This window comes from Lolium rigidum, chromosome 6 (assembly GCF_022539505.1).
Source record: "Lolium rigidum isolate FL_2022 chromosome 6, APGP_CSIRO_Lrig_0.1, whole genome shotgun sequence".
In the NCBI taxonomy this organism is placed as follows: Eukaryota; Viridiplantae; Streptophyta; class Magnoliopsida; order Poales; family Poaceae; genus Lolium; species Lolium rigidum.
The window spans coordinates 27,862,622-27,934,710 of NC_061513.1; the positions used below are offsets into that span (position 1 = coordinate 27,862,622).

The 72,089-nt window shown below is 44.4% G+C and overlaps 1 protein-coding gene across 1 annotated transcript; it reads left to right on the forward strand.

Annotated features, from left to right (window-relative positions):
* The first annotated feature begins 35,159 nt into the window (after positions 1–35,159).
* On the forward strand, positions 35,160–39,549 carry LOC124667361. The gene is made up of 9 exons (XM_047204654.1): positions 35,160–35,339; positions 36,062–36,190; positions 36,294–36,371; positions 37,148–37,273; positions 37,371–37,469; positions 37,548–37,694; positions 38,205–38,331; positions 39,055–39,268; positions 39,315–39,549. The coding sequence occupies exons 1-8, from the start codon at positions 35,226–35,228 to the stop codon at positions 39,237–39,239; spliced, it is 1,005 nt and encodes a 334-aa protein (XP_047060610.1). The 5' UTR covers positions 35,160–35,225; the 3' UTR covers positions 39,240–39,268; positions 39,315–39,549.
* The last annotated feature ends 32,540 nt before the right edge of the window (positions 39,550–72,089 follow it).

Sequence of the window (72,089 nt, forward strand, 5' to 3'; positions counted from 1 at the left end):
TCCTAGAAGGCCTCCCGGTGCTGGTTGTTCCTTTCTTGAACAATTCTCCAAATTTGAACTTCTTCATTTTCTGAAATTTTCAACAATCAATATAAAACTTGATTTGGTGACATATAATTGAGGGAAACTACCATAGGAACTTGCTAGAGTACTAATCATGCATCAAAACTAGTTTCTACCACTTAGAACAAGCATGCAAGCTCACTAAACATGTTACCTACAGCAGCAAAATATTCAAGATATACTCAACCAAACAAAATTCTATTTGGATAATCGAAGGAGTCACATACCGGAGAGCAAATGTGCCAAATTTCAAACAGAAATCTGGGCTGAGCAAAGAGATCGAAAAATCCTGAGCTCTTGAGCAAAAACGCGAGTGAGAGAAAGTTGGTTCGAGTTTTTTCGGGAGAGAGAAGATGCTGGAAGAAAGAGATGAAGTAGTGTGGCAAGGAGGGGCCCACACCACAGGGTGGCGTGCCCCCTCCTTGGCCACGCCGGCCTGTGGTGTGGCACCCTGTGGTGCCCCACAGGTCATCCTCCGGTTCTCCCGAGTGCCTCGTCGAAAAATAGGACCAACGGTGTAATTTTCGCGAATTTTTGAAAACTTTGAAAAATGCACATTTCTGGGTATTAAGTTTATTATTACTGGCCAGGAATTTTTTTGAAATCTCAAATCAACTAAGAAACTTTGCAAATTAAAAATGCTACAGCAACTAAAGCAAGTGGAGGAAGAAAGAAATGTTGTGTACCTCCTCTATGCATATAAGATGTATTTGTTAACAAGGTTGATCAAGTCTTGCCACCAAATAAATTTTACATAGCATATGAAGAAATAAACCTCAAATCAATCATGTTACCTTGAATTGTATTGATATGGATCCAATCACAAGAGTTTGATATTCTTCTTTAGGCTCATATATAGGACAATCGATAGTTCCAACTTTGATAGTTCTCACATTAGAAATAGTATTAACTCCGCACGCTTTTTCAATCCTCTTGGGGAAATAGACGGTGTGTTCCTTATCATCAACATTGAAAGTAACCTTTCCTTTATTGCAATCAATAACAGCCCCTGCGGTGTTAAGAAAAGGTCTCCCAAGAATAATAGACATATTATCATCTTGAGGCATTTCCAACACAACAAAATCAGTTAATATCAAGCAGTTATTAGTAACTTGAACAGGAACATCCTCACATATACCAACAGGAATAGCAAGTAGATTTATCAGCCATTTGCAAAGATATATCGAGTAGGTATCAACTTATCTAAGTAAAGTCTCTTATAAAGAGAAAAAGGCATAACACTAACACCGGCGCCCAAGTCACATAGAGCAGTTTTAACATAATTATTCTTAATAGAACAAGGAATAGTAGGTATACCGGGTCGCCCAACTTCTTTGGAACTTTGCCATTGAGAGAGTAATTAGCAAGCATAGTGGAAATTTCCTCATTGGGGATTTTCCTTTTGTTAGTAACAATATCTTTCATATACTTTGAATAAGGAGGCAATTTAATAGCATCGATCAAAGGGATTTGCAAGAATAAATGTTTCATCCAATCACGAAATTTATTATAGTGTTCTTCTTCTTTGATTTTAATTTCTTAGCAGGAAAAGGCATTTGCTTTTGCACCCAAGGTTCTCTTTCATTACCATGTTTCTCAGCAATAAAATCTTCTTTAGTATACTTTTTATTTTTAGCATGCTTTTCAGGTTCTTTTTCAACCTCTTCTTTATCGGGAGTATCATTCTCATCATTATCGTTATCATGTTCATTACCACTTTCGGTTTCAAGCATCGAAATAGAAATACTATTAGGATCATTAGCAGGTTCGAGAGGATTCTACAACATTCTTATGTTTCTTTTTCTTTTTCTTAGATGGAGCACTAGTTTCAATTCGTTGAGAATCTTGTTCAACTCTTTTGGGATGCCCTTCAGGATATAGAGGATCCTGGGTAGAGACACCACCTCTAGTTGTTACTTTATAAGCATGTTTTTCTTTAGAATTATTTCCTAGCAAGTCATTTTGTACTTTAGTGAGTTGATCAATTTGAGTTTGAACCATATGAAAATGTTTAACAAGCATCTTAACATCATTGGAGGTTCTCTCCACAATATCATGCAATTGACTAATAGCTTGAGAATTTTCCATTAGATGATTCTCTACTCTCATATTAAAATTTTCTTGCTTAACAATATAATTATCAAACTCATCTAAGCATTGCGCAGGAGGTTTTGAATACGGAATATCTTCCCTAGTAAAGCGTTGAAGGGAATTTACCTCAATCATGGATGAAGGGGGAATTATCTCACATATATCTTCTATAGGAGGTAGATTCTTCACATCTTCGGATTTAATACCTTTCTCCTTGAGAGACTTCTTGGCTTCCCTCATATCTTCATCATTCAATTTAATTAAACCCCTCTTCTTCACTATTGGCGTTGGAGTTGGTTCAGGCGTAGTCCAATCATCATAATTCCGGCCTATTTTAGCCAATAATTCTTCGACTTCGTCCGGAGTTCTTTTCCGAAAACACAACCAGCACAACTATCCAGGTATGCCCTAGACTCAATGGTTAGTCCACTATAAAATATATCAAGTAAATCATGCTTTTCTAAATCATGGTCGGGCGAGCTCTAATAAGAGAGCAAAATCTCGCCCAAGCCTCGGGCAATTTCTCTTCATCTCCTTGATCAAAATTATAAACTCTCTCGCAAAGCGACATGTTGAGCACTAGCAGGAAAGTATTTCCGAAAGAAAACAACAAGCAATTCTTTTGGACTTTTAATAGAACTAGGTGGCAAACTATTATACCAGGTTTTAGCGTCATCCTTTAATGAGAACGGAAAGATTTTAGCAACAAAGTAAGTACGCTTCTTAACATCATCAGAAAACAAGCTACTCGAAGTAGATAACTCAGTCATGTGTTCAACAACACTTTCTTTTTCAGTACCACAAAAGGGTGTTTTCTCAACAATAGCTATATGAGATAGATCAAGAGAAAAATCATAATCTTTATCCCTAATGTTTATAGGAGATGTGGCAAATTTAGGATCGGAGACAGCTTTATATCTAACGAGTATGTTACGCAAGCAACTTTTTAATTTTTCTTGCATCAGTAGTAGCATGGCATTTTTCAATAAAATCATCATCAAGTTCCACATAATCTTCATCAAGATCATCACTAGAGTATTCAAGTTCAGGTGAATTAATAGGTGTAGTAGCATCAGGAGTTTCAGTATTTTCAATTTGTCTAGATCTAGCAATTGAAGCATCTAGAAAAGTTCCCAATGAACCACTATCATCAAGCACAGCAGAAATATTATCAGTATTATGAGAGTTTTCAGATTCAGCAGAAGTACCAGCATTTGAAGCATGTGGCGGTGAAACAAGTTTATCAATCACAGATGGTGAATCAAGAGCAGCGGAGGTACTCAGAGTTGTACCTTTTCTTGTAGTGGATGGTAATATGGCGACCTTAGTATCGCGAGTTTTACCCATGATGGAGAATTTGCAGCGAACAATATCAATCCAAGTGAACTTCCAAATAAAGCTATGCTCCCCGGCAACGGCGCCGTGAAAATAGTCTTGATGACCCACAAGTATAGGGGATCGCAACGGTCTTCGAGGGAAGTATTACCCAATTTATTGATTCGACACAAGGGGAGACAAAGAATACTTGAAAGCCTTAACAGCGGAGTTGTCAATTCAGCTGCACCTGGAAACGGACTTGCTCGCAAGAGTTTATCGAGTAGTAACAGTTTTATAGTAGTAGCGAGTAGTGAAATAACAGCAGCAGAGTAACAAAGACAGCAGTAGTGATTTTAGTAAACAGCAGGATTAAAATACTCGTAGGCACGGGGACGGATGACGGGCGTTGCATGGATGAGAGAAACTCATGTAACAATCATAGCAGGGCATTTGCGGATAATAATAAAACGGTATCCAAGTACTAATCAATCAATAGGCATGTGTTCCAATTATAGTCGTGCGTGCTCGCAATGAGAAACTTGCACAACATCTTTTGTCCTACCAGCCGGTGGCAGCCGGGCCTCAAGGGAAACTATTGGATATTAAGGTACTCCTTTTAATAGAGTACCGGAGCAAAGCATTAACACTCCATGAACACATGTGATCCTCACATCGCTACCATTCCCTCCGGTTGTCCCGATTTCGTCACTTCGGGGCCATTGGTTCCGGACAACGACATGTGTATACAACTTGCAGGTAAGACCATAAACAATGAATATCATGATGAAACAATAACATGTTCGGATCTGAGATCATGGCACTCGGGCCCTAGTGACAAGCATTAAGCATAACAAGTTGCAACAATATCATAAAAGTACCATCTACGGACACTAGGCACTATGCCCTAACAATCTTATGCTATTACATGACCAATCTCATCCAATCCCTACCATCCCCTTCGGCCTACAAGCGGGGGAATTACTCACACATGGATGGGGGAAACATGGCTGGTTGATGGAGAGGCGTTGGCGGTGATGGCGGTGATGATCTCCTCCAATTCCCCGTCCCGGCGGAGTGCCGGAACGGAGACTTCGGCTCCCGAGACGGAGTTTCGCGATGTGGCGGCGTTCCGGAGGGTTTTGGCGACTTCGACTTCTCCCCGTGCGTTTTTAGGTCGAGGCGAATAAGTAGTCCGAAGGAGGGCGTCGGAGGCCGGCCGAGGGGGCCACACCATAGGGCCGCGCGGCCCCCCTAGGCCGCGCCGCCTTATGGTGTGGGGCCCTCGGGCCTCCACTTGAATTGTCCTTCTGGCTCCGTCGCATTCCGGGAAAATAGGCCCTTTCGTCAAAATCCCGAGGTTTTTCCCGAAAGTTGGATTTCTGCACAAAAACGAGACACCGTAACAGTTCTGCTGAAAATAGCGTTAGTCCGTGTTAGTTGCATCCAGAATACACAAATTAGAGGCAAAACAATAGCAAAAGTGTTCGGGAAAGTAGATACGTTTTGGACGTATCAGGGAAGCATGGCTGGTTGATGGAGAGGCGTCGGTGGTGATGATGGCGATGATCTCCTCCAATTCCCCGTCCCGGCGGAGGGCCAGAACGGAGTTTCTGGTCCTGAGACGGAGTTCCGCGATGGTGGCGGAGTTCTGGATGTCTTCTCGCAATTTCGTCTAACCCCCGTGCGTTTTTAGGTTGAAACCCTTAAGTAGTCGAAAGGGGGGCGTCGGAGGCTGGCCGAGGCACCGCCACCATAGGCCGGCGCGGCCCAGGGGCCCACCGCACCGCCTTGTGGGGTGGGCGCCTCGTGGCCCCCCTCCTTCTGGTCTTCTGGCTCCGTTAATCTTCTGTGAAGATAGGCCCATTGGAATTAATCCCGGGGATTTTCCTGAAAGTTGAGTTTCTGCACAAAAACAAGACACCAGGGCAATTCTGCTGAAACAGCGTTAGTCCGTGTTAGTTGTATCCGAAATACTCAAATTAGAGGCAAAACAATAGCAAAAGTGTTCGGGAAAGTAGATACGTTTTGGACGTATCAACTCCCCCCAAGCTTAGAATATTGCTTGTCCTCAAGCAATTCAGTTAACAACTGAGTGCGATAAAATAACTTTCATGAACACATTTGTTCATATGATGTAAATATTGTCATGATATGGACAAGTACCTAGGCAACCATAATAAGATACATGCAAATAAAGTCATCTAATAGCTATGTCAATCATGGAAAAGGTACCAACAAATTAATAATAAGCATCATGAATCATGTCTATCAGCAAGATTGCAATGTTCATAAAAGGATATGATAAAATGGTATCTCGCTTGCCCGTATTTGTACAGCAAAACATAAATGCCCGGGCACCTTCGAAGTCCATGGAAAGACTGGAAGTAGAGATTATCAAAGATAAAAGCATCAAAGTTATACCACATTTAATCACATTTTGGGACAAGCATATTATACTAAGAATGACAGTTGTGCTCTCAAGAAAGTGCTCAAAGAAAGGATGGTGACTCAATGTAAAAGTAAAAGATTGGCCCTTCGCAGAGGGAAGCAGGGATTAACATGCGCTAGAGCTTTTCATTTTTAAAACAGGAGTAAAAATTATTTTCAGAGGTGTTTGTTGTTGTCAACGAATGGTAGTGGGCACTCCAACTACCTCGTCAACCAGACTTTCAAGAGCGGCTCCCATGAAGGACGTTATCTCTACCAGCAAGGTAAATCACCCCTCTTCTCTTTTGTTTACACACATACTTTAGTTTCATTATGGATGACACTCCCCCCAACCTTTGCTTACACAATCCACGGCTAACCGAATCCTCGGGTGCCTTCCAACATTCACATACCATGGAGGAGTGTCTATTTGCAAATTAAGTTGCTTACTGATAAATCAGGGCAAAACATGTGAAGAGAACTATTGATGAAAGTTAATTAATTGGGGCTGGGAACCCCGTTGCCAGCTCTTTTTGCAAAATTATTGGATAAGCGGATGTGCCACTAGTCCATTGGTGAAAGTCTGTCAGGAGTAAATGACAAGGTTGAAAGATAAAACACCACATACTTCTTCATGAGCTATAAAACATCGACACAAATTGAGAAGTATTTTGAAGGTTTAAAGGTAGCACATGAGAATTTACTTGGAATGGTTTGAAATGCCATGCATAGGTATTTATGGTGGACACTTTGGAATAACTTGGTTTTCAGGGGTTTGGAAGCACGAGCGGCGTTCCCGCTCAGTACAAGTGAAGGCTAGCAATAGACTGGGAAGCGACAATCAAGAGAGCAGCTGTCATAATCATGCTTGCGACAAAATAAATTAACGGAGGCATAAAAGTGATACAAGAACTCTGAGGCAAAGTAAATCATCGAGGCTTAATTGACTTTTGTTCAGTCATATGCATGCGTGAGCATGTGACAAGTCGATTCAAGTGAATTATTCAGAGGAGGATACCACAATGTCATACCTATCTATGAATAAAACAACGCAAGCAAATATTTATGATATGCTACTCATATTAATAAATTGGAGCTAAACATGAGAGATCATGAACTACTAGACTTTCTTAAATGACATATACCTCACATGAACCAACTAAGCATGCTCACATGGATGAGTATATGTACAAAAATGAAAACAAATAGAGTTCATACCAGCCTCTCACCTGTTATCACCAGAATTTGACCGAGTCAGAGGTGGGCCGCGATCAAGACGGGTTTAAAGATTATATACGGAAGGAATACGTAAATCGGCCTTATATGCAAAGTTTGGGCTAGTTTGCCCTTGTATCTGTAACATATTAGATTACGTATCGGTTAGTTAGAGTTTGACCCGTGCACGGTTAGGTGCACACCTGAATTAGAAAGTCCCTTGGACTATAAATATGTATCTAGGGTTTATGAAATAAACAACCAACGTTCAACACAAATCAATCTCGGCGCATCGCCAACTCCTTCGTCTCGAGGGTTTCTCCGGTAAGCACCATGCTGCCTACATCGCATCTTGCGATCTAGGCAGCACAAGCCTACCTACGTTGTTCATGCGTTGCTCGTGCTGAAGCCTTTTTGATGGCGAGCAACGTAGTTATCTTAGATGTGTTAGGGTTAGCATTGTTCTTCATATCATATGATGTCGTAGTGCAACCCTTATACATCTAGCCGCCCTTACACCTATCTTAGGTGTAGGGGCGGCACCCCGCTTGATCATTGTTTAGTAGATCCGATCCGTTACGGTTGTTCCTTGTTCTTCAAGGATTAGTTTAACATCCGCAATAGTTAGGCCTTACAAAGGGTTGGAGGATCCAGCGGCGTGTAGGGTGTAGTTTGCTAGCCCTAGACAGGATGTTCCGGGGATCAACCTCGTGTTGGTTTTTAGGCCCTGTCTAGGATCGGCTTACGATCACCGTACGCGAGCGCGAGGCCCAATCGTGAGTAGGATGATCCGATTATGCGGTGAAAACCCTAAATCGTCGTAGATCGCTTTAGCTTTATTTTGATCAAGCGAGGACCACCATATATTCGTACACCTCGTATGAATCATGGGTGGATCGGCTCTTTGAGCCGATTCACGAGATAACCCGAGAGCCGATCGAGGCTCGTATTTAACGTTTACGTGTATGCCCTGCAGGAAACTAAGCGAGGCATCATCCAACACCTTCCCGACCAGGTATAGGTCAGGTGGCACGCCCTTGCGACAGCATCGGACGTGTGACCGGAAGGCTTTGCGGGCCGTCGCTGCGAGGGACCGGGGCCAGCCGCAGCCCTAGTTGTTCCCGGCTCTACGGTGTTGCCGGTCGCTGCCCGCCGGTGGGTTTCCGACCGCAACACATTCCGGCACGCCCGGTAGGACAATCTTCGACATCCACCGCATCGCCATCTACATCCGAGATGGCGGAAAGCACTCCGGTCAAGTACGAGGATCCGACCGACGAGCTCAAGAAGAAGCATGACGAGATCAAGGCGAGTCCTCGAAGCCGAACTCATCGGCTCTTTCCACGGAACCCGCTCCCATGGCGTCAGGTGGAAGGGGTTCTCACCCGAGGCGCGCTCGATGGAGTGGACCTGTCCACCCCGTCCGAAGAACGCACCGGGTCGCTGCGTCAGGAGATCAACTTCATGGTGGCTCATTCGCTGCACCGCCACTCTGAGAGCCTGGTGAACACTTTGGAGCGTGTCGCTCTGCGCGTGATCCAGGAAATCATGAGCCATCAGTAATCTCCGCCAGGACCAGCTCTGGGGACTCACAAAGGAGAAATACCATTCCAGTCCCGTTCACTGTTGCCATGCGCATTGGCAGCACCAAGAGTGCCGATTTCACCGGCATCCACCTTTAACATAGTGGAGCGCACTTACCTTGGAGGGTGCCAGCCAAGATCCTCACTCGACATCAACATGATAGGACTCGGGCACCACCCTGGTAAGGACGGAGACGAGGGCAGCTGCTCTCACAGCGAAGACAAGGAAGAAGCCGTCCCACGCGACCGGCTCCGACACTATGTAGGGGCAAACGCGGTAATGCCGGGTCCGTGAGATTGGCCCCAAAGATCTGTGAAAGAACATCGCCAGACCTTCGTAGACCTACTAACATAGAGGCCGATTCTAGGAATCGGCCAAAATCATCCTCACCATGCTTGCGATCTGGGCTCGACGTCGATCTAATGGGCTATGGGATGCGTCGGCTGATGCACTGGAAGAAATCCACATTGTTCCTAGCAAAGCCGAGGTTCACATCGTAGTACCTTGGCTAACCATAGAGCCGATATCGGCGATGCACTGGCAGAATCGGCTCGGGGGGCACCTAATCATATGAGCATGTGCGGAGGAATATTGGTGGCCGATAGGGAAATTGGCCAGTAAAAAAAATAAAAAAAAAATCAAATCGAGTTGGCGATGCAACTAGAGCCGATGCGCAGACATTGCCTTCAGAATGTTAAGAAAGCCGATGCACGTCAGTCGACTTTGACGAGTACAGTGAAGCAAGTTTACATGCATCAGTTTACACAAAGAGGCCCTACTGAAGAAAATCATTAAGGGCGTGAAGAGCATCGGCACGGATTCGATCCACCTCGGCGATCTCGGCCTCGTCGTCCTCGTCTCTCCCCATCACCAGCTGGCTGCTCAGGGCACGAATTTCAGCCAGGTCGGTCTTCAGATCAGCTGTGAGACCTTTCGCTTCCTCTTGGGAGCGAGCAATGAGGGATTCCTCATCTTGGATAAGTTGTTTGGTCTCCCTGGCCCTCTTTTCAAGGTCCTCCAGTTCCTTGCGCAAGGTCTCAAGTTTGACACTATGAGTAGAAGTGGCGGTCTTGGCGTCTAAAGCGGCTTTCTTCTCGTTGAGCCGTTGACATTTGTCTGCAATATCGGCTCTCAACGGGAGTTGGGTGCGGCGAAGAGTAATCCTTTGACGAGCCGACTGCACCCTTGACCTGAAAACTGACAAAGTCACTGCCGGCCAAAGCTTAACTTGCAGCGTCACTGGGAGACGAGGCTGGATGTCCTCGAGGATGCCCTTGATTGCCTCGGGGTTCTCGACCAGGTATCGACCGAGGAGGAGAGCAAAACTTTGAGACGCTGGAGCGGGCCATCAACCGCGCTAGGGTCTGGCTCTTCACCTGCTTTGGGAACAGCTGGCTCGATGGAGTCGGGGTCGAACGTCAGCAAGCTTGAAGGATCACACCCCTGACATACAAGCGAGAGCAGCATGAGCATACGGCAAAGGAAAAGAGTAGGCCCGAGAGAGAGAGAGAGAGCTTACCTCTCCCAAGAAAGGAAGGGAAGCCGATGTTGTGACAATCGGCTTTGCGGTAGTCCGGGCCGGGTTAGCCACTTGGTCAGTCACGCTTGGCGAGTTGGATAGGCCAAGGGCAGCGGATGGCATCGGCACCTCTTCAACGTCCCCGCTAGAAGTCCCATTAGTCTGCAAGGGAAATGGTGAAGCAATCCAGTTAGTGACAAGACGATGTGGAACACGAGCTGTTGAGGGAATTACATCTGAAACTTCCTGGCTAGGCGAGGAGACTTGTGGGCCTGTGCGAGCCCTTTTGACGCATCGACGCTTCATGCGTGACCTCGTTTGGATCGGAGCCTGAAGGACAGCAGGCTCGGGAGTCGACCTTTTCCTAGGAGCCGACGTTGGCGAGTCCGTCTGGCTCTGTGTGGTGGATCTCTGTGTATCGCCTGGGGAGGAGTCCCTTGGACTGGACTGTGCTCCCTCACTGGAGTTCTCTTCGGTGGAAGCCTGAAAGAAGAGGTACAACCATGTTATAAAGGTTGGGAAGGCAAATGTGTTCGATCAAGACACGGATCAACTTACGTGCAAGCTTTCCGGGCGGGAGCTTTGCGCTTCAGTGGTCTTCCTTACAGCCCACCTTCCTCACCGCCGTCCTCGCCCGAGTCGAGGCTCGGGGGCAACCGGCCCCGAAGTTGCTTTACTCTTGGGAGCCGATTTCGGTGAAATCGGCCGGCTCCGCATTATGACTTTCTTCGGAGGTGGCGAGCTCGCGGAAGAGAACCACCGGGGCCGGAGGAAGGAATACGAAGGGGGAGCCATCGGCTTGCGTGGAAGCCGGGCCATCTTGTTGCTGCCCAGGAGATGGAGTCAGGTCACAGACAATCACCATAAGCAGTTACAAGAAATATTTGAGTGATGGTACCTGGTCTGCGGGGATGTCGTACTCGGCATCAAGTTGTCTCAACAGCGGTCCTAAAGCCCTTCTGAATACATGGGTCTTCCACATGGACCACCAAGGCTCAAAACCGTCGGTAGTGAAGGAGAAACGGAGGTCGTGGGGAATTGGGATGGTCAAAGCATCAAAGAAGGTGTAACACCTTTGGCCAGTAAGGATGTCGGGCAGTTCAGCTCTGCTTGCTGTCAGGTGGTGTAAGAAGAAGTGTGGAGGCACCTGCCCAAGACCGAGCTGTCGGGCTACCACTACCGGTTGATAACACTCATAACCAGGTTTGATGATCCGGTTCGAGGTACTCATGCCAACAGGGAGGAAGCAAGGACGAATCATGATGGAATACAGATGCTGGGTGCTATCGTCATCGGCAAAGTTATCCAATCGAAAGGGGACTGGGTTTTCAAAATTCTCCGGTTCGGTATAAGGAAAGAACAGGGGGTTGTCCAAACCTTGGAAGAAGATCTTGAACCACCCTCGTCGCTTCCTTAGGGATCAGCCTCGCTGCCCGGCGTACCATACAAGGCTTGGCCATAGCTGGTACATCGGATATCCTTTCCGTTAGCATCTGGAAAGGTGCAGGAGGTCAAAGGCGGGAAGTCTGGGATCTGGTTCTGAAAGTATAGCTGCGCCCACAACCGAATAAACCACCGGGGACCGCCGGCTTTAATCGTCTTTTGAGAGAACAGTTTGACGGACATCGCTTGAAGAGATCGATAGACCTCTCCAAGAAACAGCTTGCCTAGGCCAAGATGGGTGCCTTTGGCTAGTTCATAGGCTAGGGAAAGGTAATTCTTGGTAGGGGCAAGTGATGGGCCACGTAATATGAAGTGTTCCAACCAAAAGTTTAGGAAGGCTCGTGTGTTCTCTCTCTCGTCACGGGGCCTTTGGTCTTCATATAACGATTGAGGTAGGCACCCCAACCGGTACACTCTTTTTTAGAAGAAAGGGTGAAAGGGACTTTCGGCAGTTTGAATGCGAAGGGCTTGGGGATGCAATGTCTAGGCCTCGTGATCATGGCCACATCCAGCGAGGTTGGTGTCATAGGGCCATGGCCAAACATGAAGCAAGTTCGGTGCGTCGGACCGAAGTAGCCGATGGTTTTCGAATATTTTCATTCTTCTCAAGAGGAGACAATGATAATGACAGGGCATCGGCTATCCCTATAGCTTCCCAGGTGGCATAATGGGTTTTGGATACTCTGTTTTACCATGTCACCCAACCCTCGGGGGATTAGGCCGGGCTCGCGGGCGGTCGGCCCGGGAGGTCGGATCTAAGTTCTGATTCACGAAGGGGATTCTGTTAGCTTCGCATGAAATTAAGAGGGCGGGACTCTCGGAAGAACGAGGACCGAGGCACATAGAATTTGCGAGAGAAGGATGTGGCAGCAGGATGTCTGAGACCTAAAATTGATAGTGGAATAGAACATTAATTCAGGTGTTTGCTGTTTACTCCTGACATTGATGCATGTGGCAAGGGGGCTGTTGAGGATTACCTTCAGACAGGAGACCATGGCGTTGGCGTTGGATGATTCCGCCATTGGATGCGCTGAGGAATCGGGACGGCGCGGCTGAGATCTGAGATCCGTAGAGCTGCTGGGCGGCGATTTGGGGATCTGAGTTTCTCAGACGAAGGGCGCAGGTTACCGTTTGGAGGGACAGTTAGGTTAGCCTTGCTCCCGTTTTATCGTAGAGGCTGATGTGATACCATCGGCTCTTTTGGGGAGTGCCTGACTCTGGCTATCGGCGGGGTTAAGTGAAGACATTCCTTCATTTTTTAGATTGGTGATGAAGTCAAGGAGGCAAGACGCCATGACATGACCCGATGAAGGATAAGCATAATGATTTTGGAAATGACATTTCCAAAACCAGGGGGCATGTGTTATCACCAGAATTTGACCGAGTCAGAGGTGGGCCGCGATCAAGACGGGTTTAAAGATTATATACGGAAGGAATACGTAAATCGGCCTTATATGCAAAGTTTGGGCTAGTTTGCCCTTGTATCTGTAACATATTAGATTACGTATCGGTTAGTTAGAGTTTGACCCGTGCACGGTTAGGTGCACACCTGAATTAGAAAGTCCCTTGGACTATAAATATGTATCTAGGGTTTATGAAATAAACAACCAACGTTCAACACAAATCAATCTCGGCGCATCGCCAACTCCTTCGTCTCGAGGGTTTCTCCGGTAAGCACCATGCTGCCTAGATCGCACGATCTAGGCAGCACAAGCCTACCTACGTTGTTCATGCGTTGCTCGTGCTGAAGCCTTTTTGATGGCGAGCAACGTAGTTATCTTAGATGTGTTAGGGTTAGCATTGTTCTTCGTATCATATGCCTGTCGTAGTGCAACCCTTATACATCTAGCCGCCCTTACACCTATCTTAGGTGTAGGGGCGGCACCCGCTTGATCATTGTTTAGTAGATCCGATCCGTTACGGTTGTTCCTTGTTCTTCAAGGATTAGTTTAACATCCGCAATAGTTAGGCCTTACAAAGGGTTGGAGGATCCAGCGGCGTGTAGGGTGTAGTTTGCTAGCCCTAGACAGGATGTTCCGGGATCAACCTCGTGTTGGTTTTTAGGCCCTGTCTAGGATCGGCTTACGATCACCGTACGCGAGCGCGAGGCCCAATCGTGAGTAGGATGAGCCGATTATGCGGTGAAAACCCTAAATCGTCGTAGATCGCTTTAGCTTTATTTTGATCAAGCAGGACCACCATATATTCGTACACCTCGTATGAATCATGGGTGGATCGGCTCTTTGAGCCGATTCACAGGATAACCTGAGAGCCGATCGAGGCTCGTATTTAACGTTTACGTGTATGCCTCGCGAGAAACTAAGCGAGGCATCATCCAACACCTTCCCGACCGGTATAGGTCAGGTGGCACGCCCTTGCGACAGCATCGGACGTGTGACCAGAAGGCTTTGCGGGCCGTCGCTCTGAGGGACTGGGGCCAGCCGCAGCCCTAGTTGTTCCCGGCTCTACGGTGTTGCCAGTCGCTGCCCGCCGGTGGGTTTCTGACCGCAACATCACCACAGTCGAGTTATCGTAGATCGTCATTATTGCCTTTCACTTGTGTAGCTTGAATACTATGGAATGAAAACTAAGCTCCAGCCACCGGAGACCGCTGAACTCCATAATGAACTTTACAAAACCAAAGAAGAACAACAAATATTTTTGGTGTTTTCGAATTGGAGACAAGAACAAAAGGAAACAAGCAAACAAAGCAAAAACTTTTTGGATTTTCTTATAGCAAACCAACGATAGCAAATAAAGCAAAATAGGATAAGAAACCAAAATAAACAAATGGTAAAGAGAAACAACATAAATATTTTTGGTCTTTTTGTGTTTTAGAAAAGAAACAAAGCAAAAACAAGAAAATGAAAACTAAAAGAGTCACATAAACACAAAGTAGCAGAAATTCGTCAAACTTGACAGCGGTACAGTAATCTATTTTTACGAAAATCTTACGCTGCTCAACTCGAAAAGTGCTCAACTAATGAAGTTAGATAATAACCTGGGGAATATGCACAAAACTTGGCTTCGCAAAATAACGTTCTGGCTGTTTTGGGGAATTTTTTTGGTATCAGTCCAGAATCTGTTTTCAAACAGCACTTCCCCAAATATCATCTCTCTCTTATTAGAAACCACCTTAAGAAGCTAAAAAAGTATGTACAAGTATCCGGCAATTGTAATATGCAATGAATGAGTGATGCCGGTATACCTCCCCCCAAGCTTAGGCTTTTGGCCTAAGTGGAGATCAATCCCATGGTGCCCATAAAGTGGCACCTCCGTAGTATGACGAAGAAGGATCCTGTTCTGGGTATGTGCTGGAAGACGCACCAAGATACGTGACGGTGTACCCGTAGGAGGGCTCGGCGTCCTCGGAGTCATGCTGCTGGTGGAAACCATGTATCCTCAGCTGCTCATCCACCTCCTCCTTAGAGTGCGACCACGGTCTCCTGTGAACACTGAACAAATCGGCCTGCGGCAAAGGGATTTCCCTCTCATCCCCGTCAATAAACAATATTTTATAGACAATATTTTCTAAACTAGAGTCAGTTGTAAAAAATTGGTGACTCTTCATAGCAGCAATATCAAGCCTTATAGGAGTTAATTTCTCATCAGTAGGATCTAGAGGAAGATCTAGATATGCCATAATACGTGAGGCAACAATTTCTCCAAAAATAGGCCCCTTATTGGATAAACGACGAGCAACAAGAGCACCAAGATGATAAGGTGTATTTCCAGTAAGTGCAGCAACTAGAAAAGCAAGATGATAACTAGAAATGTTGCTAGTGTTCTCCCTACCAAGAATGCTAGTAGCAAGATAGTAAGCGAAATATCTAATGGCAGGGAGTTGAATGTTTCTTATCTTGCCGCGCTGAATGGTGCGGCTATCATCATTGGTAACTTCTCGATAGAGCTCCGTCAAAGCTTTGGGGCTTTTCTCGATCTTCTTCGCTGTACCTACAGGAGTAATATCCAATGCAGCACAAAAATCCTTCAACTTCATAGTAATAGGCCTATCATAAATCCTAAATGTAACTGATGGTGTGAAGTGTGTGTTGTTGAACTTAAAGCTTTCAACAAAGATTTTAGTTAGCATGTAGTATTGACTCCTCTCATCTTCCATATAGGTAGATAAGCCCACATTATTGATGAGGAACAAGAAGTCATCAAGCAGCCCTGCATTACGCAAAAATTCATAGCATGGAAAGGATGAAGCATTAGGAACTCCATTATCCTCTTCAACTTCGAAGCTCGGTGCGATGACATCCTCATTATAGGATCGTCTAATTCGAGTGGCTGCCCTTGAGGGCCTCCCCATGCTTGTCGTCTCTCTTTCGAACACTTCTCCAAAGGTATGGTTATGCATCTTCTTTTTCTGAAATTTTTCAACAAACATTATAAAAGTTGATTTGCAGACATATAAATGAGGGAAACTACAATAGGAACTTGGTAGAGTACTAAACATGCATCAAAACTAATTTTTACAACTTAGAACAAGCATGCAAGCTCACTTAACATGTTACCTACAGCAGCAAAATACTCAAGATATACTCAACCAAACAAAATTCTATTTGGATAATCGGAGGAGTCACATACCGGAGAGCAAATGTGCCAAATTTCAGACAGAAATCTGGGCTGAGCAAAGAGATCGAAGAATCCCGAGCTCTTGAGCAAAAACGCGAGTGAGAGAAAGTTGGTACGAGTTTTTCAGGAGAGAGAGTAGAATGGGAGGAAGAGATGACTTAGTGGGGCAAGGAGGGGCCCACACCACAGGGTGGCGCGCCCCCCTCCTTGGCCGCGCCCGCTCATGGGGGGCAGCCCTGGGGTGCCCCACTGGTCAGCCCCAGGCACTCCCAGATTGCTCTTCGAAAAATAAGACCAACGGTATAACTTTTGTAAATTTTTGAAAACTTTGAAAAATGCACATTTTTGGGTGTTAAAATTATTATTACAGGGCAGAAAAAGATTTTCCAAACCTCTACACAACTAAAGCATCTTGCAAAACAAGTAGTGCTACAGCAAGTAAAACAAGTAGAGGAAGAAAGAAATGTTGTTTAGCTCCTCTATGCATATAAAATGTACTTGTTAACAAGGTTGATCAAGTCTTACCACCAAATAAATTTTACATGACATAAGAAGAAATAAACCTCAAATCAATCATGTTACCTTGTATTGAATTGATATGGATCCAACCATAATATTTTGATATCCTTCTTTAGGCTCATATATAGGACAATCAATAACTCCCACTTTGATAGTTCTCACATTAGAAATTGAATTAACTCCACATACTTTATCAATCCTCTTGGGAAAATAAACATTATGCTCCTTGTCATCAATATTGAAAGTAACTTTTCCTTTATTGCAATCAATAACAGCCCCTGCAGTGTTAAGAAAAGGTCTTCCAAGAATAATAGACATATTATCATCTTCAGGCATTTCCAACACAACAAAATCAGTTAATATTAAGCAATTATTAGTAACTTGAACAGGAACATCCTCATATATACCAACAGGAATAGCAGTAGATTTATCAGCCATTTGCAAAGATATATCAGTTGGTATCAACTTATCCAAATAGAGTCTCTTATAAAGAGAAAATGGCATAACACTAACACCTGCTCCCAAATCACATAGAGGAGTTCTAACATAATTATTCTTGATGGAACAAGAAATAGTCGGTATACCTGGGTCGCCCAGCTTCTTTGGAACTTTGCCATTGAAAGAGTAATTAGCAAGCATAGTGGAAATCTCCTCATTAGGAATTTTCCATTTGTTAGAGACAATATCTTTCATATACTTTGAATAAGGAGGCAATTTAATAGCATCAATCAAAGGGATTTGCAAGAACAAAGGTTTCATCCAATCACAAAATTTATTATAGTGTTCTTCTTCCTTTGATTTTAGTTTCTTAGCAGGAAAAGGCATTTGCTTCTGAACCCAAGGTTCCCTTTCATTACCATGTTTCTTAGCAATAAAATCTTATTTAGTATACTTTTTATTTTTAGCATGCTTTTCAGGTTCATCTTCAACCTAGTCTTTATCAGAAGCATCATTCTTATCATTATCTTTATCATGTTCATTACCACTTTCAGTTTCAGCATCAGAAATAGAAATACTATTAGGATCATTAACAGGCTCAGAGGATTCTACAATAGTTTTATGTTTCTTCTTCTTTTTCTTAGAAGGAGCACTAGTTTCAGTTCGTTGAGAATCTTGTTCAACTCTTTTGGGATGCCCCTCGGGATATAGAGGATCCTGAGTAGAAACACCACCTCTAGTTGTTACTTCATAAGCATGTTTTTCTTTAGAACTATTTTTAACAAGTCATTTTGCACTTTAGTGAGTTGATCAATTTGAGTTTGAACCATATGAAAATGTTTAACAAGCATCTTAACATCATTGGAGGTTCTCTCCACAATATCATGCAATTTACTAATAGCTTGAGAATTTTCCATTAAATGATTCTCTACTCTCATATTAAAATTATCTTGCTTAACAATATAATTATCAAACTCATCTAAACATTGATCAGGAGGTTTTGAGTACGGAATATCTTCCCTACTAAAGAGTTGAAGAGAATGTACCTCAATCATGGATGAAGGGGGTAATCTTACATAAATCTTCTATGGGAGGTAAATTCTTAACATCTTCAGATTTAATACCTTTCTCCTTAAGAGATTTCTTGGCTTCCCTCATATCTTCATCATTTAATTTAATCATACCCCTCTTCTTCAATATTGGCGTTGGGGTTGGTTCAGGTGTAGTCCAATCATCATGATTTCGGCCTATTCTAGCCAATAATTCTTCGACTTCGTCCGGAGTTCTTTTCCTGAAAACACAACCAGCACAACTATCCAGGTATGCCCTCGACTCAATGGTTAGTCCACTATAAAATATATCAAGTAAATCATGCTTTTCCAGATCATGTCCAGGCCGAGCTCTGATAAGAGAGCAAAACCTTGCCCAAGCTTCACGCAATTTCTCTCCATCTTCCTGGTCAAAACTATAAATTTTCTGCAAAGCAATATGTTGAGCACTAGCAGGAAAGTATTTCCGAAAGAAAACATCAAGCAAACCACTTGGACTATCAATAGAATCAGGAGGCAAACTATTATACCAAGTTTTAGCATCATCCTTTAATGAGAAAGGAAAAATTTTAGCAACAAAATAAGTACGCTTCTTGGTATCATCAGAAAACAAGCTACTCAGAGTAGACAGCTCAATCATGTGTTCTACAACACTTTCTTTTTCACTAACACAAAAAGGTGTTTTCTCAACAATAGATATATGAGATAAATCAAGAGAAAAATCATAATCCTTATCCTTAATGTTTATAGGAGATGTGGCAAATTTAGGATCAGGAGATAGTTTATATCTAACAGCACGTTGTGCAAGAAGCTTTTTAATATTACTTGCATCAGTAGTAGCATTGCATTTATTAATAAAACCATCATCAAGTTCCACATAATCTTCATCAAGATCATCACTAGAGTATTCAACAGACTCAGGTGAATTAACAGGTGTAATAATATTTTCATTAGGAATTTCAGTATTTTCAATTTGTCTAGACCTAGCAATTGTAGCATCTAGAAAAGATCCTAACGAACCACTATCATCAAGCACATCAGAAGCATCATCAAAATTATTAGAGAAATTTTCAGATTCAGCAGAAGTACCAGCATTTGAAGCTTGTGGCGGTGAAACAAGTTTACCTATCACAGATGGTGAATAAAGAGCAGCAGAGTTACTCAGAGTTGTACCTTTTCTTGTAGTGGATGGTAATATGGCGACTTTAGAATCGCGAGATTTACCCATGATGGAGGATTTGCAGCGAACAATATCAATTCAGGTGAACTTGCAAATAAAGCTATGCTCCCCGGCAACGGCGCCAGAAAATAGTCTTGATGACCCACAAGTATAGGAGATTGCAACAGTCTTCGAGGGAAGTAAAACCCAATTTATTGGTTCGACACAAGGGGAGCCAAAGAATATTTGTAAGCCTTAACAGCGGAGTTGTCAATTTAGCTGCACCTGGAAACAGACTTTCTCGCAAGAGTTTATCAGTAGCAACAATTTTATAGCAGTAGCAGTAGTGAAATATCAGCAGTAGTGTAACAAAGACAGCAGAAGTGATTATAGTAAACAACAGGATTAAAATATTGTAGGCACAGGGATGGATGAACGGGCGCTGCATGGATGAGAGAACTCATGTAACAATCAAGGTAGGGCATTTACAGATAGTAATAAAACAGTATCCAAGTACTAAACAACCACAGGCATGTGTTCCATATATAGTCGTACGTGCTCGCAATGAGAAACTTGCACAACATCTTTTGTATTACCAGCCGGTGGCAGCCGGGCCTCTAGGGAATCTACTGGTAATTAAGTTACTCCTTTTAATAGAGCACCGGAGCAAAGGATTAACACTCCGTGAACACATGTGATCCTCATATCACCGCCTTCCCCTCCGGTTGTCCCATTTTCTGTCACTTTGGGGCCTCGGGTTCCGGACAGCAATATGTGTATACAACTTGCAGGTAAGATCATAAAGCAATGAATATCATCATGAATTGATAACATGTTCAGATCTGAGATCATGGCACTCGGGCCCTAGTGACAAGCATTAAGCATAACAAGTTGCAACAATATCATAAATGTACCAATTACGGATACTAGGCACTATGCCCTAACAATCTTATGCTATTACATGACCAATCTCATCCAATCCCTACCATCCCCTTCAGCCTACAGCGGGAGAATTACTCACACATGGATGGGGGAAGCATGGCTGGTTGATGGAGAGGCGTCGGTGGTGATGATGGCGATGATCTCCTCCAATTCCCCGTCCCGGCCGAGTGCCAGAACGGAGTTTCTGGTCCCGAGACGGAGTTTCGCGTTGGCGGCGGCGGGAGTTCTGGATGTCTTCTCGCAATTTCATCTAACCCCCGTGCGTTTTTAGGTCGAAACCCTTAAGTAGTCGAAAGGGGGGCGTCGGAGGCTGGCCGAGGCGCCACCACCATAGGCCGGCGCGGCCCAGGGTCCCACCGCGCCGCCTTGTGGGGTGGGCGCCTCGTGGCCCCCCTCCTTCTGGTCTTCTGGCTCTGTTAATCTTCTGTGAAAATAGGCCCATTGGAATTAATCTCGGGGATTTTCCTAAAAGTTGAGTTTCTGCACAAAAACAAGACACCAGGACAATTCTGCTGAAAACATCGTTAGCCCGTGTTAGTTGTATCCAAAATACACAAATTAGAGGCAAAACAATAGCAAAAGTGTTCGGGAAAGTAGATACGTTTTGGACGTAGCACACCCGCAGACATTGACGGATCCTCGGCGATCTCCGCCGATCTGCACCTTCTCGCGATGCCTAGGCGTTCGCTGCCTCCCACGCCGGCGTTGCATGGTCGAGCACTGGCCTGGACGCGGTCTGGCGCCGCCGTGGCTGGCCGTGCCACCGTGCCGCCATGACTGCCTCCACGATTTTCGCCAGGTAACCTCCTATTCCTCCTCTTCTACCTCTCTCTACTCCTTCCTCTCCTTCTCGATCTGTGCCTACTGCTCCTTATGCGTATGCTGCCGATGCTATGCTGCTGTGTGTGCTGTGCTTGTTGTGTTGTTGTGCTTGTTGTGCTGTTGTGCTTGCTGTCTTCCTCTCCTTATCCTACTGACGACATGATCTAGCCTGTTCATGCCTACTGGTGCTTTGATTATGCATGTGTAGTTCTTACTGGTACACTGGACTCATGCTATCCTATCTATTCATGTCCTGGTGCTGTTCATATGCTTACTGGTTCACTGTGCTAGGACTATTCTATTTGTTCATGTCCTTGTGTTGTGCAAATTCTTGCTAGTGGCCTACTGTTGACCTAGGTTAGTACTACTGACACTTGTGGTGTCAGTGATGCTCACCTATGCCATGAATTTGCTTCAGTTGATCCAATTCTTGGATCACTACATGCCTGTGATGCTCTGCTATGCCTAGGGCTTGATCTAATCGATCCATTTTCTCAATCAGATGCTAGTGGCTAGTTACTGGTTGATCCTTGGCTAATTGAATGGATTATCTAGCTACTGGTGTGACTTATGCTTGATCTAACTGATGCTCAAGTGTGTGTATGTGTTGTTGCTGCTGTCCATAGCTCATTGGATAGGATCCAATGGCTAGGATGCCACGGTTCATGCTGTTGTTGCCCCTCAGTGATGCTATTGCATTGTTCATGTATGGATTACTGTGTATGTGTGCTTGGGTGGATTATTTATGGATGAACTGCTTTTGCAGTGTTGATTAAATACATTGATGTGCATGATTTGATATTTCCATGATCAATTTGGAAATAAATGGAGTCTAAATCCATTTCTAGATGACGATGACTTATAATTTTGGCTTACATGGATGGATTTGTGGTTGATGTGACCACAGTAGCATTGCTACTGCTTAGTTGCTCACACAGTTTGACTAGTTCTTGTTGGCTACTCATCTCAGGGTATCATAAATGATATGAATGCCACTATGCTTGCATGTGAAGAAATATAGGGTTAACTGATGGTTTCCTTGGCTAGGATCTCACTAGGTAGTTCTTGGTAGCTTCTAGTTCCTGCAGATCCTCTACTGGTGCTATCTGTGCATCTATCCTTGCTTATTTGCACATGAGTAGTATCTAGATGGTTTTGGGCTCTAGCTGCTCCCCTTCTGCCAGTGATCCTTGGTCAACACCAAGTGATGACAACTCCATGAGCATCTTCTCATCTCATTCTTTGTGTCATGCAATAATATGGATTGGATCCACTGGATCCTCTCCAGGTACTTGCTATACCTTGTTCTAGCTCCTAGATGGTTATGATCAACTGTTGTTGAGCTGTTGCTTGTTCTTGGTTACTTGCCCTGCTCCTCCTAGCTCCTGATGATCTTGCTTAAGTTCCCATGTCTCTGTTGGTTTTTGGTTGGTTGGATAAATGGTTTCAGTGGTTGGTTTTGTTGTTCTTGAGCAAGAACAGGATGAACTATGCATTGTTCCTTGCTGGTTGCTGGGTGAATGATTATCTGGTCGACTTCTGACTTATTCCTGATGGTTTCTACCCTTTTATGCTGACTGCTGGTTCACCATGGCTGTGACACACAAGCCTGGCATGACTTGGTGACTAAGCCATGGCCTTGGCTTGCTGTTGGATGCACATCAGCTCTATGAGTTGTGTGTTCCTTTGGTGAAATTGAGCCCATCATTGGCTCAGGTATGCATGGTCTGCTGGTGCCTATCTTGGTTCTGGCAAAGTTTTGGACATGGACAAGTGTCCTGGATACTTGGTTTTAACCCCCTGTCTAGTTTCTCACTTGATTTAACCCCCTGACTAGTTTCTCCTCTTATTTGCAGGTTTCAAAACTTGAAATGATCCAGGGACAAATTCTTCCAAGACACTTAGTTTAGGTTTTAGTATAGGATCAAATTCTTGTAATCTTCTTCTTATTTTGTTTATTATTCACCCAATTCTTGTATGATGAATATTGTAAAGACAGTGTATGTGTGTATATGATCAATAAAGCTCAAGTTTTCCGTATGAGCTTATTTGTAAATGTATCATTTACTTATGAATTATTTGTGTATAAATATTGTGATCTGAATCATGTAAATACATATGATATGATTCGATTTATGATGTGATTTAAATTATGAATTCATAATTCATTTATAAACTGTTTACCTTTCACTTATTTTGTTTTAAATTCAATATGACTTGTCAATTCAAATCATCTCCCAAAATTAACAAGTTACAAAAGAGATCATGTCAAAATTCTTAACCTCACATTGCCTAACCCTAATTTCAATGAGAGAGAACCTCCATCCCTCTTAGGTTTTTATGCAATAAGGCGCGAAAATTCCCGACGTTTTGTGATGAAATGCACATCCCAATTCTAAATCTACCCTTTGATGTTCATATGTTCTGGGTTATTACATTCATGGGCCATCTGTCTAGCCATGTGTCTCATTTCACGAGGGAATTTTTTAAACTTATGCACGAACATAAAAAAATACTTGGAAATTCCAATGAGAATAAAAACTTCTCAAAATATATATCAACCACCTGTACATAAAGTTACAAACTTAGTACTTAACACAATGATTATTCTCTTACAAAAAGTAGCTAAAAGTAACAATTAGTTCACCATCATCTATAGATTTGCACATATATAAATTACCAAAGAAGTCAATAATTAGTTTACTTAATAATTGTCTAATCATCATAAAATCATTACTCGGCACTCTAAACATCAATTGGTCATTGTTCAAGTAGCCCCTCATTATTTGAATTTGATTGTCAACCTCACCACGTAGCCCAAAATATAAAACTTAATTCATGTAGAAATTTAATATCATCAAAAAATTAAACATCAAGTCAATTTACTATATTTGGAAATAGCCTAATAATTGTTACCAAAATATCCAATTGAAGATGTTTTCTAAATATGTAATATTTATTTAGCTGGAATTTTGCTACAAATGTAATTATTTTCATCAAATAGTGTGAAAAGTCAATAGATGAATTTTCAGATTAATATTGACATAGTAAATACAATGCACATCTTTTTAATAAAAAGAAGATTCGCCCTCGCATATGCGATGTCAGCTTGGTAGTTTATAACTTCCGATATATTGGATCTTTTTATATCGGAAAATGACATGATGATGAAACAAAAGCAACACATATATACTTTTATACTGCCATCTATCTAGGGGATCTCATCATGTAAGTGCATAGTGATGGTACTTCAGGTCTTGGATGCAAGTTTGACGTAATCTATTTCATAACAAAGGGATATATCATTTTAATATACTTTTAGCCATAATTACTTTTCCAAACAAAGAGGAGATTGGACTTGGAAAAACTCAAAGCGCGCCTCCTTCAAACTCTGCAGTAGTGCCTCTTATCTAGGCAAGAGTGGACGTTATGGAACTCACACCTATACCCCCGGAATGCTCTTCAGACAAGAACATGCGCAATTGGAGATCATATATGTCTTCTCCAACAAACGCGTCTTCCAGCCACATTACAAATTTTACCGGCTCCTCTTTTGATATTCGACATCATCTGCTTGCCTTTTTCCTGTCAAATAATTGGTCCATGTAGATGAACCTAAGCAAATCCCTGAACACTTTTTCTTCCACATGTTTTTGATTTGGATGATACTAGATGTAGTAGCTTCCTTCATAGGGCCAAAGAGTTGCGCCATGAACACTACTTTATATAGACTTGGTTGAAGCAGACATAAGTCTGCTATATATAAATGTCTCTTGGCTGACCAAGTGTCACATCAACCCTCACCTTATTTTGAAGGAGATTGTTTGGATGTTGGCCTATGCCTGACACGAGCACATCAACGGCATCCCTAGAAGTGTTGTTGTTCCTGCAAACCATGACATCACATTGTATGTTGAAACAATCACCCTTCAGATTAATTGATCATTCAAAGGCTTCTCTTCTCATAAACGCATTGCAGCCCCAGCTAGAATGCTCACTGGAGAAGCTGCATGTTCTGTTTACATGGATGTACATCGGCTTTTGCTCCTCAACCTGATCGACGAAACTAAAATAGAACTGTGCCTCCACTAGAAGTTGTACATCCTCAACATCATCGGTCGGTAATAAGACAAAGGTAGAAAGATATAAAGTCGCGACAACTTAGGTTTTCACCGTTAGGAGAATAGTCGAACACCAACATGAGAAATCTGCGATTATCTATATATCTACTCGATCAGTCACCTGCGCCACCTGTTGGGTTTCACCCTTAGAATAAATAAACAAAACAAGATGAAAACACGCACATGAAGACCTATGGCCAAGGGAACATATCGCGCGTTCTATTTTATCTTATAAAATCTCACGGTGTTGCGAAGTATCATATGCTTGTGAATATATACCCGCACAAAGCAACGCCACATGTAATAATCCTAATCGAACTTGTAGTCATACATGATCAGAAATACACTAGCTAAATTAGTTTGATACTAACCAAAAATGTACGATCCTAACATGACATGCAGATCACGAATTAAATGACATATTATAACATCTCATACAATCTCACTACATTAACCGATAACTATATCACATCACATGCCCATCCTACAAAAATAAGTTAGATGACCTCTACACGTTGTTGCATGTTTTACATGTAAAAGGACATGGAGCCCCCATGTATGGTTTTGGTAATTGATAACAATTCCTATGAACTAATGGTTGTATTGAGAATCTATCTTAGGTCTTGTCCATAGCCATATGTTGGTCTCAAGGTTGCAATGAAGAAGATCGAGTTTGATGTAGATGACGGATGAAGACGGTGTAGAAGATGAAGGGGGCCGGACGAAGACGGTGTAGAAGAGATGAAGACGGTGATGTGCGTAGAAGATGGATGAAGACGGTGGCGTGTATGTTGGAAGAAGATGGTGGCATGTACAATGATGAAGATGGTAAAGATGTAGCTTGCCGGCTTGAGTGGAACGCGCAAGGTCAAGGTTTGTGCTCGGTAGGATAGTTGGTCGCATCATCGGAGAGAGCTCAAACCTTGCATGCATTGCATCGTGTTTCTTGGTTGTTCTTGGTTCTTATCCATGAGATGTTTTATAGCTTGTGTTCTTTCCAATGACAAGCTCCAGAACATCGGAAACTGATTCCAGATGCATCGCATGTTGCATGTTCGAGTTGGATGATTTTTCCGGTTTACCATATTGAGAGGTTACATGCATTGCATCGTGTTTCTTGGTTGTTCTTGGTTCTTATCCATGAGATGTTTTAGAGATTGTGTTAATTCTCATGACAAGCTCTAGAACATCGGAAATGGATTCCGGATGCATCGCATGTTGCATGTTCGAGTTGGATGGTTTTCCCGGTTTACCATATTGAGAGGTTACACCTCTATATTTATAGGAAAATCATCATCCACTCTTTTGCATGATTTCGCCATGTTTGGAGGTAGCTCGATCTTGTCATCCTCTTTCCGGTAAAATTGGTTTCACCTCAATCGGAGTTTCCTAGTTCGAGTTATTGCCGTTTACGTATCGTGGTTTAGAGGCTAAAAGAAAAAGGCGGTAGTACCGGTCAGGTACTGGTCAAGTACCGTTTTGGTCTCTGTGAGCCCCTGGATCCGAACCGGTATTGGGCCGGTACATACCCGGTAGTACCGGTTGAAGCGGAAGTACTGCTTGCACAAGAGGAAGTACCGCTTATGTCGTTTTATGCCTGTTTCTGCACAGTTTTGACGCAAGCGGTAGTACCGCTTCGACAAGCGGTAGTACCGCTTTGGGTCGCGAATCTGACCGTTTTTCTGCCCAACAGCCATATTTCTGAGCCCCCTATTTATACCTCTCTCCCACCTCCGTCCACACTAGTTCGTTCCACCTACTCTCTCTCCTCCATTGTTGACCTTGAAGAGCTTTATCTTCCTCTTGATCCCCTGACTATTTCTTGCATATTTTTGCGGGAAAGGAAAGAGGAGATCTAGATCTAGTTGTCCACCAAGTGTATCCCTCTCCATGTGAGGGGATCTTGCTAGATCTAGATCTTAGAGTAATTTGGTGTTCCTTCTCATATTTGTTCTTCCTCCCTTATTTCCCCAATGTCTTTTGTAGCTTTGTTGGAATTTGGGAGAGAAGAACTTAGGCATCTTAGTGGTGTTCTTAGCTATTGCATTAGGTGCATCGGTTTGGATTCTCTCCGGGGTTTCGGTCTCGTAGATGGATTGTTGACCTTAGTGGTGTTGTTGCCTTTGTGGCGTGGTAGCCTTTGTGGCCTTGTTGCCTTTGTGGCTTTGTTACCTTTGTGGCGTGGTAGCCTTTGTGGTGTTGTTGCCTTTGTGGAGTGTGGTAGCCTTTGTGGTTTTGGAGCCAATTGTGACACGTTGGAGCCTTCGTGGCCTTGTTGCCGTGTGTGGCCTGTTGTAGCCTTTGTGGCCTTGTACTTGAGAGCCTCCAGTGTTGTGGAGTTTGCCTCAAGCTTGATACTTGGGTGTTTGCCCCAAGCTTGTACGGGTTCGGTCACCACCCTCAAGGGTCCCTTAGTGGATGGAGGCTTTCCCTTTGGTGGAAATGGTCGCTAGCCCTAGTGGCTCATTGGAGTGCCTTGTGCCTCCACACCGCTCCGACGGAGACGTAGCATCCAAGGGTGTGAACTTCGGAGTACATCGTCGTCTCCTCTTGCACCGGTTACTTCTCAACCCGAGCTCCTTTACTTATGCTCTTTACATTGTGATAGCCTTCGTGCTTGATGTTCCATATCTAGTTAGCTATCACCTTGTTTCTCATCATGCTTAGCATAGGTTGTTGGTGCACATAGGCAAACCCTAGTTGATAGGCTTTGAGCTAAACAAGTAAACCTCAAGTAGTTTTATTTCACCTTGTTTAGCCCTCAAGTATAAGTTTTTATAACCCGCCTATTCACCCCCCCTCTAGGCGACATCCTTGTACATTCAACATGCCTCGAAGGTTTCTAAACAAACCGTACACCTACCTACATAACCATGAGCATGAAACTTCAAGTCCTTATTTTAACGCGCGAATAAAAATTCGCATGCCATTTCCATAAGTAGTTCATCCTCTCAGTTATTACGGACCCAATGAATTTAAGCACTTATTTGATGAACAACCAGCATACTCAGGAGCAACATAGATGGACCGCAGATTGCCATAACATCATAATTAATAAAGTGGTTACTTTGTCACCGAGACTAGAACACACAAATTGAGGGAAGCAATGAGAAAATTCAGAGGATAACAAATGCTCTCCACACAACATATGCACTATGTTCGTACAACACATGTACATCTAGATTGCAGTTACATCTACGCATAGATCCTCTCGGATACCACTGTCAGTGTTCGTACATGGAAATCAATACATTTGCCTTACACATATATACCTACAAGATCTATCTATGGAGGTGCAATCTACAAAGGTAATCCATACGACCCACTGAGAGGATGAGGAATGCTCGATGACATCTCACAACACAGTCTAGAGATTTATTGTAGTGGAGGTTCAGTGCGTCAAAAATTCAATAGTCAAAGAAGAAACTAGGCTCCTCATGGGCCATCGGTCTAGGCATGTGTCTCATTTCACGAGGGGACTTTTTAAAACTTATGCACGAACATAACAAAAAAATACATAGAAAATCCAATGAGAATAAAAACTCCTCAAAGTATATATCAACCACCTGTACATAAAGTCACACAGTTAGTACTCAACATAATGATTATTCTCTTACAAAAAGTAGCTAAAAGTAACAACTAGTCCACCATCATCTATGGATTTGCACATATATAAATTACCAAATAAATCAATAATTAGACGACTTAATAATGGTCTAATCATCATAAAATCATTACTCGACACTCTGAATATCAATTGGCCATTGTTCAAGTAGCCCCTCATTATTTTAATTTGATTATCAACCTCACCACGTAGCCCAAAATATAAAACTTAATTGTATATACAAATTTAATATCATCAAAAAATGAAACATCAAGTTGATTTACTATATTTGGATATAGCCTAATAATTGTTACCAAAAAATACAATTGCAGATGTTTAATAAATAGCTAATATTTATTTAGTTGGAATTTTGCTACAAATGTAATATTTTTCATCAAATAATGTGAAAAATCAATAGATGAATTTTCAGATTAATTTTGACATAGTAAATACAATGCTCATCTTTCAAATAAAAAGATGATTCGCCCTCTCATTTGTGATGTTTGCTTGCTAGTTCTATAAATTCCGATATATTGGACCTTTTTTTAATCGGAAAATGACATGATGATGAAACAAAAGCAACACATGTATACATTTATACTACCATATATCTAGGGGGTCTCATCATGTATGTGCATAGTGATGGTACTTTAGGTCTTGGATGCAAGTTTGAGGTAATCTATTTCATACAAAAGGGATATATCATTTTAATATACTCCTAGCCATCATTACTTTTTCCAAACAAATTGGAGATTGGACTTGGAAAAACTCAAAGCACGCCTCCTTCAAACCCTGCAGTAGTGTCTCTTATCTAGAGCAAGAGTGAACGTTATGGAACTCACACCTATACCCCTGGACAAATGCTCTTTTTTTGACACAAAAACAGTAGGGAAAGGCTCCTTACTGTGTCATTTTCTATTAATATAAATGGAATATTTACAATGGGTTTATCATGTAGATACCCTTATTACATACTCATAAAGACTAGGCTTAATTAGCTCTATGCATTGTAAGGGTGAAAGTGGCTTTAAATCTAGCCACACATGTCTGCACATTTGGATAATTTGCATTAAAGATATCATCATTCCTTTGGTCCCAAATGCTCCAGCAGCCTGCAATCATTACTTCCATGAAAAATCCAGGGATAATATTTGTTGTGCTTCATCTATCATGTGATATAGGGTCATATCTACATTCCATTCCAAACCAAGTGCCCACCAAAAGTTCTGACTGAATATGCATTCAAAGAATAGGTGCATATTTGTCTCCTCTAGACAAACTTCACAGAGTATACAGTCAAAGAATTCCACATGAAAATTCTTGTGCTTCATCATTTACTTAGTATTTAATCTGCCATTTAATAGTATCCAGAAGAAGAATTTATGTCTAGGAATATTGCAGGATTTCCAAATTGCTGCAATACTGCTTGGTACCTCATGATTACCAATTAGTTCTCTGTACACTTTTTTTTGTGGAGTATGAACTACCCCAGCTGAATGACCAAATATCATGATCCCCTATGATTTCCAAGTCCAAGAATTCCTGTACCAAATTGCGAAGTTCCTCATGTGCAATAGTACTTAGAGGTAGCTAAAACATATCATACATATTTTCATTAAAAATCCCCATAGCCTTGTCAATGATGATGTTCTAATTTTTGGCAAATGAGTGCAAGTGAGGATAAGTATCCTGTTTGATGGAACTATTCCAATTATCTTTCCAAAGGACTACTGACTTTGCACTTTGGATGTCCACTGTTGTCAATTCTTTATATCTGTCTTGTAGTGACAAGCAATCCCTCCACCAAAATGATGTCTTTGGATTAATCGTCTAAGGGGTGCCTCTGTTCCTATAGTAAGCTTGCCAGATTAGATTGACCCAGGGTATATCTGCATGATTATAAAATTTGTGCAAATTCTTCATAAGTAGAGCTTGATTTTGTAATCTGAGATTCAAAATTCCTAGCCCCCCCCATCTTTTGGCCTGCACATCATTTCCCAGCTTGCTAGGCACTTCCCTTGAATTCTATTTTCTCTGTCAGACCACAGAAATTTTCTTCCACTTTTTTCAAAATGGACAAAAATAGTAATAGGCACCTTGAAAGAGCACATTGCAAACATGGGTAAAGTTGTATCACTGAATTCAATAGGGTGAGTTTGCCAGTGTAGGGCATCAGAGACAAGAACATGCGCCATTGGAGATCATATATGTCTTCGACAACAAACGCGTCTTCCAGCCACATTACAAATTTTACTGGCTCCTCTTCTTGATGTTCGACATCATCTACTTTGACTTTTTCGTGTCAAATAATTTGTCCATGTAGATGAACCTAAGCAAACCCCTGAACACTTTTCTTCCACATGTTTTTGATTTGGATGATACTAGATGTAGTAGCTTCCTTCATAGGGCCAAAGCATGAAGACTACTATATATAGACCTAGCTGAAGCAGACATAAGTCTGCTATATATGAATGTCCCTTGGCTGACCAAGTGTCACATCAGAGCCCACCTTTTTTTGAAGGAGATTGTTTGTATGTTGGCCTATGTGAGACACGAGCACATCAACGTCATCCCTAAAAGTGTTGTTGTCTTTGCAAACCATGACATCACATTATATGGTGAAACAATCACCCTTCATATTAGTTGATAGTTCAAAGGTTTCTCTTCTCGTAAACTCATTGCAGCCCAGCTAGAATGCTCGCTGGAGAAGCTGCATGTTTTGGTTACATGGATGTACAACAGCTTTTGCTCCTCAACCTGATCGCGATGAAACTAAAATAGAACCGTTCCTCCACTAGAAGATGTACATCCTCAACATCGTCGGTCGGTAATAAGATAAAGTTAGAAAGATATAAAGTCGTGACAACTTAGGTTTTCACCGTTAGGAGAATAGTCGAACACCTCCATGAGAAATCTGCAATTATCTATTTATCTACTCGATCAGTCACCTGCACCACCTGTTGGGTGTGACCCTTAGGATAAATAAACAAAACAAGATGAAAACACGCACATGAAGACCTATGACCAAGGGCACATACTGCGCATTCTATTTTCTCTTATAAAATCTCACGGTGTTGCGTAGTATCATATGCTTGTGCATATATACCCACACAAAGCAACGCCACATGTAGAAATCCTAATCGAACTTGTAGTCATACATGATCATTAATACACTAGCAAAATGTACGATCCTAACATGACATGCAAATTACGAATTAAATAACATATTATAACATCTCATACAATCTCAGTACATTAACCGATGACTATATCACATCACATGCTCATCCTACGAAAATAAGTTAGACGACCTCTACACGTTGTTGCAAGTTTTACATGGTTTGAAGGTTTTTAAAAAAACCGTACACCTACCTACATAATCATGAGCATGAAACTTCAAGTCATTATTCGAACGCGCGAATAAAAATCCGCATGCCATTTTTATAAGTAGTTCGTCCTCTCAACTATTACGGACCCAACGAACTTAAGCACTTATTTGATGAACAACCAGCATACTCAGGAGCAACATAGATGGACCGCAGATTGCCAAAACATCATAATTAATAAAGTGGTCACATTGTCATTGAGACTAGAACACACAAAATTGAGGGAAGCAATGAGAAAATTCAGAGAATAACAAATGCTCTCCACACAACACACGTACTATGTTCGTACAACACATGTACATCTATATTGCAGTTACATCTACGCATAGATCCTCTTTGATACCACTGTCAGGGTTCGTACATCGAAATCAATAAATTTTTCCTTACACACATTTACCTACAAGATCTATCTATGGAGCCACTATCTACAAAGGATAATCCATAAGGCCCACCGAGAGGATGAGGAATGCTCGATGACATCTCAAAACATGGTGATCCCCGCACCTTGGTGTATCTCTCTCAGACATGCGGACTTAATACCATCCTTTATCCAAGAATAGCACAGATGATTCCTCAGCTAGCATCCACACATACAACACATAAATCCAGCAGGGCGCTCCACTAGACTAGGGCGTAGTCGTGCCGGTGGAAGTAGTGGATCCTTATATCGTATGATTGTGGAGAGGACCACACACACAAGAGAGGGAGAGAGAGCGGCACAAGGGCCGAGGGATGTATTTTGAGAGGGAGGGGCTGGGTTTATGTAGTAGGAGGGAAGGGGATCATCTTTAGGACCCTAGGACTTCCGCCTCCCCTAGCTGCGTGTCCCCTTAGCTGCCACCTCTCCTAGGTGCCCTAGCCGGGGGGGTATCAAATACGTTCGAATGTTTGTGTAGTGTGTTTCTCTCTCATAATATGTCTCAGAACAATCATAGTGTCCATAGAGCCATATCTGTCCATCATCAGGAGCAGTAATATCCCGCTCTTGAACTATCAAAGTATCCAGCCATACTTTTAGATGCACCGACATTGGCGTTTAATACCTCTATCATGGTAGCGTCAGACAATGACCAAACTAATTTCTTCTATATGTGCACGCTTGATGTTCTAACAGTCGAAGGACTTATACATAAGTTAACACAGTGAGATTATAATAAGGACATGTGATGATAATATCGTGTCGTATAAAGACATGGATTTGGTTTAGTACCATTGTTCTGCCAAAAAATGTACTCTCATAGTTGAACGGTATCCTTGTTACAATAACAATACCCATGTTCTGGAAAATGGGATCATCGATTAACCTATAACCTATTAGTCAATTCTAGAGGTAGGACTAGGAACAACTTGTCGTTTAGATATCTACACGTGCTCGTGAATTTTCTACCGAATCACGTATTTAATAATCACATCAATTATAGCACGAAGAACAAAACCTTTTAATTAAGAGCGAGGAATGAATAAGTAATACTAATAATTGACTCTAGGGCATATTTCCTTCATGGCGGCGTGGACCTGGCCGCAAACGTCTATGGAGCTGGAGGCGCCAGATCTGGTCCATGCTCTGATCTGGCTTGTTGACCTTGTTGGCATCGAGGTAGGCGGCTCCTTCGTGACGGTGGCTCCGCCCTCGCCTGGAGGTGTTTGGACCAATGGGTGTATATATCAACGTGTTTCCTTGTTTTTTTCTAATTGTGTGAGGCGAGGAGTTAGAGCTGATCCGTACGAAAGGTTAGTGACACGATGTCCATGGACGTCATGTTCCTCCTTAGGGGGTCATCGTGGAGATCTCCGTTCTTCCCATCCTTGAATCACTTCATTGGGGAAGACCTAGACCCTGCAACGTAGGGCCATGCGACGACGCCGATCCACGTTGCTTCCCCTCTTGAGGGCGTCATCTTGAAGATTGTGTTCTTCTGCATGCTCGCCCATGGATCGACTTGCACATCAACGCAATTAGCAGGTGGTGGTGCGGTGTGGCATCTACTCGTCGATGATGGTGGGTCTCGGCGACGGACGGTTTATGCTGGAAAATTAGGTTACAAATTTGTGTCGCATGCATGTATCGAGACCGATGAAAGCAATGGTCGGATTCTTTACGCGTGCCACACCACGATGATCAAATGTGCACACTTGATTCTGGGAGGATTAAAGTACACACATGAGAAGACGGCGACTGCATGACACATGGGACACCTACATGATCGAGCAGATCGATCAACCTGCCTATGTGGATACGACGTGCTTCCACTACTTTAGAGCTCGCCGGCCGGAGTGGTTCTGGTACCAGCGCCGGTGCCGTAAGCTGGTACCTCATGCACTCGTGACTCATGCATGATTTCGATAGGCTCATTCTGGCGCCGTCGCTGAATAATATTCCATGTCATCCAGGTGTCAAAATTGCAATGCATTCATAATTTCATAGGCATGAACGAAGGTAACTCAGGCACTCATGAGTCATGACTCATGCATGATGCATGGACTGATGGACAGCATGGTGCATGCGACAGAATCGAGTCGTATCCAGGACCGCCGGTCCAACAAACTGTGTCCACACGGCTGTCACAAATCTGTCACAAATCCATCCCTTGGTAGTTGGTACGCACTAAAAATACTGTGCCATCAATACGTTTCTTAATTTCTTTGATACTGATCTCAATTTTTTTTCTTTGATACTCCCAAATACGCTGCCATCAATACCCTTCCAATTTTGATAGGCTCTCCCAAACAGAAATGGACACTAGTTACTCCAGGCACCACATTGAATGTACGAAATCTAGCTGTAAATAGCTGCCCATTGAGCAACGTTCTTATCCCGTGCTCTTTTAGATCTGAAGAATAATACTACTAGTATATAAGACGAGTTGACGGAGAGAAGCAAGGCCTGAGTCTGCAGAGGTCTATCTAGTCTAGGAACGAGGGAGTAGTCCATCACAGACAGGAGAATGGAAGGGAAACTACCGGAGGACTTCGGGGAGGTGGAGCTCACACCACCAGATTGGCTCCCCGATGGCTGGGTTATGGAGGTCAAACGTGGTGAGGATGGGACCCTCTATCAGGTACGTACGTACGCTCTCCCAATCATGTACGCAAGGTGCTTAGATCTCCTCATCCTAGTAGAAATATTTAGGGGTAGTTGGGATAGCAAGTTTGTAGGGAATCTGCGATCTACAAACGCGTTTCAAGGCCTAATACAAAATAAAACTAAAACTTGGTGCCCAAAATCTGCGTTTTTGGATAAACGGGTCTGAACTCTGAAGAGTTTTTGTGAAAACGTGTTTTAGTTGTACTCGATTTTGCGGATGAAGATGCCCCAATATTGGCTCTCGATCCGGGTATCATACGCTCATTGCCTTGCTTGCCTTCGACGGTGAGGTGAAGTACATGCATATCACGACGACCTCTCGCCGGTGACCAAGGTTGATGGAGGAATGGGAGCCCTCGCCGGTGACGGTTCGATACTGGATTCAATCTATCGATGATGCCCGGACTTGCTCCGACACCGGAATCCTCGCCTGGAAACCTCGTCTGATGCTGCTGGGTCTCCAGGCTATGGCGTACATGGATTATCAAGTCTTCATATAATCTTATGTGCGTAGAAAAGTGATTATCAAGTCTTCATATAATCTTATGTGCGTAGAAAAGTTAACGTATTAAAACATGGATCTTCTAAAAACTGTTTGCTAATCTCCGCTAGTCAAACAACCAATTAACGCTTGATCATTCCCTACGCACGTTTTGTTTTGCTTTGCGGCAGTACGTGATTGTTTTTCTTTTGCAGTATTTTGTTTCTCCCGTGTCAGGGTCCAGATTCAGCATGAAGTCTGAGGTACTGAACTACCTCTTCTCCGAGATGGACGAGCACTGGATAGCGTCTAAGAAGTCCGCTGAACGTGGCAACATGCTAACTGTATGTTTTTCTTGTATATATATGCTCGTCAGGTCATTATTTATTTTGGTTTTACCAATATCCATGAGTGATGTGTGGTTCGTTGTTTCCTGGCAATGTGCAGAAGGCTCACGAATGGCTTCCAAATGGGTGGCAGATTGAGATTAGAGCTGGGGGAGAGAACATGGATAAGATGTTCAAGGTAATTGATATTTTTAAACCCTAATTGAGCGTGAAGGGCCACGCGATTCAGAAGCGGTTCTTCAGGGTGTGGGCCCTATCAACTTGCCACGTGGGAGATTTCTTTAAAAAAATATCGTCCACCGTACACTATTGAATGCAACGCGTGCGCTTAGGGTGATTAAAGTTCTCACGTCATATCATGTAGTACAATCTGTTCATAGTGAATGACTTTCTAGAAAGGATATAATCATTTTGTAGATTTAATTAGTACTAACATAATGACACAAAAGAGTTTGTTTGGTAAGATGGCAATATATAGTACCATTAGAATTTTAATGAAAATAGATTTGATTATAAATATCTTCATAATTGCCAATTTGTTTGAATGACTATCCAATCTTCCAATTGATTCATCATGTTATATAAAAATTTATTAAAACTCATCTTTGATGCTATGCATAGTTTAATTAGTGTTGATATTTTAACAACTATGGTAGTTTCCTAACTCAAAGTAGCACATGTGGATTATCTATAATTGATCCTACTTTTGGGGAGACGAAGTATTATCATCGGTTCGCGCAGCTTTCCACATGTGACATAACATTAAATGTAGATGGTTTGATGTAAATCAAGCAAGAAGTACATGTTATATTATGCTAGAATCATGGGTGATATGAGAAATTACAAGGTATATGCATGCCGTAAATGAAAAACATCATGAGTCAATAATAACATTTGGTCACATCATACATTATTTTTAATCAAATTATAACATTGTTTGTATACTTTTTGCAGTTTTATGTTTACCCTGCAATGGGAGTACGTGTATTCTCTAAAGAAGATGTACTCCTCTATGCTAAGGAAATGAAGATCACTGAATATGATACGGATGGACAATGCGACACAAACTCTCTAGATAATGTATATTTCTTACCATCACTAATTCCACTGCATAACCAACAATTTATGTCTTAAATGATTTCATAGTTTGAAACTCACTTGTATCCTTATATTGTAGATTCTAGCCTTGGTTGAGTTCAACCCGTCAAAGCTGCCACAAGGATGGGTCAAAGAAATAGTATACAGAAAAACGAAGGATGGAATAAGGAAAGACCCGGTATAGCAAAACTGAAAACTAACAGTACTATATTGGTTGAAATTGGTTTGAATCCTCTGATCATTGTTAATTGTGCAGTACTATACGGATCCTGTTAGCCAGTATGTATTTCGTACCGTGAAGGGTGCAATGCGCTTTCTTACAACCGGAAATGTCTCAAGACTTCAATTTATTCAAAAGACAAGTGTTCATGACTTGTACTCTTTTGAAAAATCCGCTGATCTGGTAATTGATATTACGTTATATATTATACTATTATATTTTTCTTAAAATAGTGCCTCTTCCTAGAGTTAGTTTTCATTACAAGAACTTTTCTAAGAAGAATGTGCATGTGATGTAGTATTTTTTCTTCTTCCTGGTTATGGCACGCCATCCGTGAAATTAAAAGAATGATAAATGGGTACATTCATATGTAAAAAAAAGTATATTATACATCAGTAATAAGCATTTCATTTTCAAATAACAAAGTTACACAAAAGTGGGTCAAATTTATATCTTTATCACAACTTTTTCTTGTAATTCTCAATCGTGATATTCCTGGATTCAGTACATAATTAAGCTAATTTTTTATTGTATATATAACTTTTGTAGGAGTTATGTCACTTGATTTTGTAATAAAAGCATTCGGAATATTCGGATGATACATGCTACATAATTCCTATGGATTGCAATCTTTGGCTCCTTGTTCCATAGTAGTTTAAATTATCGCGTATGTTTAATTGATTATTTTTGCAGCATGAGAGTTTGCGCAAGAGACTAGGAAATAATTGGAAGGATGCTAAAACACATAGACGTTCACCAAAGCCTAGAAGATCAGCACAACGGGAGAAAATAAAGTGCAATGGCCAAACATTGTATAGCAGTAAGTTCCTCGCTATCAATACTTCTTTATCCATGCATGTGCGCGCTGCCTATATTCTCTTGTTTATGCTATTCGATCATGTCCAGTCCTAGTTATTATTTTTTCTTACTGCCGAGGATAATACATAAATTACTCTATGCTATCAGAACATATGTTGCTACACAATTAAGTCCATCAGCAGAAGAAATACCTTAACCATACTACGAAACTTATTATATCTAATCATCAGCTTTAATTATGTGTGAATGCGTTGTCCAAAAGTTAACCTTTTTTATTCGCTAATCGTTCTCATGCTATCCATTAAGTCTAATATGCACCAATTTCTTACTGGACTTTAGCAATCAGTCATGTGCCTTTTTAAGTTAGCCGATGCTTTTGTACGCAATTTTTCTGTACTTCCAGTAAATATTTGATGTAAAGATATTATATTCATGTCAACTATACAACTTCTAACGTACAATCTACTTCCAAAGCAAATGTTGACCTTTTAATCCACCTAACTCTATTCGATATGATGCTCCAAGTAGATGGAATCATCCGTGCATGTGCTAAGTTTTTTTGGCAGTAGCTAACCATGGGATGTTTCCTTTGTACAATTATAAAGTGTGTAAATTTTGTATAGGGATAGCTAGCTGATCTAAGATCTTTCTTTTTTGCAAATGGGATTGCAAATGCTAAGAACATATTTGTATAACCTTTACAATAACTTATATTTCTTTATAGGTATAGCCGAAGACACCGACAGTGACACCTCTATGGACCCGGTTTCACCCAATGAGCACGAAAACATCAAGAACACATGCGTGAAGACTAAAAGGGGAGAATCAAGCTCCTCCATGACTATCAAGCGTTCAAGAGGGAGACCACGTAAAGTGGTGAAAGAGCTCATGGAACATAAAGAAGGTTAAGACCAAAAGAGAAGTCAAACAACATACTGGCTGATTAAGTGTGGGGGGGGGGGAGGACATGAAGGTAGGGCACAAGCTATATAAATCCCAGTGATAGTGGCAAGTAATAATTATCCAGCATTTTGTTCCATTTGGTTGTAAAATTTAACTTTAGACTAAGCGTTCCCTGGTATCTGTGGCGTTGGCATGGCTGAATCTAAGGCAGCTATTAGAATCGTTATGTCCTACTAGTGGGTTGACTCATGATAATGTGAGTCTCATGATTCCGTGAGTCCTCGCACAAAGTGAATACATCCTGATATTCTAAATTACTAGTCATGAACACTTGTCTTTTGAACACTTGTAGTTGGTTGAGTCGTGTTTTCAAGAAGATTGGATGATCATTGATTAATGGGAAAAGTCTGTTTCAAACTCTGAACTCCTAGAGGTTTGGCGAAGTAAAGCCTAAACTCGAAATCCGTGTTGTTTCTATCCTGAACTATCCGATCCAGGTCTAAATTAAAGCTTGGAGCTGTTTCTCAAAACAAAAAACTTAAATTACTACTCTCACTGATTAATTGCATTAGCCCACATATTATATCTATCATCTATCTCTATCCTCTCTCCCTTTACTACTCCTCGTCTCGATCCTCTGGTAGCTGCCGTGGCGGAGCCCCGCGGATAGCAGCACGCTGGCCCATCAGACCACGTCGCCGACGATGGCGACGTGGACGCGGAGTGTTGTGACTCCGAACTTCAGAGACGTGACGGGCGGAGCAAAAAAGAAATAAAGGTGGGATCAGAGAGATGCAACAAACAATGCATGTCATCCCCAAATGGAAGCACAGACCAACGGCGGAGCTAGCCGAAATCCCCAATCCCTTTTCACGTGCAGCCCTTTCTTCCTTGATTCTTTATTGCCAAACCGGTTGAGAAGAAATAGAGGAGATTGGGATTTGGGAGGAGCTAGCTAGGAGGCACCTCGCGGGCTACGAGCGCGCGTTGCTATGCCGTGCAGAGCCTTGCCTACGCCTGGTCGTTCCGCCTATTCCACGCCACTGCCTTACCCCGGCTCCTCCCACGTGTTGCGGTGCCTGTGTATGCCGCCACGGTGGATCGCTCAATCAGTCAATCGGGATCCATTCTAGAGTGACAAAGAGAGTTGGGGGAAGAGTTGATTATGACATATGGGCCCTAGTGTCAGTGAGAGTAGCATATAAACCCGGTCGGGATTAATTCTTTCCTAGTGCAACAAACAGCTCTAGGGTTAGATTTATACCGGGATCAGATAGTTCGATAAGGATACAAACGAGCAGGGATTTCGAGTGCAGGGTTCATTTCACTAGTAAAAAACGTACCTTTCGTCCAGGCCTTTTGTCTCGGCCCAGTCCGGAGCCGGGACAACTGGGCAGACCACATCGCCACGAAATCACCGGGAAGGTACGGGGCCTTTTGTCGCAGTTCTGTAAGGCTTTTTGTCCCGGTTGCAGCCTCAAACCGGGACAAAAGGGTTTGAGGCCTTTTGCGTCCTACTGACAGCCCTTTTGTCCCGGCTGGAGACACGAGTCGGGACATAAAGTCCAACAGTTTGTTCCCGCGCGGAACCCTATCGTCGCCATTATTGGCGCACAGAAGCCGACGCGCACAGAATTCGGGCCGTCGCCGGCGGCCGGCCACACGAATTGATCACCCGGTGGTCGGCCTCTTCATCTTCACCTTCCTCACCTTCATATATACTTCACATCTCCTCACCATTGGCACACATCTCTTCTCACATCTCTCATCTCTCCCACAAAAGCTCTCTCTCCCATCGACATTCCGGTCTCAATGGAGCACCTCGCGCGCGCCAAGGCTCCTCGATCTTGGATATACCATCTCATGGCCGAAGGAATGGCTTTCAAGGTCACGGTCGCTCTCCGTGCATCAAGAGTTGAGAAGTGGATCTGCGACGTCCAGATGGACTTTCTCGACGCCGCACCGACCAAGTGCATCGGCTTGGATTGCGAGTTCACCGACCCTCGCAAGGGTGATCAGCACGCCACCGTACTTCAACTCCCTATGGCATCCGAGACTTTGGTATTCTAGATTTGTTATGCCGATGAAGTGCCACAAGTGCTCAAGGAGTTCTTGCAGGACGGGAACATCAGATTCTGCGGTGCGTCTATCGGCAATGATGTGCAAATGCTGAGTTCCTACGGCATTCATATTACTTCTGCGTACGACCTCCAGAAGATACTCCCGAACCCCACCAACAAGCCCATCCCGAGTCTATATGATCTGGCAAACTCTACCATTGGGACAAACCTTGAGAAGAAGAAGAAGTACAAGAAGATGAACGTCCCTGTGCAAGAAAAAAAAGATTTGCTGATTTTTGGATGGGCCAATTATCAATTGAGTCTCGAGCAAGTGCACTATGCCGCTCTAGACCCTCACCTGGGCTTCGAGATTGCTAGGAAGCATTGGATGCTAGTTGGCTACAATAGCCATGTTGGTCATCTCAATATTTAGAGATGATGAATAGATGGTGGTCTTCTATATTTGTATGAACTATGAGTCGTTTCAATATATCGATTTTTTTGTTGTTATTCAAATTTCTCATATTTTGGATAATTTGGTGATTGTGTTTGAGATGTTAAAAGAAATGCATTTGCATACTAGAATTTCGAAAACATAAAAAGGTACAAAATAACCAGATAATGTACTAGAATTCTTTATGTGCATTCTGTCCATTTTAGATTCTTTAGCCATATTAGTCGAGAGTTTAGTCTAACTATTATGGATTTGGCTTGAATAAAATGCGAAAATAAACTACTCATTTAGTTTTGCAAGCACAAAGCCTAGAGGTGTGGCCCTATCATCCACCCATATGAATAATGCATATAAAAGAAATTATTTTATATTCAAATTCCTCACATTTTTCTAATAGTTATGCATATATTATTTGTCCAGTTGCGGTTTAAACATTTAAAGATATTAATTATTTGGCCATATTATATGAATAATGCATATATTATTTGACAATAATAATAAATGAATAAAAACAAAATAATTTCATATTCAAATTCATCACATTTTTCTAATAGTTATGCATATGTTATTTTTCCAGTTGCGGTTTAAGTATCTAAAGATATTAAATATTTGGCCATATTGTATGAATAATGCATATATTATTTGATAATACCAATAATAAATAAATAAACACAAAATTATTTCATATTAAAATTCCTCACATTTGTCTAATACTTATGCATATATTATTTGTCCACTTGCGGTTTAAAGATTTAAAGATATTAATTATTTGGCCATATTATATGAATGATGCATATATTATTTTATAATAATAATAATAAATGAATAAAAACAAAATTATTTCATATTCAAATTCCTCACATTTTTCTAATAGTTATGCATATATTATTTATCCAGTTGCATTTTAAACATTTAAATATATTAATTATTTGGCCATATTATATGAATAATTCATATATTATTTGATAATAACAATAAATGAATAAAAACAAAATTATTTCATATTTAAATTCCTCACATTTTTGAATAGACATGCATATATTATTTGTCCACTTGTGGTTTAAAGATTTAAAGATATTAATTATTTGGCCATATTATATGAATGATGCATATATTATTTGATAATAATAATAATAAATAAAAAAAAATTATTTCATATTCAAATTCCTCACATTTTTCTAATAGTTACATATATTATTTGTCCACTTGCGATTTAAAGATTTAATTATTTGGCCATATTATATGAATATTCAAATTTATTTACAACAAGTTACAATCATATTCGCGGGAGTACATCAGGAAAGAACCGCGGCATTTCGTCGAGCATGCCATGGGTGTGCGTGAGGGGAGGCCACCAGCGACCGCGGCACGGTAGTTGACGCGCGCGCGGCGGCCAGGGAGGCGAGGCGAGGGAGGCGAGGCGAGGGAGGGAGAGGAGGCCGGTCCTCACCTCGTCATCCGGGTCATCAAAAATCGGCTCATCAAAAATGGGCTCTTCTTCAGCTTCGTCTTCCCCCATTCTACTATCACCGTCTTCAGTGAATATAGGATAGTTGTCACTATCCTCTTCTTCTTCGTTGTCTTCCAATATAACCCCTCTTTCTCCATGCTTGGTCCATCAATTATAGCTGGGCATGAAACCGTTCTCCAGCAAGTGGACGTGAATGGTCTTTGAGGTAGAGTAATCCTTCATATTCTTACAGGAACTACATGGACAATAGATGAAACCATTCGACTGCCTGTTTGCCTCAGCCACGTTAAGAAAATAATGCATGCCATTAATGAAGTGGGGATGGCACCGATCACCGTACATCCATTATCGACTCATCTGCATTATATATGTATATCAAAAATCATTAATTACACAACATCATGGATATATGAGTGACCAACTTAATTAATATTCAAGCTCATCACATAAAACTAATTTTTTTATATAAAAAAGAAGAGGCTCACCGAGGTGGTACGGTGCCGGCTAGGGGACGACGCTGGCGATCGACGGCGGTGAGGACGGGGATGATACTAATTAAAACCTACAAAACATACCATAATTTCAGCTCAAATTGCATATAAAAAAAATAAAATCCCTAACTTACGCATTTGATCGAACACCTTGCTAGCACTAGAAAAATAGTACGAGTTAAAACTACCAAAGAAATAAGCTAAATTAGGAACGCCGGAAGGAAGGATGATATTGCTAACCCTTGGATAGATGTATGCCCTTAATCTTGTTAAAATGGTGGAGAAAAAATAGAGATTTGTTGGAGTGTGAGAGGTGTAAAAAAATTTAGAGTGTGAGAGAGGAAGAAGAGAAAAATGAGATGAAGGATCCAGGGACGGGCTCGCGATGTGATTATATGGTGGCACCCTTTGGTACCGGTTCGTGTTACGAACCGGTACGAAAGGTCCAGCCCTGGCCCCACACACGCCTGTAATTCTGGCCGAAGACCTTTCGTACCGGTTTACGAAAGCCCCTCACGAACCGGTGCCAGAGCTCCTCGCCCGCCTGTGCCCCCAAACAGGTGCAAAAGACCCCTTTGGCACCGGTTCGTAAGTGAACCGGTACCAAAGGCGGAGATGGATGAGCGATTTTCCACTAGTGTTTTGTTGCATTATGGTGGTATTGATAAATAGTACGAGTATGCATGATGATTATTTTTCAACCTTGTACTATTATTGTTGCATTTTATTAGTAGTAACTACCGTCCTTTTTCTCTTCATTACTTGAACAGGTTTAAGAATTGCGGATCACATTAGGAATCCAAGCATGGATGGGAGCCACCTCACTCTATGCTTCCTCCTGTTGCTAGTCATGAATGCAGATCCTACTTTTGGAGGTTTGTAGATTTTGTTTATTGTCATGTGCAACCAAATATTTCATATTTTACTATTACAAGAAAAATTCTGACCGTTCAGTTCTTTCACATGGCTTGTGTCAATATTTTGTTGTTGTTTTACATATATAATAGGTTTGTAGTTATTTAGATGATATTTATTTGATTAAAATTTCTACTGATTAGAAGTCACTGATGTGGAATATATTTCCTTTAGAGGGTTGTAGGCAATTTGTTGACTGGAGCCCTTTCTGTTCTAAATGGCTGTGCAAGATGCAGTGTACGGTAGAGGCGAAATTCTCCTCATCCTATGTTCAGTCACACCACTGTGAAGGATTTTTTTTTTTCAAAAGTGGCGTATGCGTCTGCCAGTTGTACCGGAAGTAGTGTGCCATGGCACTGATGTTCAATCCATCGTCAAGGATGAATAAATATTGTACCTCTTATGTTTTTATTGAATTTTATTTCTTTTGTGAACCTTTCGCAAGTTGTTTCAATAATTTAAGATAGTGAGGAAATTATTATTATTATTATTATTATTATTATTATTATTATTATTATTATTATTATTTAAGTCCATGTTGATTATTAATATTTACTTCTATGCAATAACAACTATATGTGTCTTGAATATGATATCTAGAGGAAAACTAATACATACGTTTAGAGATAAAACAATGAGTAGCTCCTAGCCCAGCCATTACGACTAGCTCATATACTATATAACAAATTGCATACCATTCGATTTTTCTCCAATATTTTTAGCCCCACCACAATTTTTCACGTGAGCAACACGTGAAGATTTGACGATCCGTACTTACTACGCGGCCTGCTCGCGCTAGAGTCCATGCGATTGGTGGGACGCGTCTAACTGGCGGTGGCCTGTTTGTTTGGGACACTGATTTCCCTGCTCCTTCCCTATATCCCCTCCTAACAAATGTGTCCCACTTGTCCTGGTCGCTGGACTCCTCCCCCCACCCCACTCTCCTTGCTGGCCGTCTGTGAGACTGGAACCTAGTTGTGCGTCTACAATGCTGCGACCTAACCATGCCATCAGCTATGTCCTTCACCCTACCATATGCCGAAAACTCGGCAGGATGACCCACTGGCGTATGGGCTTTGACCTGTGCACTCCGGTAGGTCATCCCGTTGGCGTCATTCGCCGCCAAGAGGGAACTATTGGAGGAGCAGGGCCAGCCCTGACCCATGGTTGACATGGGCGGTCGCCTAGGGCCCAGGACGGGAGGGGGCCAGAATTGGAGTTTTTCTTTACTATGAACTAAAAAACATTTAGTACATATGAGCTGGTCCAGCGAGAAAAGGCTGCAACAAGTACGCAAGTGGGTCGGGTCCAACAATCGTTCCAGCTTCCATCAGAAGTGTCTAACGGGGATGAGCAGGTCCAGCGAGAAAATGTTGCAACAAATATGCAAGCGAGTCCAGTGATCGTTCAAACTTCCATCGAAAGTCTCTAACGAGGCCACGGCTACATGATGCAATCAATTCTCTTGGAAAGAAAAGGAATAGAGACGATGGATTGACTTAGGTCTGGGATTGTTCGTCTGTCTACCTTGTCTCTGCTGCCGATCGCCTCACCCGGCCACCCTGCGGCCCTGGTGGCATGCCCGATCGCCTCGCACACCCAAGAAATAAGGAAAATCATTCCACAACGAATCTTTCTTACACGAGTACAATACATGATCATCTTTGATTCTAGAAAAGATTAAGAAAATTACTTTTTTACAATACATTTTTTTCATGTATAGGGTGCCCTGACATCCTTGTACCCATGTATTTTCCACATATTAGATTTAAAGTGTCTTTTGTCCATTTCTCCCAAGATCTCTGGAAAACATAGGGCTGGCCTGTGAAGGAGTTCCCGTCCGTGTTGGAGATGGACACGCGGCACCAGGGGCATTGTCCTAGGCCGGCCAGGAAAAGGCAGTCGCAGTGAGCCGTCGAGACGACGAGGTTGACACTGTGGGTGGAATCGGAACTTATTCAGCTGCAGCGGCACGTGCAGGAGGTGGTATCTGATGCTGGTGGCCTAGGCGAGAGAGAAAAAAATACGTCATGTGGGAACGAGGCAGTAGTCACGATGGTTAGCTATTTGAGAACAAGGGCAATCGTGTTCGAGCCAATTCTGCAACGTATGAAGTGACTGGAGCTCTAGGCTGTCTATTAAGCGTAGTTTTAAATAGCGGGCAATAGAGGCGTCATTATGGATGGTAATGGGGTAATGGATAGGGTATGAGGCGGGTAGACCAATACCCATATCTATATAGTCCGTAGGAAGAAAGTTCTAGCCCATACATGTACCCATAGGAATAAAACTCTACCCGCATCCATACCTGGTGGATGTCAGTACGCATTGGCTACCCAAATTCCATTGTTGTTGTGTTTTTCTCCACCCACACAAATTATGAATAACTTGTGTACTATTGGACAATTCCATTGTTGTTGTGTTTTTCTCCACCTACACAAATTCTAGAACCTTTCAAGCAGTAGCAGACATAGAAATTTATTGAAGCCTCGACACCCGTCAAGCCAAAGTACCGCAAGTACCACCCACTATGATAAACATCGTGCAATTATAAACACTAACAATTCATATATCCTAGATGTATAAAACATGAAACACAACAACACATGTCCGATGTCTGGCTAAATAATATTTACACAATATGCCACAATCTAGTTGTCCAACCTGTGGTTGGATGGTTAGGATGGTAGTGGCACCCCCAGCCCACCAGAGTTTAAACTTCAGGTTTGACACTTTGGTGTCTCATTAAGGAATATATTCTTCAGTGGGATGCGATGTTCTCGTCCACAGCGAGGCACATGTGGTGACTTCGTCAATCTTAAGACCCATCGATGAAGTCTCTTAGATGCAGTCTCTCGGAGCTGCTTATATGGGTAGGGTGTGCGCGTACGTTTATAGGGGTGAGTGTATGTGCGTATATGTAAGCGTATACGTATGTACTGTGTTTCGCAAAAAAAAAGTGTATATATACCAAAGAGAAAAACTCACCTAGAGTTGGCTAGTTGTAATTTGCCCACGGTTCGGTAGCACCAGCTGACATTTCCGTCGCTGCTCTGCTGTTGCTTGCTGCCTCAAGATCCTGGGCTTGTAATGCGAGCGATAAATTCGTCGGTGCTGGACCTCTAGCAACGCCGAGCCATCGTCCGCGGGTAAAGGGTAGGAGACAAATTTTTTTCAGTATTCTGTAACATATTCTGATCCCATCTTAACCTTTTTTTTTTAGAGACGGCGCATACAAGTTCAGATAGGAGACACTGTATTCAGCAAATAAGCGATATATTCAGATTATTTGTCTGACATTAACAGATTAAAGCAATCAATTTCACCACCCAGTCAGAATAACATTTCGTGGATACTACCTCCGTTTGAAGAAATAATGCGTCCTTGTTTTACGTTCTTTTTGTTTGACCAAGTATTACTTCAAATAGATAAAAAATGTTTATATGAAATTAGTATCATTAAGAAGAGTTTTTCAATACGAATCCAACGATACTAATTACATATAATATATTTTATTAAGATTTAGTTGCTCAATTTTTATGGTAAAAGTTCGTCTTGAAATACGTGTGCGCCTTATTCCTTAAAACGGAGGTAGTATTACATAAAAAATACACTGCTTTGCACCAAATTCTGTGTGGTGAACTTGTGATATATGCATTTGTGTGCGGTGAACTTGTGATATATGCTATTATTGTTGTTATTGGTAATCTGTGAAACATGTAGACAAGGTTAAGCATATATTCAAGCTTAATTGTTGTTTATAATTGTGAAAATGTTACATATATAGCAATAATCATAGTGATTTTTTTTAAACTATATCGGCTTTCGAGCCAGCTTGTGAGTTTTATCGAGCGGGCTCGTTGAACCTCGAGCCTTGATTAGAAGGTTTAGTCTTGACTTATCTGACCTTCGAGCTAAGTTAAGCTCAAGCCAAGCCTTGTTGAGCTTGAGCTGCCTCGAGCCTTGAGCTTTATATCCAACCTTATCCGCAAGAGCCGCTGCTTGCGCTTCCGAATGTCGTCGCCGCCTACCGGAGTTACAGTCTCCTTGTGATTGGAGATGTCATCGCCGTTTCGAACACACGAGCAACTGAATCTACTGACAACGTCAGAACTAAGATAAATTCGGGGATCTGGGACCCTCGTCTTCGGTCTCTGGAACATAAACACGCATGTTGTGGCCAAAGCTACCAAGCAAGACGCGCAATGGGCCTCCTTTAGTTTCTTTGAGAGAAACGCGCAATGGGCCTGTGCACCCGTGGCTGCTACTAAGCGAGAGAAACGGTCTATTTGGCCCAAGTAGAGAATTACTCATCGTTTTCAGCTAGGGTCGAGATTGGCAATTCCTATTCAACGGTCATTGAGGCTCCAATGATCGGGGCCGCCTGTAGCGGACGTGCGCTGGGCCTGGCCCATCAGAGGAGCTGAGGTAGTTTAGTTTTTATTTTTTTACTGGCTTTCAGGTTTTTCTTGTATTTCGGGTTTATTCCTGGTTTATGTGGTTTTTCTGTTTTCTTCGGTTTCTATTAAATTTTTTTTCCATATTTCACTTTTGAACATTTTTTATTTTTGAACTTTTACATTTTTGAACTTTTTCAAATCTGAACATTTTCAAACTTGAACATTTTTCTGATTAGAATTTTTTCAAATTTCTAACTCTGACTTTTCATCGCAATCGTTAGATGTTAATTGAAGGGTCTAGATCAATCCAATCTGCAGAAAACATTGTGCGTGCATTTCACTGCAGCGATGGAACTGTAGCATTTCCTGTTCATCAGGGCTATTCTTTGTCCGGTGGCAATAAATCTGAATCGTTAGGTTCAAATCCAACGGCAGAAAATAAGCCTAAATTAGAGGTACTGTTTATCTCTGATTTTGCACTTGCAAGTTAGAAAATCTGAGAGCATCTCCAGTCGCGTCCCCCAAACCGTCCCCCAAAGGGATTTAGGGCGCGCCGGACAAAAAAAGCGTTCCAGCCGCGTCCCCCAAAGCCCTTTTTTGTCCGGCGCGGCCCGATACGGTGTCCGGCGCCCCGAGCCCGTCCCCGTCCCACAGGGGACGCTCCGGGGACGCCGGACACAACGAAAGCGAGGCGGGGAGTGGCGGGGCCGACGCGTCGCGTGGCACGGTTAATTTTAACCTAGCCGTCGCCTACCTCGCGACGGAAGTTATTCGCGCGCAGTGACACACGGCGGCATCTTTGCCTTAATGGCGACGGAGGGGCAGGCGAGACGTCTCGTCGGTGCTGCGCGGCCTCCACGCGTCGCCGGCGTTCGCACGCCACCGCCCGTTCCCGCGCGATCTTCCCGCCTCTTCTCGTCCGTTCCCGCGCTTTCTTCCCGACGCCGGCGTCTATAAAAGGTCTCCCGGCTCATCAATGGTAGCCACCACACCCCGCCGGCAACAAACACAGCCCTCGTCGCTCCACAGCCGTCTCCTCCATCACCAGTGGCAATGGCGAACCGCCCCGGCGATGGCCACTTCCCTCCACCGCCGTCTCCTCCATTGACGAGCCGGCCGCGGCGTGCGGCACTCGAGGAGGCACTCGAGGAGGAGGCCCGCCGGCGGCGTGAGGCGCAGCGAGCGGCGGATCTTGCGGCGTTCTCCGCCCCTCGCTCCGCCGCCGAGGAGGCCGCGGCGGCAGCAGCGTGGCGGGAGCAGCGGTGCGACACCGTTGCGGCGTTCGACGCCTCGACGGGACAAGAGGCGCGACGGCGCCGGTACCGGGAGGAGATGGAGCAGCGATGGGCTGACGAGCGCCGGCGCCGGCGCGATGAGCGGCGGCGGCTGTTCCGTGAACGGCGTGACTCGATTGAGCGCCGGCGGCGTGAGTCGATCGAGCTCCGGCGAGCGAGCGACGGCGGAGGAGCGTCGACGGCGGGAGTCGGCGCTTACGGCGCTATGGGGGAGGCGGGCGGAGCAGTTGGCGGCGGCCGACGCGTATGCGGCGGCGATGATGGAGGCGCCAACGGATGTGGAGGAGGAGGCGCCAATGGAGGAGGAGGCCGAGGCGGAGGAGACCGAGGTGGAGGACGACGACGACGACGACGACGAGTTCGGCTGGTCCGACGACGACGCCCCGCACCCGGACGAGACGGCCGATCAGCAACGCGCCCTCGTCGAGTCCTTCGAGTCGGAGAAGAAGCTCCGGGACGACGCCCGTGCCCGCGAAGAGGCGGAGATTCGTCGCGCCATCGAGCTCTCCCTCCTGCGCCGGCCCGGCGGGGAGGGCGGAGGAGGACTATCGGCGGGAGCGGCACCGTCTGGCCACCGCCGAACGCAAGGAGAGGAGGCGCGCGCAGGAGGAGCTGCGGCGTAGGGGAGGCGGCGGCGGGGCGGGGCCGTCGAACGCGCCGCCGGGCGGTCGATAGCCTAGGTTTAGATGAAATCTAGCCGTTTTCATTCAAACTTTGTAATATATAATCAAAATTGAATGAAAACCTTTATTTTCCTGCACAAATATTCATTTGGGGGCGGCGTTTGGGGGACGCGGCTGGGGAGCGACGTCCCCCAAACGCGGCACGAGCAAAACACGTCCCCCAAACGCTCAATCCGGCGCGATTTGGGGGACGGTTTGGGGGACGCGACTGGAGATGCTCTGATGTGCCTCAACTGAGTCCAATTTGCCAACGCGCTGCTGCCACTCTGGTAGGCAAACACACATCCCCAAGTCAAAGAAGTCCTGTATGCCACCCATGCCAAGAATCACAATGGCCGTGCCGTCACAGTAATTTTGTTGCTTCGTGCTGCTGGCATCACCGCCTGAATTATGGGCACGGAATGGATTCGGAAGCAGGCAGGCCACATCTGCGCGCTCTCGGTCTCTGCCAAGTATCACGGGCCAACCGGCGTAAGAGGTAATTCGCGACGGCGGCGTAGAAACTCCATGCAAGTGATCATAATAGCCATTCAAGGGTTCGTTGTTTTTGAGCTACACCGACGCGTTTCAAAAATAGCTGGCCAGTTTTAAAGCTTAATACAATCTTCGTGCAGGGTGCTGAACAAGTGCGTGCGGTGCCACACGCCACGTCGGATGGAAGCCCTCTGACTCATTTGGCAGTCGCTGAATGAGCTGTCAGCGTAATGACCTAGCCATGCGTGTCAGAGATTAATGGTGCCACCACCCACCTACTTTCACCTACCGCCGACCAAGCAATAAATGTGCACCACCGGCCCTATGCCTGCCTCAAGGTATAGCTCACGGTGCTCGACCACCGGCTCCTCCGCCCACCTCCCCACTAGCGCTGCCCCCCCCCCCCCCCCCATGCGATCGATGGCCGGTTCTAATGGTCGTGGCCACCGAGGCTGCAACGGCAGGCGGTGCGGTGCAGGATCCCCACCTGGTGAACGCTCGCCGTCGGCAAAAACTACTTTCACCTCTAGCTCCTCGAGTTCATCGTCCTCATCAAAATGGACCCTTTCGTTTCAAAAAGGCTTTCGGAGAAGTTTGCACAATATCTCGCTTGCTGGAGGCACTACCACAGCGACAACAACGACACAGGATCGCCAATATGTGTCACATTTCCCTTAATTGGGAAGCAGGTACCGACATTTCCTGTGACGCAAGTCAGGCGCACCTACCAGCACGAGAAGCCCGGTGGAGATGCTCTAAGGGGGCAAGTGGTGGAGGGGATGGAGGAAAAAAAAAAAAAAAGCGAGAGCGGCGCTGCAGGGAGAAGAGTGAGCGCGTCGTTCTACTCTGTGATCATGTGAGGCGCAACGTTACTCTAGTCAAAGCCTGTATATAGTATAGCTCACTCACTGCTCGATCGGTGGTACACACAGTACAAAGTGAACAAAGTCACGTCGTGTGTGCGGTGCAGTGACATCTACTAGCGAAGTAGCGATCACTCCCTTTTGTAAAGACTGAGATATTATTCCCCGTGACGTGACACCAACGGCCAACTTTTCCCCACAGCGCTCGGCGCATTGTGTGCCTGGCCTCGATCGAAGGGCACCGTGAGCGGTGCTTTCCGCAACGTGAGCGACACCGGCGTGATACGTACGTAGGCGTTGGCGCCTGGGCTTCGCATGCACCGGCGTGATACGTATGAGGCCAACCACCGCCCTGCCCAGCCTGACTGATCCTTTCAGCCAAACCGCGACGGGGCGGATGGTGGCGGTATTTACTCTTTTTTCCTTCTACCTTGTCTTCAGCCGGCCGTCGTACGACGTACGCCCGGAAGTTCCGCCAGCTAGTTGAAGCAGTCGCGGCCATATGAGCATGTCGAGTAGTGTTCTCCGAACAGTCCGAAGCGTCTCCCCTCTAGTCTCATTTTCTAAAGTTTCTTTCAGTTCGACCTAGTCTAATAGAGTGTCTCCAAAATTCCGACCTCTTCACCACGACATAGGAGTCGTTACGAACTCAAGTTTACCAGCGACCAACGCCTACGTGGTTGCCTCCCACCTTTTCTTACGCGACGCGCCACGCCTCCCGCTCCTCCCACCCCTCCCACCGTCGCTTGATTTGTCGACCATTCAAACGGAATAGAACGCATGCGCCAAAATCCACAGCGACACCTCACTGTATAGCCACCATGTTCACCGCCTCGAGTTCCTCGAATCGGCCCCAAACGAGGCGCCTACGCATAGCAATTGTTCGGCCGTTTGTTTGGTAGCCGCCGCGAGCCGTGGTTCTTGCCTCCCTTACCACTGCTAATTTGTAATGATTTGTTTTGCCTCATGGGCCATGAATAGCGATGACGAGATGATCCAACAAATTATGGAGGACGAGATCACACTCATGGACGACGTTCGGAGCACACGTCGATAATGAGTTGCCTTCAAAAAAAATGCTTCATGACGCTAGCAGAAGAAGAACGGGCCGCGTAGTGGAAGTTCAAAGCCTCGAAGAAAGAAATCAAAACCCAGGAAGAGATTGGAGGTTCAAACCATGCTCTACACTGACTACTTCGTCAACATGGCAGTACACGCCTATAATTTTCGAGGGCCCTACAGGATGAGCAAGGACATGTTTATGGAAATTCTTCATGTCGTGACAGAGTATGACAAGCGATGTTGTTGGCAGGGTGGTTTCTTGCCAATCTAGAAGTTTATCACTGCTGTGAGGATGCTTGCATATGGATCCTCTGTCGATTCATGGGACGACTACCTTCGCATGGGTGAGTCCACTGCAATCGAATGCATGTATAAATTCTTTAGAGCTATGGTGGAAAAGTTTGGCAAAGACTATTTGAGATGTCCAAATGAAGCAGGAACTGATAAGATTCACAATAGAAAACATTCTAACAATTGCACTCCAACTTCCCATGATTTATCTAAGAGTAATGTTGTAATGGAGATAGTTTCTGTGAAGTACCCTCGAAGATCAAAAGAGGTTAATATTTCACTAGAACGTGGTTGATATAGTCGTACTTGTCGCCGACCTTGGGATTGAGCAGTAGTCCCCTCCCACGACGTCGAGTGCCGCATGTGTAGCACCTCGTACTTTCGCACACGTATGATGCCCCATCAACACTCACGGCTCCGATCCAGCTAAGTTGCGGAAGTAGTTCTTCTAAATCCGGCCCTCGCGCATACATTTGGCGGAGCAGAGCTCGATCAATGGTGGACCGGGCAGGCCAGATGTTGACTATAGGCCAGTCAACCTGCACGGGGAGGTGGATCGGGCAATAGTGAGGCTTGATCCCCCTCCATTGCGACCTTCCCCGGCCGGGATCGGCGGCGGCAACGACGAAATTAAGGTGAAGATAGCTAGTGTCGTGCGTGTAGCTAGGTACGGGCCAGAGAGGGCAAGATGCCGAAGAAGCCGTGTTGGTGGACTGACGTTGCCTACTAGCAAACCCTAGTGACGTATTGCGGTGACCCAGCATACCACTGCATGGTGTACTACGCAAGTCGTTGACATAACACAAGTGAAATATTGTTCCACTCATATTACATCCCTCAGAGTGGTACAATAGAAACATATGCGAGTCCAAGGCATGTCTATAGAAGTACACACGAACTGTTTACAGAAGATCAACATAGCCTCCTACTTTACAGTGAGGTAAAACTTCAAATAAAGCTCCAAAATAACAGCTCGTAATCTCACTTGTTGCTAACTCTAGCTCTAGATTTACTTGGCTTGCTATAGAACTCTATCTACTTAAGTGCTAGGATTAGGGAAATGGTTCTCTTATATTACTAGTCTAAGTTTCCACTCTAGCTGATGTAGAAGTTGACTCCATTGACTTCATTGGTTGGGTTCTTCATCTGTTGCGGTCAGAAACCCACCGGCGGGCAGCGACGGGCAACACCGTAGAGCCGGGAATCTCCCAGGACTGCGGCTGGCCCTGGTCCCTCCGAGCGACGGCCCGCAAAGCCTTCGGCACGCACGTCCGATGCTGATGCAAGGGCGTGCCACCTGACCTATACACGGTCGGGAAGGTGTTGGAGAATGCCTCGCTTAGTTTCCTGCATGGCATACACGTAAACGTTAAATACGAGCCTCGATCGGCTCTCGGGTTGTCTCGTGAATCGGCTCAAAGAGCCGATCCACCCATGATGCGTACGAGGTGTACGATCAGATGGTGGTCCTGCTTGATCAAGATAAAGCTGAAACGACCTACTACGATTTAGGGTTTTCACCGCATAATCGGAACATCCTACTCGTGATCGAGCCTCGCGGCCACGCACGGTGATCGTAAACCGACCCTAGACAAGGACTAAAAACCAACACGAAGTTGATCCTTGGAATATCCTGTCTAGGGCTAGCAAACTACACCCTACGCGCCACTGGATCCTTCGACCCGTTTGTAAGGCCTAACAATGCAGATATTAAACTAATCCTTGAAGAACAAGCAGCAATCATAACGGATCGGATCTACTAAATAATAATCAAGCGGGGTGCCGCCCTTACACCCAAGATAGGCGTAAGGGCGGCTAGATGCCTAAGGGTCGCACGACGATAGCATATGATACGAAGAACAATGCTAACCCTAAAACATCTATGATAACTACGTTGCTCGCCATCAAAAAGGCTTCAGTACGAGCAACGCATGGACGACGAATGAACGTGTGCTGCCTAGATCGCGAGATGCGATCTAGGCAGCATGGTGCTTACCCGGAAGAAACCCTCGAGACGGGGGAGTTGGCGATGCGCCGAGATTGGTTTGTGGTGAACGTTGGTTGTTGTTTATTTCATAAACCCTAGATACATATTTATAGTCCGGGGGACTTTCTAATTCAGGCGTGCACCAAACCGTGCACGGGTTAAACTCTAACTTCTAAACTACGATGCGATCTACCATAATACAGATACACGGGCAATTTAGCCCAACTTCTTCGTGTCAGGCCGCTTCAGAGATCCTCCACGCGTATATCCTTCAAGCCCATCTCGCTTACGGCCTATCTCCTGATTTGGCCAAAATCTGGTGATAACACATGCCCCCCTGGTTTTGGTAATGATAATTTCAAAAAACCACTCTGTTTTTCCTTCGAGGGGTCATGTCGTGGCAGAGCAGAACCGTCGCAGTATTTTTCATCATGACGACTTGCCTTCCCAACCTCTCTGCACGATTTGACAGTTGTTTGGCACCACATCCTCGAAAACTGCTCGAACATTAAACCTCCACTCCATCTTCTTTTATTTAACCGCATCGAACAGTTCTCCTCTTCATCCTCGTCGCATTAGCACTCCAAAAGCCCTCCTGCGCCACCATGTCTTCTTCTTCCTCCGCCTCATCGAGACTTTCCATCGAGTCCTCTTCCTCCCACAAGCCGACGCCAGAACGGGACCCCCAGGAGGTCCATGCGGCCAACATCCGCCGCGCCATAGAGGCCGGGGAGGAGTCCACCCATGACTTCGCCGTCTGGTCCGAGGACGACAAGTCCTCGACGGACGGGGAGAGCGACCTCCGCTTCCTCGCCGACGGGGAATCGGAGGAGGAGAGCGATGACGATCGCTTCTCCTGGGAAGACTTCACCTCCTCCGAGGAGGCGAAGGAGGAGGAGGAGGAGGAGGACGACGACAGCTCCTCCGACGAGCCGCCGGCCAAGCGCTTCTGCCCCTGGCTGGGGAACCTCGCGCGACTTCGACGGCCGACGACGACGACGCTGACGAGGAGGACGAGGACAACGAGGGTCCTGCCGGCGGTCGCTACAGCAGCCGACGACGAGCCCGCCGGGAGTAGCGCCGACGGCGGCGGCGACGACGGCGACGACGAGGGCAGCGACGGCCCGTAGATAGGACCATTAGCATAGGATCAGTAGTAGTAGACGGGGCAATGTATCCCCATAGTACTTCCTTTTGGGAGCCATCAGCTCTTTATGTAAGAAATCTCGTTTATCAATGAAGAAATTCCCCCAATTTGATTTTGCCGATTTCCTTTATGCCAATTTAGCCGATTTCCCCTCATACTGATTTTGCCGATTGTCCACTTAGCCAATGCTCAATGAACCGATGGCAACGCATCGGTCTCTCATAATCCGTCCTTCATCTCTTCGACCACAGGGTGATCGTGAACTTGGTCAATGCTCAATAAGCCGATGTCAGCGCATCAATCCCTCATGATCTATCCTTCATCTTTTCGACCAATGAGTTTGAGTTCTGCTGGATCACCACCCTTGAAGAAAATCGCGTCGCAGGACTAGCCGATGGCCACCCAATCGGCTTCCAAAAACAGAGCATCCACCAGGCCAGCTGCCCCCCGAGCCTCAGTCGAGGTGAAAACAGTGATGAGGACACGTAATTCAGACAAATGGACCTGAGCTCGATCATTGCAGAGCCAGCCATAGTCGATCACCCTTCTTGCGTTGATGGTCACCAACCAAAACTCCTCTGACAAAGAGTTGGAGGTCCTCGTGTCTTGAACGCGCAACTGGTAGATCCTGTGTCATTGTGCTAGAGTCGATGGCTATGCATCGGCTTTGTTCCTCATGAGAATTTTTTTTACGGGCCGATTTTTCTATCGGCCCCCAATGTTTCACTGCACATGTATCGCACATGTTTATCCGATTAGGTGCCCCCCGAGCCGATTCTCGCCGGTAGCCGCCGATATCGGCTCTGTGGTTAGCCAAGGCACTATATGTGAACGTCGGCTCTGTTAGGACCAGTGTGTACTTCTTCCAGCTCATCAGCCGACGTAAACCCATTGCCCATTAGATCGACGTTGAACCCAGGCAAAATGGATGGTGAAGATAATTTTGGCCGATTGCTGGAATCGGCCTCCATATTGATTTGCTCAATGAAGGCTTTGCAATGTTCCTCCATAGATCCTTGGAGCCGATCACATGGATCGGCATCGCCACGTTGTCCATAGATGCTGCTCTTGTTACACGGTCAGGCCGGTGGATAAAACCAGCCGAACCCCGTCCTTTGTCACGTCGATGCGCTCGCAGTCGTCCAAATTGATGCCCGAGAGTGGCTCTTGGCCTGATGTCTCCCAAACGTTCATGCCAGCCGTTGAAATTTTGGCTGAATCATCTGCGTGGACGACTTCTACTTCATCTCCATCCCACTGTATTAGGCATTGGTGCATCGTGGATGGAATGCAACAATTGGCGTGGATCCAATCTCTCCCAAGCGGGACAGCATAAGTGCTCTTGCTGTCGACAATGAAGAACGTCGTAGGGACGGTTTTCCTTCCTACGGTCAGATCCACGTTCAGAACACCTTGTGCGTCAGATGCTTGGCCGTTGAAATCGCTCAGTGTCACATTGGTCTTGATCAGATCCGAGCTAGATCGTCCCAACCGACGTAGCATGGAGTATGGCATAATGTTGACTGCCGCTCCGGTGTCCACCAGCATCTTGTTAACAGGCTGCCCATTGATGTAACCTCGCAAGTACAGGGCCTTCAGATGCTTGTAGCTTCTTTCTCGTGGCTTCTCAAAGATGACCGGCCGTGGGCCGCAGTCAAGTTGTGCCACAGGTGCTCCGTCTAATCCTGGAGCACTAAACTCCGTTGGAAGGATGAAGACTATGTTTGTGCCAGCCGATGTCCCATCATCGGCTTTCTTTTGTCTGGGGCGCCACTCTTTCCTTTGTGGCCGACCTTCTTCGTCCAGGGTTCGCTGAATTTTAGCGGCCAGATCAGGCCGCGCCTTCCTCAACGTGTGCGGGTATAACCTTTCAGCTTCCTCCAACCCACGTAGTCGCTGAACCCTTCGCTTTTGGGAACGGCCGAGCCCATCGGGGCACCACCTTGGCCGATGATACTTGTCTTCTTCTTCATCATCTTCCTCTAGTTCCTCGAGATCTTCCACCCGAGCGAGACTCGGCATGCTTGTTCCGAGGCGGGAGAGGCCCTAGACGTTTGAACACGGACACGTTAGCTGCATCCTTCTTCTTTTGTTTACATTCACGGGCGGTTGCCGATTGTAGGCAATCGGCTCATTCCCGAATCCCGGCGAGTGTCCGAAGAAGGGGCAGTCCCAGTGCCTATCCACGTCGTCTTGCTCTCTCGACTTTTCCTTGGCGTGGCGCTCATATCGCTCCTCGTCGCGATCATGCCGACGACGTCTCCTGTCGTCCCTAGCCAGACGATCTTTTTCATCATCGTCGTTGTATCGTCGGCGTTGGTCATATCGACCCACATACTTGTTGAGGAGGTGATCAGAGAGAGGTCGCTGATATCTTACGTTCCTTACTTCTCCCTCTGTGATGTAGCGCTTGCCATCGTGACGGAGCCGATCGCGTGGAGCGGCTCCCTCTGTGTCCTTGCTATGAGAGCAGCTGCCCTCATCTCCGTCCTTACCAGAGTGGTGCCCAGGTCCTACCATGTTGATATTGCACGAGAATCCTGGCTGGCACCCTCCATGGTAAGTGTACTCCACCATGTTAACGGCGGGGAAGGGGTGCGTGTCGACCTTCATGGCGTACTGGCTGAAAATTAGCCGCCCTTGTTCTATCGCCATTTGGACCTGCTGACGCCACACCCTGCAGTCGTTGGTGGCGTGGGTGAACGTGTTATGCCACTTGCAGTATGGCTTTCCGTTCAGCTCCTGCACCGTGGGGATCTTGTGGCCTTCGGGTACCTTTAGCTGCTTCTCCTTGAGTAAGAGGTCGAAAATCTGCTCAGCTTTGGTCACGTCGAAGTCGAACCCTTTTGGAGGGCCTTGTGGCTTAACCCATTTACAGGTCACGGGGCTTGCCCCCCGAGTCCATTCGGCCACTGCTACCTCTTGATCTCCCGCAGCACCTTCATCTTCGTCTGCCTCAACCAGGACCACCGCACGCTTGAATGTATCCTGGTAAACATCTGGGTGGCGCTGTTCGTATGCTGACAGCTTCTGCACCATGTGCGCCAGTGAAGGGTAGTCTGCTTGGGAGGCCACGTCCTTGATTGATGATGAGAGACCCACCACCGCCAACTCGACTGCTTCTTTTTCACTTACATGAACCGAATAGCATCGGTTCCTAACGGTCCTGAAGCGCTGGATGTATTCTGACACTGTTTCCCCGCGCTTCTGTCGTACTTGTGCTAGATCGACAATACCAGCCTCGGAAGCCTCTGAGTGATACTGTATGTGGAACTGCTCTTCCAACTGCTTCCAAGTCCGGATTGAGTTTGGTGGCAGCGATGTGTACCACCCGAAAGCCGATCCTGTGAGGGACTGTGCGAAGAACCTCACACGCAGCTCGTCTGATGCTGAGATCGTGCCCAGCTTTGCCAAATATCGGCTCACATGCTCGATGAAGCTGGAGCCATCTGATCCATTAAACTTGGTGAAATCAGGGAGCCGATATTTAGGTGGTGGCGGGATCAACTCGTACTCATTGGGGTACGGCTTGGAATAGCCGATTGTCCTCCTTTTCGGCATCATGCCGAATTGATCTTTCAGGATTGTACAAATCTGATCCGCGGTGATGGCTGCAGGCGTCGAACTCTGAAGATTCGCCGGGGTGGCATACTTAGCGAGCCATGCTTGCTTTTCCAGCTCTGAGCCAACTGCAGGAGCTGAGCTCTGGAGGTTTGTCGGAGTGGCGTACTTAGCTAGCCACGTCACGCTTCTCAAGATCCGTTCCCGACGTTCCTCCCGCTCGTTCCGAAGTCCCTGCTTGTTGCAGCCTGGTTCGAGAGTGCCCGATTCTTGCGGTCCGGCACGTATGCGCACGTGTATCCGTGGGGAATCTCCTTGGGCGCCTCATGTAAGAATTGGTAGTCAATAGGGTCACCACCAATCTTGTAGACGACGTATGCCGATGAACTCGGCACTTCTGGTGCTGCCAATGCGAACGGCAGCGGTGGACGGGACTGGAGCGGCATCTCCCCTTGGTAAGTCCCCAGAGCTGGTCCTGACGGAGAATACTGATGGCTCATGATTTCCTGGATCACGCGCAGAGCGACACGCTCCAAAGTGTTCACCGGGCTCTCGGAATGGCGGTGCGGCGAGTGAGCCACCATGAAGTTGATCTCCCGACGCGGCGACCTGGTGCGTTCTTCGACGGGGTGGACAGGTCCACTCCATCGAGCGCGCCTTCAGGTGAGAACCCTTTCCACCCGATGCCGTGTGAGCGGGTTCCGTGAAAAGAGCCGATGAGGTCGGCTTCGAGGACCGCTTTGATCTCGTCATGCTTCTTCTTGAGCTCCTCGGTCGGATCCTCGTACTTGACCGGAGTGCCTTCCGCCATCTCGGATGTAGATGGCGATGCGGTTGATGTCGAAGATGGTCCCACCGAGCGTGCCGGAATGTGTTGCGGTCGAGAAACCCACCGGCGGGCAGCGACGGGCAACACCGTAGAGCCGGGAATCTCCCGGGACTGCGGCTGGCCCTGGTCCCTCCGAGCGACGGCCCGCAAAGCCTTCGGCACGCACGTCCGATGCTGATGCAGGGCGTGCCACCTGACCTATACCTGGTCGGGAAGGTGTTGGAGAATGCCTCGCTTAGTTTCCTGCATGGCATACACGTAAACGTTAAATACGAGCCTCGATCGGCTCTCGGGTTGTCTCGTGAATCGGCTCAAAGAGCCGATCCACCCATGATGCGTACGAGGTGTACGATCAGATGGTGGTCCTGCTTGATCAAGATAAAGCTGAAACGACCTACTACGATTTAGGGTTTTCACCGCATAATCGGAACATCCTACTCGTGATCGAGCCTCGCGGCCACGCACGGTGATCGTAAACCGACCCTAGACAAGGCCTAAAAACCAACACGAAGTTGATCCTCGGAACATCCTGTCTAGGGCTAGCAAACTACACCCTACGCGCCACTGGATCCTTCGACCCGTTTGTAAGGCCTAACAATGCAGATATTAAACTAATCCTTGAAGAACAAGGAGCAATCATAACGGATCGGATCTACTAAATAATAATCAAGCGGGGTGCTGCCCTTACACCCAAGATAGGCGTAAGGGCGGCTAGATGCCTAAGGGTCGCACGACGATAGCATATGATACGAAGAACAATGCTAACCCTAAAACATCTATGATAACTACGTTGCTCGCCATCAAAAAGGCTTCAGTACGAGCAACGCATGGACGACGAATGAACGTTTGCTGCCTAGATCGCGAGATGCGATCTAGGCAGCATGGTGCTTACCCGGAAGAAACCCTCGAGACGGGGGAGTTGGCGATGCGCCGAGATTGGTTTGTGGTGAACGTTGGTTGTTGTTTATTTCATAAACCCTAGATACATATTTATAGTCCGGGGGACTTTCTAATTCAGGCGTGCACCAAACCGTGCACGGGTTAAACTCTAACTTCTAAACTACGATGCGATCTACCATAATACAGATACACGGGCAATTTAGCCCAACTTCTTCGTGTCAGGCCGCTTCAGAGATCCTCCACGCGTATATCCTTCAAGCCCATCTCGCTTACCCTTATATTACTAGTCTAAGTTTCCACTCTAGCTGATGTAGAAGTTGACTCCATTGACTTCATTGGTTGGGTTCTTCATCTTGTTGTACTTGACTCCTCTGTCTTTAGATCTAAGAAGGGGGTTCAAGAGGGAGGGAATGAGTATGAGCGTACCCAGCAAGTTCATTATAGGAAATAGGTGTATCATGCACTAACTACAGACATGGACCAGAAAGTCATAGGCGAATGCAAGTTTTCGTAATCATTTATTCAAAAGGTTGATTTTATTCAGAAAACTATGCCAGTCTTCACAGGTTGACCAGAACTTCACGGATTCCTTTCCTGCCGCGTTCGTAGTTCCCTTCCCGGTGACAACCACAATTCAATACACTCAGCATAGGTGCGTTACTTTTCTCATAAGAGAACTTATCCGTGTTGCCGATCGATGAATCTTTCCCGTCCACACTTCCTTTGGTGTGAGCACTAGTAGGAAAAGCCTCATCAGTGGCGCACGAAAATTTGATTCTGTGGCGCACGGGTGGTGCGCCACAGAAACGTCGCCACAAAAATAAGCTTTCTGTGGCGCACCCGATTGTGCGCCACAAAAATAAGGTTTCGTGGCGCACTTGTTCTTAGGTGCGCCACGGAAAAGGGTGCGCCACAGAATTGCTTCTTAGTGCGCCACAGAATTTGCTTGTATTATACACGATTTTGTGCTGCCTGGTATACATATACGGTTTATACACAGCAATACGGATACACAATACGGATACACAGGTTATATACAGCAACATTCAGATATAATATAAATATCATGTACATTGCACGGATATAACATAGACATCATCATCACATTACTTAGAGCCCGATCGAGATACATATATAGTGGCAAGTGTCAAATGTTTTGCATACAACTCTTAATTCATACAAAATTCACAATTTCGAGATACAAAGTAGTCTTCATCCGGTTCCTCCTTTGCTCCGTCATCTCTACCCACCAGGCTCGCTTGCATCGGGGTCCTTCCATCCAGTTCCTACTATGATGAAAATGGAAGAAAGTGAGACCAACAAGTATCCGATGCACAAGAGAAATGGAATAAATGCCTCATACATTGTTGGTCAACACAAATATTAACATTCGGGGACGGTGTAAGTGAGACCAAGTCCGATGCACAAGAGATTGATATTTGTGCTATCTTACCAGGCTCACTTACGCCGCCCCGAGTGTACGGTGACCAAACATTTTAATCATCGGCATTTTGAAAATGTCAAAGCAAATGGAATGACAAAATGGAATAAGTGCCTCATACATTGTTGGTCAACACAAATATTAACATTTAGAGATGGCGTCGGTGAGACCAAGTCCGATGCACAAGAGATTGATATTTGTGCTATCTTACCAGGCTCACTTACGCCACCCCCAAGTGTACGGTGACCAAACATTTTAATCATCGGCATTTTGAAAATCTCGAAGCAAATGGAATGACAAAATGGAATAAGTGCCTCATACATTGTTGGTCAACACAAATATTAACATTTAGGGATGGGGTAAGCGAGGCCAGGTAGGATGCACAAGAGATTGATATTTGTGCTATCTTACCAGGCTCACTTACGCCACCCCCAAGTGTACGGTGACCAAACATTTTAATCATCGGCATTTTGAAAATCTCAAAGCAAATGGAATGACAAAATAGAATATGTGCCTCATACATTGTTGGTCAACACAAATACTTTGCGGAAGGGCCCCCTTTCCCCGGTCGGCGTTCCGTCAACGGGTGCTTGACGACACAACAACGCCGATCCGCATCTCCGGCGCGGAACCACGCCGGTCCCTCGCTGTCCAGGTGAACGAGTCCTTGATGCAAAGACCGTGCCGGCCTGCCCGGCATTATGCCGGGCCGTGTTGCCGCGCTTCAAGCCGTGTGTCCCGCGCCTCGCATCGTTCGCCTTCTTGCCCGGTGAACCAATAGGCTGATCGTTGGAATAAGGAAACCGATGACAGCCGGTCGCAAGATTAAATTGCGATCGGCCGTCATCGGCTTCCTTATTCCAACGATTAGTCTATTAGTTCACCGGGCAAGAAGGCGAAGAGTGCAGGGCGCATGATCGACACGGCCCGAAGCGCGACAACGAGGGTCGGCATGATGCTAGGGAGGCTGGCACCGTCTTGGCATTAAGGACTCGTTCACGTCATCGGACGGCGAGAGAAGAAAAGTGGTGCTGCGCCGGAGAGGCATGTCGGCGTTGTTGTCTCATCAAGGACTCGTTCACGGAACGGCGCCAGGGAAAGGGGGGCTCGTCTACAAAGTGTATTGCGGCGTATAGGTGACCAAACATTCTAATCATCGGCACTAAAATGGAAGAAAGGCCAATGCAATTAAGAAGTAGCTAGTATGAACTAAATGGAATGCCTCATACTTTGTTGGTCGAAACAAATATGAACATCCCGGGATGGCGTTAGTGAGGCCGGGTAGGATGCACAAGAGATTGATATTTGTGCCATCACACCAGGCTCACTAGCGACACCCCGGAGTGTACTGATTGACCGAACATTCTAATCATCGGCACTAAAATGGAAGAAAGAGCCAAGTGGTATCAACTAAATGGAATGCCTCATACTTTGTTGGTCGAAACAAATATTAACATCCGAGAGATGGAGTAAGTGAGGCCAGGTAGGATGCACAAGATATTGATATTTGTGCCATCACACCAAGCCTCACTTGCTCCACCCCCGAGTGTACGAGTGATCGACCAACCATCTAATCATCGACAAGTAAATCACTTGGGGTAATGTTAAAATGTTTGTCTCCATATTTGGGAGACATTTTTAATATTGGAGTCTAGCTAATGGAAATCAAGAACTAGTCTTGATCTCCAAATGGTGATTAGAGGGAATTTATTCATCTTAAGCAACATTAGGGACAAATGGGATCATGCAAGGGACTTGGGTCATTTGGATCATAAGGCATCAATTAAGGAGGCAACCAGGGACAAAGGGAAACATTTGATGATCCATTATCATAGGCAACAAAGCAGCAACTTTTTCCCCTCTAATCTAGCTAGAGTCCTTAAAAGAAATCCATCATAAGCATGGTCAAATACACTTTAATCATAAGGCATCAATTAAGGAGGCAACCAGGGACAAATTAAGGGAAACATTTGATGATCCAGTAAGTGCATGACACTTTGAGCTACCCAAGAATAAAGGCCAACAGTGGATAAACATCTGCTCAACCATTTCTTGCACTAGAGAAAAGTAACCAACATTGAAACTTGAATAGTCAAGTGACACTACAAGCAGCTCACACACACATGCAAACACATGTGTTGACAGTAAGTAATGGATATCAAGAACTAGTCTTGATCTCCAAATGGTGATTAGAGGGAATTTATTCATCTTAATTAAGCAACATTAGGGACAAATGGGATCATGCAAGGGACTTGGATCATTTGGATCATAAGGCATCAATTAAGGAGGCAACCAGGGACAAAGGGAAACATTTGATGATCCATTATCATAGGGAACATAAGTCAAGATGCACAAACACACATAGCATGCATGGAGCAGATGCTCCAAAGGGATTATTCATCACTTGGTATATAGACCAAGTGATGCTGGCAAAAGAGAGGCCAATCAAGAACCGAGTAAATCCAGTAAGTGATAGATATGCCTAAACAAGCAACAACACATAGCATATCCCAGCTAACCGGATGAGACAAGTCTTGGTAGCCAACTGAATCACCTAGCACCACCTAGCCTTTTAAAACCATCAGAAACAGTCCTTTTTCTTCAAAGGATACCACAGTGGCATTCATTTACATGATCCCCTACTGTGGATATCTCTATTTTCATCAAAGCCAACAAGAAATAGATCATAAGGAATCAATTAAGGAGGAAACCAGGGACAAAGGCATCAATTGGGGTAATGTTAAAATGTTTGTCTCCATATTTGGGAGAAATTTTTAATATTGGAGTCTAGCTAATGGAAATCAAGAACTAGTCTTGATCTCCAAATGGTGATTAGAGGGAATTTATTCATCTTAAGCAACATTAGGGATAAATGGGATCATGCAAGACTTGGGTCATTTGGATCATAAGGCATCAATTAAGGAGGCAACCAGGGACAAAGGGAAACATTTGATGATCCATTATCATAGGCAACAAAGCAGCAACTTTTCCCCTCTAATCTAGCTAGAGTCCTTAAAAGAAATCCATCATAAGCATGGTCAAATACACATATATAGCATGGGGCGAGATGCTCCAAAGGGATTATATATTCATCACTTGGTAATTTGGAGAGCAAACAAGCAAGTAGCCATAACACTCAATCCAATAATATAGTAATTTGGATCATAGGGCATCAATTAAGGAGGCAACCAGGATACCACAGGTAGCATAGTAGCATACCATAAGCTCACAAGAATCCATCATTTTCTTCACAAGGATACCACGAGTAGCATACCATAGTAGCATTTCATGCATTTAAATGAACCAAGTAGCATCAAAACCAACCAAATGTCCAACTAGCAAGCAATACCAAGTGAGCAAGTCTCGCATTACCTTGTACGGAGTTCGGACAAGGATTTATAGAACAAGTACAGAGAGGCGAGAGGCAGAGGCATAGACAATTTCTATAAGCATATAGAACACTCCAATTTCTATAAGCATAGACAATTTCATTGTCACATCTTTCTATAAGCATCACTAGCAGCAGCAGCAATGCATATGAACACCATATACAGGTACGGTTCGAACAATTTCATTGTCACATTGTACAGGTTCAGAACAACATATAGAACACTCCAATAAGCATCACTAGCGAGCAGCAGCAATGCATATGAACACCATATGAAGCAAAACGATTAGGGGCAATGCATCCGGAGCAACGAGCAGCAATACATCCGGAGCGAGCATTTCGTCGAGCACGTTGTGCTCGCGCGGGGGAGGAAGAGGGAGGGGAGGGGAGGAAGAGGGAGGGAGCTCACCGACGACAACAACAGTTGTGGAGGAGCTCACCGACGACGACGGCAAGGGTGGAGGTCGCGGCGGCCTCCACCTTGACGCGACGGCGGCCCCTCCTCGCGGCGGCCCCTCCTCGCCGTAGCGGCAGCTTGTGCTGCAGGTGGCGGGGATGGGAGGAGCGTGGCGGCAGGCGGCCCTCGCGTAGGAAGGCGGCGGCGACGGCGGCGGCGATGGCGCCGACCATGGCGGCGCGCGGTGAGGAGAGGGGAGAGGGGAGAGGCGCGCGGTACGGATCGAGAGGTGAACAGGCGTGGGCGGGGGAGGGCACGGGATGATATAGCTAAGTTCCCTTAGTTCCGTGGCGCACCGGAATAAGTGCGCCACGGAATCAACTACTTACGTGGCGCACCAAAGCAAGTGCGCCACGAAACAGTAATTTACGTGGCGCAGCGCACCGCGTGCGCCACGTAAATACGTACACCGATAATTGGGGGTGACAGGTTGTGGGGCCCGCCAAGTTTTTGTGGCGCATGGTCGGCTGTCTGCGCCACAAAATTAAGCTATTTCTGTGGCGCACCGAGCTTTGTGCGCCACAAAATAGGTTTCTGTGGCGCACTCAAAACGGTGCGCCACAGAACTAAACTTCGCCTATAAGGGTTTTCCTACTAGTGGAGGCCCAGTATAAGAACCAAGCCAATCACCGTTCTCTCGCGACCTCGCATACCCACCCTTTTGTAAGTCTGTCCTGTCCTTTATCTATAGGTAGACTAACACAGACATTTTTTCTCTCCTTTACCAATAAGATAGACTGATACGAACAATCCACATGGCTGATCCTATACACTATAGATAGACTAACCCGGACAACCCTTACAATCCATCATAGACCTTTAACAAGTCTGCCCTCTTCTATGTTTATTGGTAGACTGTTACGGACCAATACCCTCACCTTTACCAATTAGATAGACTGATACAGGCAACCCTTATTACTGATCCGTTGATATGCGAGAGGAAAAAGATACAGCTGACTTCCCCAGAGCCATTATAGATCTCATGGTTAACGTGATATGTACAGCGCTAGAATCACTAGACGACATTGGTGATTAGTCCTAGATGAGTAGTACCCTTGCAATGAAACCTCCACCATCAACACATACCATGGTTCCATTGACCACCACATAGTCATATTCATACTTGTAAAGTAATGTGTTGATTTTCAATGCAGGAGTGATAAGTATAGTACTCTGCATATAATTTGATAAAAATAATCAAATAACATGAGCAAGCGAGGAACTTGTCTTTCTTGACTGTAAGATTATGTAGGCAAAACCTTCAATACGTGATAAATCAAAATTCTGAAATACCATCATCGTCCAGTAAGGACAATGTTTAGAGAACTCGCAAAGATGCTATAATGCATAGTATGAAATGCAATCGTTCTAAGCGTATCCTAACCCCGATGATTTAGGATTGGTGAGTTGTAAAGATTTATTTAAGATGTGTTGCACTTTTAGAGTGGTTTCACAAACAAGGTTCTTATTAAGGTTTGGTTACCTTACTATTATAAACAAGTGATATAAGGCATCATAACAATCATACACACAAAAGAATTATAGTTGCACAATATGTAAAGAGGAATTGTCAGTTTTAAGTTCTATAATGCATGGTTGATCTTATTATATACTTCAAAAGAGTAACTTTTGAAGAACATGTTACATAAGAAATAATAAGTATATCAAGTAGGAACTATTTGCTTATAGGGTTTGCTTGTTATTTACTTCAAAAGAATAACTTTGAAGAACATGTTTAATAAAGACCAAGAACTACTACAAATAGGAGCTATGTGATTCTAGGGTTTACATTTGGATTCCTTTAGTTCACTAATATGGACTATTTGGTTCTTAAGTAGAATGGGTCTATATGCAACAAGTATTGACAGATTTATTATTATGGTTGATCATAGGTATCATATCAAAGGATGGTTATCAATGTGGTGCTATGAGCTAAACATTAGGATTTACTATACCTACTCATTTGTTTCACTAAGTAATCTATAATGGTTCTTAAACTAGGTGGTTTATTATCCTCAAGTAAGGTTTAGTTGAGTAGAAGCATATGATGTGAATTCCTACACAAGGTTGGTATTATGGTTTATCACTATGGTTCTACTAACGTATGGTGGTTAAGGTTGATTTCCATGGTGTGGTATTTAAGGAATGGTGATCAATGGTGCTAATATGAGAGTAACAAGTTAGGGTTTACATCTAGGCGATACTAGTTGGTTATATAAGGTATTAGTCAAAATGAAATCATGAAATGATAACTTCATTTGCATTTGAGTTGATAATGTCTTAATAAAATATAAGCATGATTTTATTTGCTTGGTTTAATACTATGACTGAGGTGTAATTGGCATATGGTCACATGTTATAACTAACTAGGGTTTTAGAGTTGAAAACAATTTAGGATGATCACATAAACTAATGAGATCAAGTTTCTACTTAAATTAGAACTAGGTTTCGAAATTGTGATACAATTCTTAAAATAATCATTGGCAATAGAGTCGAAGTTATTAATTACTTTGAAATAAAATTAATAATGGACTTAAAATTTTATTAATTTTAAAATATTTAAGAATTAAGGATAAATACTATTGGGGTTTAATTCAGGAATTAGTGTTTTACAGTTGTTATTAAATTTTAAAATAATAACTTGTTAACTAAAAAGTTTTAATTAAACAAAAAACCTTTGAACTACCAACATAATATTAGCTTTTAATATTTTCTTGTTTTGTTATTATTTAAAGAAATAATAAATGGTAATTTGCAATTTAGGGTTTGTAAAATACCACTAATATTTAAGTTAATGAAAATAGGATAAAGAAAATTAAGCTTAATATTTTATTGACTTACTAAATAGCTATTATTTATTTTGTAAAACTTAACTGATTATTGAATTTAAACTGTATTTTGGTAAAAAAAATGCGTAATTAATAAAGGTTAAAATAATTGAATTTTTATTTTGGCAAACATTTTAATGTTATAATTTTATTGAATATATTTATTTTTGTGAGCATTTTGATATCTTATTTGTATTTTTTTGAGTTGAAATGACTTTTATAAATTTTGGCAAAGTTTCAGTTATTTTCTGGAAATTGAAATAACTAGAAATACTAAACATACCCAGTCTAACCCTGGCTACAGACGCAGACAGGTGGAACCATTGACTAGGTCAAATGCCACAGAGGCATAGACCAGTCAACAAATGCGTGGAGCCCCACCGGCCACGTCGGCCTGCCGACGGCTCAACACCGACGAGTCAGTACATGGCGGTGGTGGCATTTTAAAGCCCCCCAGGATGCGTGGATGGGTGCGCCAGCATCCCCACAAGACGCGGAAAACGATGGTGGTGGTACCCTCGACAGATGGTCACCGGAGACCGGCGAGTGAGCTAAACATGGTTACAGATGCTCATAGGAAGCGGGAGTAGGCTCTAAAGATGCGCGTGCTCACCCTGAGGCTGTTGGTGTAGTCGACGATGACGATTGATGATGGAGGCGGCTGGGAATTCATCGATACCGGCGGGGTGCCGCGAAAGAGAACAGTGAAATTCGCCCTCCACCATGCTCCCCTTGAGGCGTTGTTTGATGAGAAGGAAAACGACGCCAAGGCGCACCTCCTCGATCGCTCCACGGAACCTAGGATGGTCTCACACGATGGCTTCGTGTTGGACTCCGACGAGGTGCTGTTGAGGATGGCGAGTGATTGAGAGAGATGGAGAGGAAATTGAGGGTGCGGTTCTAGGGTTTTGGCAACATCCGGGGTCGAGCTTATCGTCAACGAGAGACGTGGCTAGCGAGCCCCATCGCGTTGTCGGCTTCGAAGAAGAAGACGACGGCATTTTTCTTCTTTTTACACGAACGGGTACGGTGGGCTGGTCTCTAGTGGGCTGGGTTGCTTCGTGGGCTCGGCTACTAGGCTGCTCCTAGGCTGCTGCGGCCTAACAGGTGAGTAAGCTCCTCTCTCTCTCTCTCTCTATTTTCTGTTTTTCTATTTTTTCTATTGTTATTTGTTGTTTGAATTCATATTTGAATTTTGGGTATACTTGCAGATTCTTAACTATTTGAATTCCACTAAGATTTGATAATAATGATTACTGCATCCTTTTGTTGTACAAAACAAATGTTTAATGTTTGCTTAAAGTGGTATTTATGTGAGGCCATTTAAAATAGACATGAATTGTTGTGTTTATTTCAATTCCTTTTTTATTTAGGAACCAAATCTGTTTAAGTGATATGAAATTTATAATATTTTCATGGTGAACATGTTATTAGGTTTTGTTAATGTGCCTTACAACATTAGTTGTTCATATGTATTTTAGTTATGGCTAGAATTTGAAATAGGTGTTTGATACGTCCCAAACGTATCTATAATTTCTTATGTTCCATGCTACTTTTATGATGATACTCACATGTTTTATACACATTATATGTCATTATTATGCATTTTCCGGCACTAACCTATTGACGAGATGCCGAAGAGCCAGTTGCTGTTTTCTGCTGTTTTTGGTTTCAGAAATCCTAGTAAGGAAATATTCTCGGAATTGGACGAAATCAACGATCAGGGTCTTATTTTTCCACGAAGCTTCCAGAAAACCGGAGGAGATACGAAGTGGGGCCTGATGTCTACGGGAGCTTCTATTCTTGTAGACAGTGTTGGGCCTCCAAGAGCAGAGGTTTGTAGAGCAGCAGCAAGTTTC

Excerpts from the sequence above, each read along its gene's own strand:
- LOC124667361 (XM_047204654.1), top strand. The coding sequence starts at position 35,226 with ATGGAAGGGAAACTACCGGAGGACTTCGGGGAGGTGGAGCTCACACCA. Across the intron at positions 35,340-36,061 it reads AGGATGGGACCCTCTATCAG|TATTTTGTTTCTCCCGTGTC; the intron begins GTACGTACGTAC and ends TTTCTTTTGCAG. Across the intron at positions 36,372-37,147 it reads ACATGGATAAGATGTTCAAG|TTTTATGTTTACCCTGCAAT; the intron begins GTAATTGATATT and ends TACTTTTTGCAG.